The sequence below is a fragment of the Triticum urartu genome, chromosome 5A (assembly GCF_056163025.1).
Source record: "Triticum urartu cultivar PI428250 chromosome 5A, HENAU_Tu73, whole genome shotgun sequence".
In the NCBI taxonomy this organism is placed as follows: Eukaryota; Viridiplantae; Streptophyta; class Magnoliopsida; order Poales; family Poaceae; genus Triticum; species Triticum urartu.
Genome location: NC_141877.1, coordinates 181258637 through 181330725, shown reverse-complemented (window position 1 = coordinate 181330725; position 72089 = coordinate 181258637). Strand labels below are relative to the sequence as shown.

The following is a 72089-nucleotide window of genomic DNA, read 5'->3' as shown; positions in this document are numbered from 1 at the left end:
AATAAATGTTCATCATGTGCGGCTTGATTTCAGAAGCCGAGGAAAATTTATTTCAGGATTTTTGGAGTCTGTTTAGTATTCCTTTTGTTTTTTTCTGAGCATAATAATTTTAAAAAAACGCGACCCGACCTATCGGGCCGTGTCCGACCCGGACACCTGGCCCGGCCGGCCTTATAAGCCGGGGGAGCCCAGCCCGAGCCGCCCCCAAACCCTAGCGCCTAGCCCTGCCACCTCTGCTACCGCCACCGCCGCATCGTGTCGCCGCCCGCCGGAGCCCCGCCACTGCCGCCGCTCGCCGGAGGTTGACCCCGTCCCGCCGTCGGTTTTTCTCGAAAAACCGTTCGGTTTTCCGTCGGTTTTTCATTTTGTTTTTTTAGATCGGTTTTTTTTGGTTTAGTTAATTAGCGAGCATTCGCTCGTTCATTCGTTTTAACCAATGCGTTCATCGTTTAGATCCAGATAACGAATGTTCGTTTGTTAATCTGTTCGTTGTTTTCTTTTTCTCGGATTAAATCCGCGATTTTTCTGATCGCGATTCCTGATCCGATTTTTGTTCTAGTATAACTTTTCGCTCGTTTATCGGAATCAGGCGATTCAAGCGCTTGGAGTTTCGTCTCAAAACCATCTTTCCATTTAACCAACTCAAACAAGTTTTTGCCTCTGTAAAAATTTCCCTAGATCCAGAATAGTAAACGAAGCCTTTTTTTTGCCGTTTGTCTTTCGTTGCTTCGTTCGATTTGGTTCTTTTTGCCAACCGGAGTTCTTAAGTTGAACTATCTGGTTAGATCTCTTATTCGAGTTTTACCTATGCATTAGTTGAGTGCTTATTGTATGCTTGTTTGTTTGCGATAGAGTACCCGGAGTGCGCCGCTTGCTACTTCGAATCGCTAGGTTTCACGGATCATCAGCAAGGCAAGTAACACTTTGATCATACTTCCTATTACCCAGTTTTTATTGCATTAGACCAATCCTCACACATTGCATGATTAGGATCTAATTAAATTGTGGGTCTGGGAAGTAGTTGAGGTAGTACCTATTACCTGTTTATTATCAAACCTTTGGGAGTTACTTCTGCGTTTGCTTATTATTCCATGCTATGCTAATAGATGTGGATTGGGTGAGTGAAATCCATGACAGATGTGAGATTGTTAAATTAATGGTTTATCTAATGTGGCAACTTAAATACACATCTGAGTGGATTGAGGCACCTGGGTATTCCAGCGATTGCCTGTTTTTCTTTTGGACCGCCACCTAGGCTCAAAGGGATCATGAGATTATTCATGCTAGAAACTTCCGTGTGCAGCCACAAGCTACTATGGGCTCTAGCATAGTTGAGTAAGTCGTGCGAACTCTTACAGTGGTAGACTAGCAGATGTAGGGGTAAGTAGGTGTAACGGTCTACCCGATCGTAAGGTGGTAGCGCTTCTAAAAGACTATGTCTCGGTCATCCGTTTCTCAAACACCTTGTAGTGCGAGAATCCCAACGGAGGAGATCGAGTCTTGTGGGGAAAAGTGCGCAAACCTCTGCAAAGTGTATAAACTAATCATGGTTAGCCGTGTCCCCGGTTATGGACATCTTGAGTATCTAGTACTTGGATTATCATGTGAATCTCATCATGTTACTCTAATTAATTTGTTGGGTTTTAATGTTGATTCTTAATTGGGATTGAGAGGGTGTCTACACTCTCAATGTTTAACAACTACCATGATAGTTAAATAAAATTTATTCCTTTGCAGTAGGGAAAAATTGGCTTCACGCAAAACTGTAACCATAGAGCTTTCCACCAGCCAAATATGCATATAGTATAGCCTATTTCTTTCATTTCTCTCTATGTGTTACATTGCCAGCATATTCCATGTGCTGACCCGTTTCGGGCTGCAACGTTCATGTTGCAAACTTTTTAGGCGACGAGTAAGGTGCTTTTAGGTCATGGTTCTATACTCAGTGATGCCGTTGGAGTTGATGGACTCACTTATCTTCCAAGCCTTCCGTTGTTATCGTTATTAGATGGCCTTAAGCCATATTTATTGTAATAAGTTTTCTTTTGAGGCACTCGATGTAATAAGTGTGTGATTGCTACTCTGTTATAAATCCTTCAAGTACTGTGTGGTGTCAGCATTACTGATCCAGGGATGACACCTGAGCACAGAGATTGGACCGTTTGAGGTCTGGTCGCTACATCACCGGTAACAAACCACAAGTTGGATACTTTCGAGTATTCGGCTCAAAGTGCTACATTCTTGATAAGCATTGTCGTTCTAAATTTGCTCCTAAGTCTCATGAAGGTTTCCTACTTGGTTATGGCTCAAACTCTCACACATACCGTGTCTACAATAATTTCACCCGAAAGGTTGAAGAGACAGTAGATGTGAAGTTTGATGAATCTAACGGCTCGCAAGTAGAGCAATTGCCAATTGATGTAGGAGACAAAGACCCTTCGGAAGCAATCCAAGACTTGTCTATTGGCAAGATTCATCCAACAGAGGTGAAGGAGAGTACCTCGTCCATCCAAGTGGAAGCTTCTAACTCACGACAAGGTGAACCAAGAGTTGATACGGAAGCATCCACAAGTGGGACACACCAAGATGAAGAAAACGAGGAAGTGCACCAAGATGAACGCCAACAACCTCCTCCTCCACCACGACAAGAGAACGACAACGTCAACAATGAAGAAGGCCAAGAAGAAGAACAAGATGAAGAAGATGTTCAACCAAGATCCAAGCAAAAGCTTTCACGAGTTCGAGCAAGAATTGCTAAAGACCATCCCGTCGAGCAAATCTACAATGATATCCAAACCGGGAGAATCACTCGCTCAAAAACTCGTTTAGCTAACTTTTGTGAACACTATTCATTCATCTCTAGCATTGAACCTATGAAGGTTAAAGAAGCTTTGGAAGATCCGGATTGGATAAATGCCATGCATGAAGAGCTACACAACTTTGAGAGAAATCAAGTTTGGACATTAGTTGAGAAGCCCGACAACAACCACAACATCATCGGTACCAAATGGGTGTGTCACAACAAGCAAGACGAAGATGGACAAGTAGTTCGCAACAAAGCACGTCTTGTCGCCCAAGGCTACACTCAAGTCGAAGGTATGGACTATGGTGAGACATATGCCCCCGTTGCTAGACTTGAGTCCATTCGCATCTTACTTGCCTATGCTAATCATCATGATATCACCTTGTACCAAATGGACATTAAAAGTGCTTTTCTAAATGGTGAAATAGAGGAGGAAGTTTATGTTGAGCAACCTCCCGGATTTGTCAATCCTAAGAAACCTAATCATGTTTACAAACTTCACAAAGCTCTTTATGGTCTTAAACAAGCTCCTAGAGCATGGTATAAATGCTTACCAAGTTCCTTATTGAAAAAGGCTTTGAAATTATAAAAATAGATTCTACTATATTTACTAAAAGGGTTAATGGAGAACTATTTGTGTGCCAAATTTATGTCGATGATATTATATTTGGATCAACTAACCCTCATTTTAGTGAAAAGTTTGGAAAGCTAATGTCGGAGAACTTTGAGATGTCGATGATGAGTGAACTCAAATTCTTTCTTGGTTTGCAAATCAAGCAAACTAAGGAAGGTACCTTTGTCTCTCAAACGAAGTACACCAAGGACTTATTCAAGAAGTTCAATATGCAAGAATGTAAAGGTATGACTACACCCATGCCTACTAGTGGACATCTTGATTTAACCAAAGATGGTGAACCGGTTGATCAAAAGGTTTATCGCTCTGTGATTGGTTCATTGTTATATCTATGTGCTTCACGTCCCGATATTATGCTAAGTGTGTGCATGTGTGCACGATATCAAGCCGCTCCTAAAGAATGTCATCTTAAGGTCGTGAAAAGGATAGTGAGATACTTAATCCATACACCAATTTTTGGCATTTGGTATCCAAAGAGGGCCTCCTTTGATCTTTTTGGCTACTCCGACTCGGACTATGCCGGTGACAAGGTTGATAGAAAGTCCACTTCGGGTACTTGTCAATTTCTTGGTAGATCTCTTGTGTCTTGGTCTTCCAAGAAACAAAACTCGGTATCCTTATCCACTGCCGAAGCGGAATACATTGTCGCTGGATCATGTTGTGCTCAATTACTTTGGATGACCCAAACTCTTAAAGATTATGGCATATCTGTAAAACATGTTCCATTACTTTGTGACAATGAAAGTGCTATTAAGATTGCTCGCAATCTCGTGCAACATTCTCGAACTAAGCATATTGAAGTTCGTCATCATTTCATTCGAAATCATGTTGCCAAAGGGGACATCTTAAGCATGTTCGCACCGAAAAGTAGTTAGCTGATATATTCACGAAACCACTTGATGAGAAAGTGTTTTGCAGGTTAAGAGGTGAATTGAACATCATTGATGCTTCAAACTTGGAGTAGGAACTCCATTTGATACATGCAAGGCATGAGCCTATGACTAATCCTTGATATTTCTCTTATGTTGACTATCTTATGTCTTGGATATATTTGCACCTTGCATGTTATCTAACCCGTGTAGGTACTTGGATGAATCTAAATCTATGAGATTGCAACTCACTCACATCTTGAGCAATTTCTATATCACCAAGTCTCTACACAATGGTGGATGAAGACAAGGAAGCACGCAACCATTCAAACATATCCTTTGACAAATTTTATGTTGAGTTTCATGATTGTCATTTTGGATGCACAAGTGCTCTTCCTTGCAAAAACTAACCCATGTAGGTAGATGAACTCCAACTCCAAGTGGTGCTCCCAACTCTTGATGAGCTACATCAACCTTGAGCAACCCACACAAGTTCAACTACATGATCATGATCAACGCCACCACCCAAGGTATGTTATTCCATCTTAGAGAAGCTTTACTCCAAGTCATGAGTCAAAGCAACTCGACAAGATGTGAATACATCAAAAAGCTTAAACAAAAAATGGTAACCCCATTTTGAGCTTAAACGATGATTATGACCTATGATCAAGTGATCTCACTTGACTCCTAAGTCAATATACTCTAACATAGGTGACTTTGTCGCCGACCAATTCTAGATGAAGTTCTCTTGTGTTCTTTTCTGTGCTCTTGGATTTTTCTCATGCATATTTGTTTCCCTCTTCAAAAAAAACTTCATCTAGACTCCTTTTAGTTTCTTCTCTTTTTTCTGTTCTGCATTCCTTGCATCAAATTCATTGCAAATCTTTCAGTTAATTCCTTGCAAATCCTTGTGAGATCTTACTTGTCTAGTGAGCTGAGGTGACAAGTGTTTTCTCTGCGATGAACTCGATCTCACCGGTATGATGCTTTCGGTCCAACCGAATCCTCTCGGTACAACCGAACCATACAACTTGGTGTCGCCGATTTCACTACAGGAAAGACATCTTGCCACTTGTTTCTGCATTCTTTTTGATCCAGCTCCACTCAATGAATCTTGTCCTTGACCAGCATCCCATTCAACTTGTTGCTTTGTTCTATGACTCAAGGACCAAACCCATCATGACAAAAATCCAGAAGAACCCTTCTTGGAAATTGATGTCAAAGGGGGAGAGAGAGATCACATCAAAGCTTAATCATATCTATAGGGGGAGAGAATACTCAAGGGAAGAAAGAGTAATCATCAAGGACCCCAGATGCTTGGTGTTCAAGAGGAGAGAAGTCACATGTCTTCAAGAGGGTAAAGACATGTTCATATTTGCTCATCTGCATTAGCTCTGTTTATTTCCTTTGAGCTCTGATTTTGCTCTGATTTTCTGTTCCCTATCTTCTCCCAGTATCCCATGCTAGATTCAGGGGGAGTAAGACATCTATGGGAAGGAAATCCTTGAATTTATTGCACACCTTTACCTTTGGGGACATGTCTATATCCAATGTGGTACTTAGTACTCACTCTACATGTCATCCCATTCTTGGTACTCTTGTGGTTTCTTTTGTTTGCTCTGGTCAGTAGGTGTATCTGTGTTATCTAACCTTGTTTACGCAGGTTCATCCCATCCTAAGCCAACTCAAGACCACAAGGTAAGTATATGCATCATAGTCATGTGTATGAGAAATTCTTGCTGATGTACATACTGTTTGCAAGAAGGACTCATGAGCATGAAGGTACATTTCTTATATTCACATCATTTTCTCTGATGCATATAGCCAAGATACATGTAACAAATTGCTTACTCTGTCATGTTTATGCATTCACATGCTCCTATATTCCATATTCACATGATTGCATACATGTAGGGGGAGCCTATGCATGTTACATGTCTTTCCAAAGCTTTACTTACTATTCTCTATATCTTTATCTAAAGCTTTGATGTATGTTGTCATCAATTACCAAAAAGGGGGAGATTGAAAGCACAAGTGCTCCCTAGGTGGTTTTGGTAATTAATGTCAACATATCTCTTGTTGGACTAACACTTTTACCTAGTATGTTTCAGATAAGTTCAACAATGAAGTGGCATGGACTAGAGGATGTGGAACCCCTTCAAGATGCTAAGGACAAAGGATTGGCTCAAGCTCCAAGCTCAAGACTCTACATTTTCTATTTTAGTGATCCAAGATCACATTGAGTCTATAGGAAAATCCAATACTATCAAGGAGGGATGAGGTGTTGCTTAATGAGGCTCTTGCTCAAAGTGCTTAGTAATATGCTCCAAAGCCCTCAACTACTTTCTCACATCCACATATGACCTAAACCAAAAGTCAAACTTGGCCCCATCGATTCTTTCTATTCGGCGCCACCGAGTTCAGATGTCATAGCCACTGCCACAAACCCTAGGCAAATCGGTCTCACCGATAGGGATCTCGGTCTCACTGAGATGGGATTGCAATCTCTCTGTATGGATCTATTACCAAAATCGGTCTCACCGAGTTTGCATAATCGGTCCTACCGAGATTGCAATGTAAACTCTCTATTTCCCTTTTGTAACATTTTGGTCTCACCGAAATGAGCGAATTGGTCCCACCGAGTTTACCTGACCAACTCCCTGGTTAGCTTATTACCAAAATTGGTCTCACCGAGTTTGTGTAATCGGTCTCACCGAGATTACGTTATGCCCTAACCCTAACCATATCGGTCCTACCGAGTTGCATGTCGGTCCCACCGAAAATCCTAACGTTCACTAGATTTGCTGAATCGGTCCGACCGAGTTTATCAATTCGGTCCCACCGAGATTGGCAAGTTGTGTGTAACGGTTAGATTTTGTGTGGAGGCTATATATACCCCTCCACCTCCTCTTCATTCAAAGAGAGAGCCATCAGAACGAACCTACACTTCCAACTTACTTTTTCTGAGAGAGAACCACCACACTTGTGTTGAGGCCAAGATATTCCATTCCTACCATATGAATCTTGATCTCTAGCCTTCCCCAAGTTGCTTTCCACTTAAATCTTCTTTCCACCAAATCCATATCCTATGAGAGAGAGTTGAGTGTTGGGGAGACTATCATTTGAAGCACAAGAGCAAGGAGTTCATCATCAACACACCATTTGTTACTTCTTGGAGAGTGGTTTCTCCTAGATTGGCTAGGTGTCACTTGGGGGCCTCCGACAAGATTGTGGAGTTGAACCAAGGAGTTTGTAAGGGCAAGGAGATTGCCTACTTCGTGAAGATCTATCGCTAGTGAGGCAAGTCCTTCGTGGGCGACGGCCATGGTGGGATAGACAAGGTTGCTTCTTCGTGGACCCTTCGTGGGTGGAGCTCTCCGTGGACTCGCGCAACCGTCACCCTTCGTGGGTTGAAGTCTCCATCAACGTGGATGTATGATAGCACCACCTATCGGAACCACGACAAAAACATCCATGTCTGATATTGCGTTTGAATCCTCCAAACCCTTCCCTTTACATTCTTCCGAGTTGCATGCTTTACTTTCCGTTGATCATATACTCTTTGCATGCTTGCTTGATATGTATTGTGTTTGTTAAACTTGTGCCAAAACTCCACTTCAACTTAAAGAAATTAAGAACTGCATCTTTTGGTACTTAGTGTCTAATCACCCCCCCACCCCCGCCCCCCTCCCTCTAGACACCTCTTCTCGATCATTTCAGAACATCTTCATCCTACACCTCCCATGGATTGATAAACCTTAGGTCATCCACTTGAGGGAAATTTGCTACTGTCCTACATAAAACTCAGTGCTTGGAGGCCCAAACACGAGTCTATAAGAACAAGTTGTGTAGTAGACATCAAGCTTTTTTTTGGCGCCTTTGCCGGGGAGGTGAGTGCTTGAAGGTATATCTTTAGATCTTGCAATCGAATCTTTTAGTTTCTTGTTTATCACTAGTCTGGTTTATAAAAAGAAAACTACAAAAAATATGGAATTGAGGTGGCCTCATATTATTTGTCTTTATCATGTCTTTCTTGAAAATGATGGAAAGGAAAATTATGCTCAATTGATAGAAGAAGAATTTTATAAAATGTTTGATAAAAAAATCTTTGAATGATGAGCATGATTGCAATGTTGTTAGTATGAATTCTTTGAATATTCATGATGCTAATGATATGCAAAACCATAAACTTTGGGAAGCTATGTTTGATGAAGATGATAATTTTAGTCCCCCAAGATTTGATGTGCAAATTTTTTATTGCATGCCTCCTATTTATGATGATTATAATGATGAAAGTGAATTTGAAGAGGTCATGACTTTATTTAGTGATGAATCCACTATTTTGGAAGAGGTTGCAATTGACTATGATGACAAAGTTGCTATTTATGATGATTATGGTGATGACATGTATGCTATAAAGAATAATGATAATCATGAAACTTGTCATCATGATTTTAATTTTCAATCACATGACAACTATTTTCTTGAGTTTGCTCCCACTAATATTGATGAGAATAAATTTGCTTATGTGAAGAGTAACAAAATTTCTATGCTTATGTATCATGAAAAGAATGCTTTATGCGATGGTTATATTTTTGAATTCATTCATGATTCCACTGAAATTTTTTATGAGGGAGGAACATATGCTTGTAGGAATTGCAATAATATCAAGTTTCCTCTCCATGTGTTGAAAATCTTGAAGTTTTGCATGTTTTGCCTTTCTATGCTAGTTGATTCTTGCTCCCATAATTGTTTGCTCACAAAATCCCTATGCATAGAAAGTGGGTTAGGCTTAAATGTGTTTCCCATGTGTTTCATGATGCTCTTGTTATGTTTCAATTCTTATCTTTCATGTGAGCATCATTGAAATCATCATGCCTAGCTAAAATGGCATTAAAGAAAAGCGCTTGTTGGGAGACAACCCAACATTTTTACCTACTGCTTTTGCATCTTCACATGATTAAGCTACTGTAGTAATCATGTTTTATAGCTTTAATTTCAACAAAGTGTCAAGTAAGACTTTTGGGATGGTCTATGGTGATAGTTGATTTGATATTACTGAAAAATAGAAACTTTTGCGCCTAGAAAACTAATTTTCATTTTTTACAGAAGGGTGATAAAATCCTGATTATTTTTGCACAAGATTGATATACAAATTTTCCAGGTTGTCCTAATTTTTCAGAATTCTTGGAGTAGCAGAAGTATGGTTGTTGTCCAGATCATTACAGACTATTCTGTTTTTGACAGATTCTGTTTTCAATGCATAGTTTGCTTGTTTCCTAGCTTCTATGGCTTATATTGCTCAATCTAAATTATGAAAATTATAAGGTATAGTAGGAATTGTGTGAGAATAATTATGAATCTTGTCTTTGACAGTACCAAAGTGAATGATTTGCTTTATCATACTGACCTATCTCATGAAGTTCCGTTAAGTTTAGTTGATTGAAGTTTTCAAGTGCTGGAGAGACATTAGGTAAGACCCCAGGGTCGGCGCCGAACAGATGGCATAAACCTTTTGGATTTGTGTCCACCGTGAGTACCATGAGTGCAAGAAATTTGTGCCATACCAAATGCAAAGCACGCGCGGGTGGGTGTCCATTTCAAAGTGATGAAGGGTGATCCAACAAGAGTGCAACAAGTTTTGTGCCATTCTTGAGAGCATCAAAGGCACGCTCCGTGAGCGGCATCGGCATGTAAGACATGGTATGCATGCGGCCCTCTTCGTTTTCATTCCGTTTTATGCTCGCATGTCCATTTGCACACTCATTTGCCCATATGCTTGCATGCTATCCATTTGTAGGCGTTCCAAGCTTTGGAGGTTTTGAAGGTACAACATGAAGGCAAGTCCTTTAACCTCTCGCATAATGGGGAGAAGAAGTTCAAGGCGCAATATGCCGCCCTCATGGCGTGTGAGGGGAAGAAAGCCGTGGAGGAGTTTGGAGAGGGCGAGAAGCCATGACCGAGGGGGGTGATCAATCCGACCCCGTGCCCCTCTACTCCAACACCAGCGCGATCGGCCGGCTTCTTCATCGACCCGGTGGCCGTCTGCCCGCCGGTCGCCCCGACCCAGCGGCCTCACGCATCGTCCGCGCGTCTGCCCGTCGGTCGCCCCGACCTGGCGGCCTCGCGTCATGTGGCGACCCTTCACCGCCGTCATTCGCGCGTCGGCTCGCCCGTCGATCTACGTCGGCCGTCACCGCCCTGCTCCGACCAGGACTCCTGCATCACTCCGACCCGGCGGCCTGGCGCCATGCAGCGGCCAATCATAGCCGCCCTACCGCCCGCCGTCGCCGGTTTCATCTCAAACTCCGATGCCACCTCGCCTCCGCCGAGCGATGTCCCCGACCTCGCGTGCGATCGGATTGATCACCCGCCCGCCGCCGCGATCCGCATCAGCTACGTAGTGCGACCGACCTGGCCCTTCGGTTGCGCGTGCCTTCGCAGGCCATGTGAAGATCGTCCCCGAGTTCAGCATGCCTCTCCACCGATCGAGCATCGGGCTGCCGCTGTGTCGCCCTGACGGGCCACAGCGCCGCCGCCCTGTGGTTCTCCCCGTGGCTGCATCGACCCATGTGCTTCCGCTGCGTCGCCCCTTTGGGCCGTAATGCCGCGGCCCGCGGTCTACCGCCGCCCCAAGTACGTCTGTTCCAGGTCGTCTCCGTGGCAGCACCGACCCTCACGCTACCGCTGCATCGCCCCATCGGGTCGTAGCGAGTGTGGCACGCGGTCTGCGCCGCTGCCCCAGGCTGTCCCCGTGGCTGCACCGACTCGCGCACCGCTGTTGCGTTGCCCCTTCGGGCCGCAGCGCCATGGCCCACGGTCCACTCCGCCGTCACGCGTGTCGACCTCCCGTGGTATGCATCGCGCCGTCTCCCTTGGCACGGGAACGCCACCGTCCGCTCCGGTTTTCGTCACATTGTCAAGGTTCTTCGCCTACTTCGAGCACCGCCGCCGCGTCCCTAACCTAGCCTCCGCTGCTGTCGTCAGGCCGCCACCGCTCTTCTTTGGCCGTCGCCGCCGCTACCCCCGTAGCCGCCGCCGCACGTCCACCTCCTTCGTCTTCGTCCAGCACCAGCCCGTCGCCAGTGTCGCCATCATCTACCCCGACCACTTCGTCTACTCCAACAACCGAGAGCGACATCGGCCACGCGTCGATTAGCGCCGCAAATTTCGTCGAGTCTCCTTCTCTACTGGCTTCTCCAACTTCTTCGACATGGCATACAGCTCATGCAGGTCCTAGCCTACGCATGTCCGGTGCTGGCAACACCGCCGCGTGCCTTCGTCCACGACATGTCCCCGGGCCTAGCAAGCCTGGAGCGGCGCTTCGTCAACTTCGTCTTTGTCCATCTACGCATGCCTGGTGCTGGCAACACCGACGCGTGCCTTCGTCTACGATGTGTCTCCGGGGTTGCCAACCCCGGCGCGACGCGTCGTGATACGTCTGCAACGTATCCATATTTTTTATTGGTCCATGCTATTATATTATCTATTTTGGATGTTTAATGGTCTTTAATATACTCTTTTATATTATTTTTGGGACTAACCTATTAACCGAAGGCCCAGTGCAAATTGTTGTTTTTTTGCCTATTTCAGTGTTTCACAGAAAAGGAATATCAAACGGAATCCAAATGGAATGAAACCTTCGCGGGGATCTTTCTTGGAACAAACGCAATCCAGGAGACTTGGAGTGGAAGTCAGAGATGCAACAAGGCGGCCACGAGGAAGGAGGGTGCGTCCAGGGGGTAGGTGCTACCTCTTGAGCACTGTGTTGGTTTTTCCCCGAAGAGGAAGGGATGATGCAGCAAAGTAGCGTAAGTATTTCCCTTAGTTTTTGAGAACCAAGGTATCAATCTAGTAGGAGGCTACACGCGAGTCCCTCATACCTACACAAAACAAATAAATCCTTGAAACCAACGCGATAAGGGGTTGTCAATCCCTACACGGCCACTTACGAGAGTGAGATCTGATACATATGATAAGATAATATTTTTGGTATTTTTATGATAAAGATGCAAAGTAAAATAAAAAGCAAAGTAAAAAAGCAAAGCAAATAACTAGTATTGGAAGATTAATATGATGAAGATAGACCCGGGGCCATAGGTTTCACTAGTGGCTTCTCTCGAGAGCATAAGTATTCTACGGTGGGTGAACAAATTACTATTGAGCAATTGACAGAATTAAGCATAGTTATGAGAATATCTAGGCATGATCATGTATATAGGCATCACGTCTGAGACAAGTAGACCGACTCCTGCCTGCATCTACTACTATTACTCCACTCATCGACCGCTATCCAGCATGCATCTAGAGTATTAAGTTAATGAAAACAGAGTAACGCCTTAAGCAAGATGACATGATGTAGAGGGATAAACTCATGCAATATGATGAAAACCCCATCTTGTTATCCTCGATGGCAACAATACAATACGTGCCTTGCTGCCCCTACTGTCACTGGGAAAGGACACCGCAAGATTGAACCCAAAGCTAAGCACTTCTCCCATTGCAAGAAAGATCAATCTAGTAGGCCAAACCAAACTGATAATTCAAAGAGACTTGCAAAGATAACTGTCGATGTCAAAACCGGCGGATCTCGGGTAGGGGGTCCCGAACTGTGCGTCTAGGCCGGATGGTAATAGGAGACAAGGGACACAAAGTTTTACCCAGGTTCGGGCCCTCTCGATGGAGGTAAAACCCTACGTCATGCTTGATTAATATTGATGATATGGGTAGTACAAGAGTAGATCTACCACGAGATCGAGGAGGCTAAACCCTAGAAGCTAGCCTATGGTATGATTGTTGATGTGTATGTTGTCCTACGGACTAAAACCCTCCGGTTTATATAGACACCGGATAGGGTTAGGGTTACATAGAGTCGGTTACAATGGTAGGAGATCTTCATATCCGTATCGCCAAGCTTGCCTTCCACGCCAAGGAAAGTCCCTTCCGGACACGGGACAGAGTCTTCAATCTTGTATCTTCATAGTCCAGGAGTCCGGCTGAAGGTATAGTCCGGCTATCTGAACACCCCCTAATCCAAGACTCCCTCAATAACCAATCATACATAAAAGAATTCAGAGAAGATTCAAATATTGTTCATAGATAGACTTGATCATAAACCCATAATTCATCGATCTCAACAAACACACTACAAAAAGAAGATTACATCGAATAGATCTCCACAAGAGAGGGGGAGAACATTGTATTGAGATCCAAAAAGAGAGAAGAAGCCATCTAGCTAATAACTATGGACCCGTAGGTCTGAGGTGAACTACTCACACTTCATTGGAGGGGCTATGGTGATGATGTAGAAGCCCTCCGTGATGGATACCCCCTCCGGCGGAGCTCCGGAACAGGCCCCAAGATGGGATCTCGTGGATATAGAAAGTTGCGGTGGTGGAATTAGGGTTTTGGCTCCGTATCTGATCGTTTGGGGGTACGTAGGTATATATAGGAGGAAGGAGTACGTCGGTGGAGCAACAGGGGGCCCACGAGGGTGGAGGGCGCGCCTGGGGGGGTAGGCGTGCCCCCTACCTTGTGGCCTCCTCCCTTGTTTCTTGACATGGGGTCCAAGTCTCCTGGATCATGTTCGGTGAGAAAATCACGTTCCCGAAGGTTTCAATCCGTTTGGACTCCGTTTGATATTCCTTTTCTTCGAAACCCTAAAATAGGAAAAAAAACAGCAATTCTGGGCTGGGCCTCCGATTAATAGGTTAGTCCCAAAAATAATATAAAAGTGGATAATAAAGCCCAATAATGTCCAAAACAGTAGATAATATAGCAATGGAGCAATCAAAAATTATAGATACATTGCAGACGTATCAAGCATCCCCAAGCTTAATTCCTGCTCGTCCTCGAGTAGGTAAATGATAAAAACAAAATTTTTGATGCGGAGTGCTACTTGGCATAATTTTAATGTAATTCTTCTTAATTGTGGTATGAATATTCAGATCCGAAAGATTCAAGATAAAAGTTCATATTGACATAAAAATAATAATACTTCAAGCATGCTAACTAAGCAATTATGTCCTCTCAAAATAACATGGCCAAATAAAGTTCATCCCTACAAAATCATATAGTTTAGTCATGCTCCATTTTCGTCACACAAGAATGCTCTCATCATGCACAACCCCGATGACAAGCCAAGCAATTGTTTCATACTTTAGTAATCTCAAACCTATAAACTTTCACGCAATATATGAGCGCGAGCCATGGATATAGCACTATGGGTGGAATAGAATATGATGATGGGGGTTATGTGGAGAAGACAAAAAAAGAGAAAGTCTCACATCAACGAGGTTAATCAATGGGCTATGGAGATGCCCATCGATTTATGTTAATGGAAGGAGTAGGGATTGCCATGCAACGGATGCACTAGATCTATAAATGTATGAAAGCTCAACAAAAGAAACTAAGTGGGTGTGCATCCAACTTGCTTGCTCACGAAGACCTAGGGCACTTGAGGAGGCCCATTGTTGGAATATACAAGCCAAGTTCTATAATGAAAAATTCCCACTAGTATATGAAAGTGACAAAACAAAAGACTCTCTATCATGAAGATTATGGTGCTACTTTGAAGCACAAGTGTGGAAAAAGGATAGTAGCATTGTCCCTTCTTTATTATATTTTTTGACCTTTTTTGGCCTTTCTCTTTTATTGAGGACAATGCTCTATGAATGATGGTCATCACACTTCTATTTATTTACAACTCAAGAATTACAACTCGATACTTAGAACAAGATATGACTCTATATGAATGCCTCCGGTGGTGTACCGGGTTATGCAATGAACCAAGAGTGACATGTATGAAAGAATTATGAACGGTGGCTTTGCCACAAATACTATGTCAACTACATGATCATGCTAAGCAATATGACAATGATGAATGTGTCATGATAAACGGAATGGTGGAAAGTTGCATGGCAATATATTTCAGAATGGCTATGAAAATGCCATAATAGGTAGGTATGGTGGCTATTTTGAGGAAGATATAAGGAGGTTTATGTGTGAAAGAGCATATCATATCACGGGGTTTGGATGCACCGGCGAAGTTTGCACCAACTCTCAATGTGAGAAAGGGCAATGCACAGTACCGAAGAGGCTAGCAATGATGGAAGGGTGAGAGTGCGTATAATCCATGGACTCAACATTAGTCATAAAGAACTCACATACTTATTGCAAAAATCTACAAGTCATCAAAAACCAAAGCACTACGTGCATGCTCCTAGGGGGATATATTGGTAGGAAAAGACCATCGCTCGTCCCCGACCGCCACTCATAAGGAAGACAATCAAATAACACCTCATGTTTCAAATTTGTTACACAACGTTTACCATACGTGCATGCTACGACACTTGCAAACTTCAACACAAGAATTTCTCAAATTCACAACTACTCAACTAGCACGACTTTGATATTATTACCTCCATATCTCAAAACAATCATCAAGCATCAAACTTCTCTTAGTATTCAAAACACTCATAAGAAAAAAAATTATTAATCTTGAACACCTAGCATATTAGGATTATTTAAGCAAATTATCATGCTATTTAAGACTCTCAAAATAATCTAAGTGAAGCATGAGAGATCAATAGTTTCTATAAAACAAATCCACCACCGTGCTCTAAAAGATATAAGTGAAGTACTAGAGCAAAACTATATAACTCAAATGATATAAGTGAAGCACATAGAGTATTCTAACAAATTCCAAATCATGTATGGCTCTCTCAAAAGGTGTGTACAGCAAGGATGATTGTGGTAAACTAAAAGGCAAATACTCAAATCATACAAGACGCTCCAAGCAAAACACATATCATGTGGTGAATAAAAATATAGCTCCAAGTAAAGTTACCGATATAAGTAGACGAAAAGAGGGGATGCCTTCCGGGGCATCCCCAAGCTTTGGCTTTTAGGTGTCCTTAGATTATCTTGGGGGTACCATGGGCATCCCCAAGCTTAGGCTCTTGCCACTCCTTGTTCCATAATCCATCAAATCTTTACCCAAAACTTAAAAACTTCACAACACAAAACTTAAAGTAGAAAATCTCGTGAGCTCCGTTAGCGAAAGAAAAACAAAAGACCACTTCAAGATACTGTAATGAACTCATTCTTTATTTATATTGGTGTTAAACCTACTGTATTCCAACTTATCTATGATTCATAAACTATTTTACTAGCCATAGATTCATCAAAATAAGCAAACAACACACGAAAAACAGAATCTGTCAAAAACAGAATAGTCTGTAGTAATCTATAGCTAGCGCAAGATCTAGAACCCCAAAAATTCTAAAATAAATTGCTGGACGTGAGTAATTTATCTATTAGTCATCTTCAAAAATAATTAAATAAATATCACCTTCCAAATAAAAATGGCAGTAGTTCTTGTGAGCGCTAAAGTTTCTGTTTTTTACAGCAAGACATCAAGACTTTCCCCAAGTTTTCCCAACGGTTCTACTTGGCACAAAAACTTATTAAACAAAAAAACACAACCTAAAAAGAGGCTAGATAAATTATTTATTACTAAACAGTAGCAAAAATCAAGGAATAAAAATAAAATTTGGGTTGCCTCCCAACAAGCGCTATCGTTTAACGCCCCTAGCTAGGCATAAAAAGCAAGGATAGATCTAGGTATTGCCATCTTTGGTAGGCAATCCATAAGTGGCTCTCATAATAGATTCATAAGGTAATTTAATTTTATTTCTAGGAAAGTGTTCCATGTCTTTCCTTAACAGAAATTGGAATCTAATATTTCCTTCCTTCATATCAATAACTGCACCAATCGTTCTAAGGAAAGGTCTACCAAGAATAATAGGACATGAAGGATTGCAATCTATGTCAAGAACAATAAAATCTACAGGTACATAATTACTATTTGCAACAATAAGAACATCATTAATTCTTCCCATAGGTTTCTTAGTAGTGGAATCCGCAAGGTGCAAGTTTAGAGAGCAATCATCAAAATCACGGAAACCTAACAAATCACACAAAGTCTTTGGAATCGTGGAAACACTAGCACCCAAATCACATAAAGCATAAAACTCATGATCTTTAATATTAATTTTAATAGCTGGTTCCCAACCATCATAAATTTTTCTAGGGATAGAAACTTCCAATTCAAGTTTTTCTTCATAAGATTGCATCAAGGCATCAACGATATGTTTAGTGAACACTTTATTTTGACTATAAGCGTGAGGAGAATTTAGCACGGATTGCAACAAGGAAATACAATCAATCACAGAGCAAATTTCATAATTAAATTCCTTGAAATCCAAAATAGTGGGTTTAGCAACATCTAGGGTTTTAATTTCTTCGATCCCACTTTCATCAACTTTAGCATCAAGATCTAAAAACTCCGAATTCTCGGAACGCCTTCTAGGTAAAGGTGGATCATATTCAGTCACATCATTATTAAGATTCATATTGAAAAACAAAGATTTAATAGGGGACACATCAATAACTTTTAGATCTTCATCTTTATTTTCATAGGAACTAGAAGAACACGCTCTTATAAAGGCATCTTTCTTAGCACGCATCCTAGTGGTTCTTTTTTTGCACTCATCAATGGAAATTCTCATGGCTTTGAGAGACTCATTGATATCATGCTTAGATGGAACAGATCTAAGTTTCAAAGAATCAACATCAAGATAAATTCTATCAACGTTCCTAGCCAACTCATCAATCTTAAGCAAATTTTCTTCAATCAAAGCATTGAAATTCTTTTGCGAAGTAATAAATTCTTTAATATTAGATTCAAAGTCAGAGGGCATCTTATTATAATTTCCATAAGAATTTTTGTAGGAATTACCATAATTATTAGAGGGATTACTAGGATAAGGCCTAGGATTAAAATTTCCTCTATACGCGTTGTTACCAAAATTGTTCCTACCAACAAAATTCACATCCATAGATTCATTATTATTCTCAATCAAAGTAGACAAGGGCATATCATTAGGATCAGAAGAAACACTTTTACTAGCAAATAATTTCATAAGTTCATCCATCTTTCCACTCAAAACATTAATTTCTTCTATCGCATGCACCTTTTTATTAGTAGATATTTCAGTATGCCATTGAGAATAATTAACCATAATATTATCTAGGAGTTTAGTAGCTTCTCCTAAAGTGATTTCTATAAAAGTGCCTCCCGCGGCCGAATCTAAAAGATTTCTAGAAGCAAAATTCAACCCAGCATAAATTTTTTGTATAATCATCCACAAATTCAAACCATGAGTAGGGCAATTATGTACCATTAATTTCATCCTCTCCCAAGCTTGTGCAACATGTTCATGATCAAGTTGCTTAAAATTCATAATATCGTTTCTAAGGGAGATGATCTTAGCGGGAGGAAAATACTTAGAGATAAAAGCATCTTTGCACTTATTCCATGAATCAATACTATTTTTAAGCAAAGACGAGAACCAAGCTTTAGCACGATCTCTAAGCGAAAAAGGAAATAGCTTCAATTTAATAATATCATTATCCAAATCTTTCTTCTTTTGCATATCACACGAATCAACGAAGCTATTTAGATGGGTAGCGACATCTTCACTAGGAAGGCCGAAAAACAGATCTTTCATGACAAGATTCAGCAAGGCAGCATTAATTTCACAAGATTCAGCATCGGTAAGAGGAGCAATCGGAGTGCTAATAAAATCATTGTTGTTGGTATTGGTAAAGTCACACAATTTAGTGTTATCTTGAGCCATCGCGACAAGCAAGCAATCCAACACACAAGCAAACAAAAAGCAAGCGGGCAAAAAGAGGCAAAAGGGAAAAGAGAGGGAGGATAGAGAGAGAGGGCGAATAAAACGGCAAGGATGAAGTGGGGAAGAGGAAAACAAGAGGCAAATGGCAAATAATGTAATGCGGGAGATAGGGATTGTGATGGGTACTTGGTATATTGACTTTTGCGTAGACTCCCCGGCAATGGCGCCAGAAATCCTTCTTGCTACCTCTTGAGCACTGCGTTGATTTTTCCCCGAAGAGGAAGGGATGATGCAGCAAAGTAGCGTAAGTATTTCCCTCAGTTTTTGAGAACCAAGGTATCAATCAAGTAGGAGGCTATGCGCAAGTCCCTCATACCTGCACAAAACAAATAAATCCTCACAACCAACGCGATAAGGGGTTGTCAATCCCTACACGACCACTTACGAGAGTGAGATCTGGTAGATATGATAAGATAATATTTTTGGTATTTTTATGATAAAGATGCAAAGTAAAATAAAAGCAAAGGAAATAACTAGTATTGGAAGATTAATATGATGAAGATAGACCCGGGGGCCATAGGTTTCACTAGTGGCTTCTCTCGAGAGTATAAGTATTCTACGGTGGGTGAACGAATTACTGTTGAGAAATTGACAGAATTGAGCATAGTTATGAGAATATCTAGGCATGATCATGTATATAGGCATCACGTCCGAGACAAGTAGACCGACTCCTGCTTGCATCTACTACTATTACTCCACTCATCGACCGCTATCTAGCATGCATGTAGAGTATTAAGTTAATGAAAACAGAGTAACGCCTTAAGCAAGATGACATGATGTAGAGGGATAAACTCATGCAATATGATGAAAACCCCATCTTGTTATCCTCGATGGCAACAATACAATACGTGCCTTGCTGCCCCTACTATCACTGGGAAAGGACACCGCAGGATTGAACCCAAAGCTAAGCACTTCTCCCATTGCAAGAAAGATCAATCTAGTAGGCCAAACCAAACTGATAATTCGAAGAGACTTGCAAAGATCACCAATCATACATAAAAGAATTCAGAGAAGATTCAAATATTGTTCATAGATAGACTTGATCATAAACCCACAATTCATCGGTCTCAACAAACACACCGCAAAAAGAAGATTACATCGAATAGATCTCCACAAGAGAGGGGCAGAACATTGTATTGAGATCCAAAAAGAGAGAAGAAGCCATCTAGCTAATAACTATGGACCCGTAGGTCTGAGGTGAACTACTCACACTTCATCGGAGGGGCTATGGTGATGATGTAGAAGCCCTCCGTGATGGATACCCCCTCCGGCGGAGCTCCGGAACAGGCCAAGATGGGATCTCGTGGATACAGAAAGTTTTGGCGGTGGAATTAGGGTTTTGGCTCCGTATCTGATCGTTTGGGGGTACGTAGGTATATATAGGAGGAAGGAGTACGTCGGTGGAGCAACAGGGGGCCAACGAGGGTGGAGGGCGCGCCTGGGGGGTAGGCGCGCCCCCTACCTCGTAGCCTCCTCCCTTGTTTCTTGACATGGGGTCCAAGTCTCCTGGATCATGTTCGGTGAGAAAATCACGTTCCCGAAGGTTTCATTCCGTTTGGACTCCGTTTGATATTCCTTTTCTTCGAAACCCTAAAATAGGCAAAAAACAGCAATTCTGGGTTGGGCCTCCGGTTAATAGGTTAGTCCCAAAAATAATATAAAAGTGGATAATAAAGCCCAATAATGTCCAAAACAGTAGATAGTATAGCATGGAGCAATCAAAAATTATAGATACGTTGGAGACGTATCAGTAGGCGCCCCCCACCCTCGTGGGCCCCTCGTAGCTCCACCGACCTACTTCCTTCGCCTATATATATACTCTTATACCCTAAAAACATCCAGGAGAGCCACGGAACCACTTTTCCACCGCCGCAACCTTCTGTACCCGTGAGATCCCATCTTGGGGCCTTTTTCGGCAATCTGTCGGAGGGGGATTCGATCACGGAGGGCTTCTACATCAACACCATAGCCTCTCCGATCATGTGTGAATAGTTTACCACAGACCTTCGGGTCCATAGTTATTAGCTAGATGGCTTCTTCTCTCTCTTTGGTTCTCAATACAAAGTTCTCCTCGATGTTCTTGGAGATCTATTCGATATAATACTTTTTGCGGTGTGTTTGCCGAGATCCGATGAATTGTGGGTTTATGATCAAGATTATCTATGAACAATATTTGATTCTTCTCTGAATTCTTATATGCATGATTTGATATCTTTCCAAGTCTCTTGGAATTATCGGTTTAGTTTGGCCTACTAGATTGATCGTTCTTGCAATGGGAGAAGTGCTTAGCTTTGGGTTCAATCTTGCGGTGCTCGATCACAGTGATAGAAAGGGAACCGACACATATTGTATTATTGCCGTCGAGGATAAAAAGATGGGGTTTATATCATATTGCTTGAGTTTATCCCTCTACATCATGTCATCTTCCCTAATGCGTTACTCTGTTCTTATGAACTTAATACTCCAGATGCATGCTGGATACTGGTCGATGTGTGGAGTAATAGTAGTATATACATAATCGTTTCGGTCTACTTGACACGGACGTGATGCCTATGTTCATGATCATGTCTAGATATTCTCATAACTATGCGCTTTTCTATCAATTGTTCGGCAGTAATTTGTTCACCCACCGTAATATATGCTATCTTGAGAGAAGCCAGTAGTGAAACCTATGGCCCCCGGGTCTACTTTACATCATATAAGTTTACGATCTATATATAATTCTAGTTTACTTTTTATTTTGCAATCTTTACTTTTCAATCTATACACAAAATACCAAAAGTATTTATCTTATTTTCTTTATCAGATCTCACTTTTGCAAGTGGCCGTGAAGGGACTGACAACCCCTTTATCGCGTTGGTTGCAAGGTTCTTGATTGTTTGTGCAAGTGCTAGGCGATTTGCGTGTAGTCTCCTATTGGATCTATACCTTGGTTCTCAAAAACTGAGGGAAATACTTACGCTACTTTGCTGCATCACCCTTTCCTCTTCAAGGGAAAACCAACACATGCTCAAGAGGTAGCAAGAAGGATTTCTGGCACCGTTGCCGGGGAGATCTGCGCTCAAGTAAAGACATACCAAGTACCCATCACAAACTCTTATCCCTCGCATTACATTATTTGCCATTCGCCTCTCGTTTTCCTCTCCCCCACTTCACCTTTGTTGTTTTATTCGCCCTTTTTCCGTCCGCTATTTTTTCGCTTGCTTCTTTTGTGCTTGTGTGTTGGATTGATTGTTTGTCACAATGGCTCAATATAATGCTAAATTATGTGACTTTTCCAATACCAACAATAATGATTTTATTAGCACTCCGATTGCTCCTATTACCGATGATGAATCATGTGAAGTTAATGCTGCTTTGTTGAATCTTGTCATGAAAGATCAATTTTCTGGCCTTCCTAGTGAAGATGCCGCTACCCATCTAAACAACTTTGTTGATTTGTGCGATATGCAAAAGAAGAAAGATGTGGATAATGATATTGTTAAATTGAAGCTATTTTTTGTTTTCGCTTAGAGATCGTGCTAAGACTTGGTTCTCTTCTTTGCCTAAAAATAGTATTGATTCATGGAATAAGTGCAAAGATGCTTTTATCTCTAAGTATTTTCCTCCCGCTAAGATCATCTCTCTTAGAAACGATATTATGAATTTTAAGCAACTTGAGCATGAGCATGTTGCACAAGCTTGGGAGAGGATGAAATTAATGATACATAATTGTCCTACACATGGTTTGAATTTATGGATGATTATACAAAAATTTTATGCCGGATTGAATTTTGCTTCTAGAAATCTTTTAGATTCGGCTGCGAGAAGCACTTTTATGGAAATAACTTTAGGAGAAGCTACTAAACTCCTAAATAATATTATGGTTAATTATTCTCAATGGCATAGCGAAAGATCCACTAGTAAAAAGGTTCATGCGATAGAAGAGATTAATGTTTTGAGTGGAAAGATGGATGAACTTATGAAATTGTTTGCTAATAAGAGTGTTTCTTCTGATCCTAATGATACGCCTTTGTCCATTTTGATTGAGAATAATAATGAATCCTTGGATGTGAATTTTGTTGGTAGGAACAAATTTGGTAATAACGCGTATAGAGGAAACTTTAATTCTAGGTTGTTCCCTAGTAACTAGATCATCGATGGTGCGCGTTGCTGCGCCCATCTTTTTATAATGTTGATTGTTAAGGCTTGATGCAATTATCTGCAGCCTATCTGTAAGTTAAAATAGTAGTAGTCCTACCAATCGTATATAATAAGGTGTTTGATGTCTATTTTTTCTGAAGAGATACTCTTGCTAAAGAAAACAACTTAGCACTTTGTTTGTGTATTTATTTATAAAATACAAAGCTGCTCAGGTCTTGGGTAGCTAGTAGGTACAACAAACTTCGACTACGGATCAGTAGATGAGAGAGAGAGAGAGATGGAATAACATACCATGTGAATTTGCATGTTTAAGATTTTTTTTCTTCTCACCATTCTTGATCCGACAAGCATGGTCAGCAAACTAATGCCATAAATTTCCTGTAGATGGTCAAATAAAAGTATAATAAGTAAACGTGAAGGGCCTATGTAGGAAAAAAAGTAATCTCATCGATGAAAATATAGTAGTGAAATAGAAAGCATCAGTCAGATGGATCATAATACACTGCTTGTAAGTGGTAACATTTGAATGGGGTCAAAATGGAATTAAGCTTTTCTTTCATACAGTGAAAGTAAAAAAAGTAGGTCTCACATTGGTAGATCCCAAGACATGTTTGAAGACGGTGAGAGTGGAACATATTGGTTCCTGTGTATCCAATAACCCAACACAGGTTCTAAAAGGTAGATACCTCGAGCAACCCCTGAACCATCAGAGGAACCAGATGCTGAATAAATGCAATCTGGAGATCATGTTACAGCTGTTAAAAAGATGCCCACTTTTCACATCATAATTGGAACGAACTTGATTCAACCTACAAATATATTCAGATAAAAAAACTAAATTTCAGTGTACAAACACGTAAGTTCTATTAGACTGAAAAAATCAACAAAAGCATAAGCCAAAATTCTATTTCGGTGATATTCCATAACTCTAAACCTAGTAATCAACCAATAGCAGAAGGTACATATGCTCATTCTTAGCCACAACTGAGTAATAGAACACTAAGTGATCTGTAAACGCTCTTATATATTTCTTTGTAGAACATTCACTTGAGTAGTAAACATCAGAGCTTGTCAAACTCAAAATATTGTTTCTGAACAATTGCTATCAACGAGCTTAGATAGGTGGTACTCTATGGAGACACCTCATAGAAATGTCTTGGACTAAGTTTAGAGAATTTATTAGAACATGCCATAAGCCCATAAAGACATACAATTTATGTGATGGATGATTACGAATTTTGGGCGACCACGGACTAATTACATTGGAACTGCACATGAACAAATCACCATACTGAAGAGCTTTAATACAATATGATATAATCATAATATTTAGATAAGAAATTAGTTAGAGAGGATCTGAACTCTACCAAGCCAATAAGAACATTGACTTCGAACCCAAGTTCATAAGAAATTGGTTGGGAGGAGTTCTAGTACAGGTAGCCTGAAGATTTATTGTCCCTTCCAACGTGTTCGAGTCCAGCATGGAACAGATCGCTGCAGTGGTATTATGAAGAGATCGCTGCAGATATACCCATCAGCGAGCAGAGAAGGTGGAGCAATAGTGGGAGTGGAGGCGACGTGTTGCACTCCCATCGTGGTAAGGTGGGTGGCGGGGTGGTGTTCTGTCCTCCTCCTCTATGTCCTACTCCTAGTGACTCTTGATGAACCAATATTAGCCCAATTTAAACCACCATGCATAGGACAATTAGGTGCAAAAACAAGTCAATTGTGTTTATTTCCTTAATAAGCAGAGCTTGAACAACAATGAAACATGCACCTGATCACTGCAATAGAAAACATCAGGGCATTAGTTCTCGTTTTATTCATGAGAATTATTTCAATGCACCCAAAATAAAATTTCATGAGAGAGCTATTAGCCGTACCGGCCGCTGTAGAAGTTACAGAAATCACTCGATGTGGATGATTCGAGACGACCACCAGTCCGTTTCAAAATTGTAGGTGCAGAAATCAGTCGATGTGCATGATTCGAAACAACTATTAGTCGGTTTCGAAACTGTAGGTGAGTATTTATAATCCTCCATGGTAATTCAATTATCTCAGCTTGTTGTATATCTTAACAAAGAATTGAACTTCTAGTACAATTTTGTACATCGCGATGGAGAAAGAAGAAAAAAAATTAAACCATTATAGCAAAGAAAGAAAGCAGAACAGACACAGCCAGAGCTCTTCACCTTTCTCCTGAAGTGGGTTTTCTAGGTGAAAGGCCCACGGGTGGTCGGATTATCAGGAAGCGGCAGGGGGCACACCATCTCCTCTTCATCCGTGGATCCTCGCCCTGACCCTTGTAACCACGCGCCCAACAAGATAAACGGAAAAGGGCGAATTACAAAGGGCTTCGGGGATCAGAGATAAAGGAAGGTGAAGAGCTTGCATTCACCTCATGTAAACCTGACTCTGTATCCTATCAGTCAGGCACAGCCATACCCGCCGAAGGAAGATCCCTTGTGTCCACCGGGAGGAGATTTCGCGACCATGTTGATGTGGTGTCGGCACGACGTTGAGAGACTCCACGCAGCATCCCGGGCGAGCATCGGGCACCCACATCCTGTGCGTCCGCTGGATTCCTCGTGCTGGATCTCCTCGTGGAAGACGGGAAGACGGCGCGTCGCCTGCAGCCCGATTTGTTCCTCTCTCGAGCGCCACAGGTAAGAGAAGGGAGGGCAGCTAGTACTGGGCAGTATGTGCTTGGTCATGTAAATGGGCTATCCGGCCCAGTGTATGAGATTGCTCGGTTTTTTCTTCTGGAGTAGCAGCCCCTTAGGACAGCGCATCCAGCGGCCAGAAACGTCTACATCATAAAAACGGACGGCCGAAAATACAAATCGCTGAGAAGGCTCGCTTCAGGTGCGGTTATACTGTCCTAAATTCCTTTAGTAATTATGGTAATTCCTACAACAACTCTTATGGAAATTTTAATAAGATTCCCTCTGATTTTGAGACTAGTGTTAAAGAATTTATGAATTCGCAAAAGAATTTCAATGCTTTGCTTGAAGAAAAACTGCCTAAGATTGATGAGTTGGCTAGGAACGTGGATAGAATTTCTCTTGATGATGATTCTTTGAAACTTAGATCTATTTCACCTAAGCATGGTATCAATGAGTCTCTCAAAGCCATGAGAATTTCCATTGATGAGTGCAAAAAAAAGAACCGCTAGGATGCGTGCTAAAAAGATTGCTTTGTGAAAGCCTGTTCTTCTAGTTTTCATGATAATAGTGATGAAGATCTAAAAGTGATTGATGTGTCTCCTATTAAATCTTTGTTTTCTAATATGAATCTTGATAAATATGGGACTGGAGATGAGTCAACTTTATTTAAAAGGCGTCCCAATGATTCGGAGTTTTTAGATTTTGATGCAAAAATTGGTAAAAGTGGAATTGATGAGGTCAAAACTTTACATAGCAATGAACCCACTATTTTGGATTTCAAGGAATTTAATTATGATAATTGCTCTTTGATAGATTGTATTTCCTTGTTCCAATCCGTGTTAAATTCTCGTCATGCTTATGATCAAAACAAAGCTTTTACTAAGCATATCGTTGATGCTTTAATGCAATCTTATGAAGAAAAACTTGAATTAGAAGTTTCTAACCCTATAAAAATTTACGATGAGTGGGAACCTACTATTAAAATTAAGATTAAAGATCATGAATGCTATGCCTTATGTGATTTGGGTGTTAGTGCTTCCACGATTCCAAAAACTTTGTGTGATGTGTTAGGTTTCCGTGAATTTGATGATTGTTCTTTAAATCTGCATCTTGCGAATTCCGCCATTAAGAAACCTATGTGAAGGATTAATGATGTTCTTATTGTTGCAAATAGGAAATATGTGCCCATAGATTTCATCGTTCTTGATATAGATTGCAATCCTACTTGTTCTATTATTCTTGGTAGACCTTTCGTTAGAACGATTGGTGAAATTATTGACATGAAAGAAGGAAATATTAGATTCCAATTTCCGTTAAGGAATGGCATGGAACACTTTCCTAGAAATAAAATTAAATTGCCTTATGAATCAATTATGAGAGCCATTTATGGATTGCATACCAAAGATAACAATACCTAGATTTATTCTAGTTTTTATGCCTAGTTAGGGGCGTTAAACGATAGCGCTTGTTGGGAGGCAACCCAATTTTGTTTTTGCTCCTTGCTTTTTGTTCCTGTTTAGTAAAAAATGAATCATCTATCCTCTGTTATGATTGTGTTTTTTATATTTTAATTAGTGTTTGTGCCAAGTAAATCCTTTAGGATCTTCTTGGGTGATTGTTATTTGATCTTGCTGAAAAAAACAGAAAGTATGCGCTCACAAGAATAATTTTCATTTTTTACCAGAGAGCGGTAAAATACCAATTCCAACTGCAGTAGATCAATATAAAAATTATTTAAGACATCCTAATTTTTCAGAATGTTTGGAGTTACAGAAGTATTCGAAACTTCCAGATTTCTACAGACTGTTCTGTTTTTGACAGATTTTGTTTTTCGTGTGTTGTTTGCTTATTTTGATGAATCTATGGCTAGTATCGGGGGGTATGAACCATAGAGAAGTTGAAATACAGTAGGTTTAACACCAATATAAATAAAGAATAAGTTCATTACAATACCTTAAAGTGGTGGTTTGTTTTCTTATACTAACGGGGCTCATGAGATTTTCTGTTGAGTTTTGTGTTGTGAAGTTTTCAAGATTTTTGGTAAAGATTTGATGGATTTTGGAACAAGGAGTGGCAAGAGCCTAAGCTTGGGGATGCCCAAGGCACCCCAAGGTAAAAATCAAGGACAACCAAAAGCCAAAGCTTGGGGATGCCCCGGAAGGCATCTCCTTTTTCGTCTTCGTCTATCGGTAACTTTACTTGAGGCTATATTTTTATTATTCACCACATGATATGTGTTTTGCTTGTAGCATCTTGTATGAATTGAGTCTTTGCTTTTTAGTTTACCACAATCATCCTTACTATACACATCTTTTGGAGAGACACACATGAATCGAAATTTATTAGAATACTCTATGTGCTTCACTTATATTTTTGAGCTAGATAATTTTGCTCTAGTGCTTCACTTATACCTTTTTAGAGCACGGTGCTGGTTTTATTTTATAAAAATTATTGATCTCTTATGCTAGTAAAATGCACGGTGCTGGTTTTATTTTTTAGAGCACGCACTCTCATCCTTCCATCATTGCTAGCCTCTTCGGTACCGTGCATTGCCCTTTCTCACCTCGAGAGTTGGTGCAAACTTCGCCGGTGCATCCAAACCCCGTGATATGATACGCTCTATCACACATAAGCCTCCTTATATCTTCCTCGAAACAGCCACCATACCTACCTGGCATTTCCATAGCCATTCCGAAATATATTGCCATGCAACTTTCACCGTTTCATTTATTATGACATGCTCCATCATTGTCATATTGCTTTGCATGATCATGAAGTTGACATCGTATTTGTGGCAAAGCCACCGTTCATAATTCTTTCATACATGTCACTCTTGATTCATTGCACATCCCGGTACACCATCAGAGGCATTCACATAGAGTCATATTTTGTTCTAAGTATCGAGTTGTAATTCTTGAGTTATAAGTAAATAAAAGTGTGATGATTTTCATTATTAGAGCATTGTCCCATGTTAAGAAAGGATGATGGAGACTATGATTCCCCCACAAGTCGGGATGAGATTTCAAACGAAAAAAAGAGGCCATAAAAAAAAGAAAAGGCCCAAATAAAAAAATGAGAGAAAAAAAGAGAAGGGGCAATGTTACTATCCCTTTTCCACACTTGTGCTTCAAAGTAGCACCATGATCTTCATGATAGAGAGTCTTTTTTTGTCACTTTCATATACTAGTGGGAATTTTTCATTATAGAATTTGGCTTGCATATTCCAATGATGGGCTTCCTCAAAATGGCCTAGGTCTTCATGAGCAAGCAAGTTGGATGCACACCCACTTAGTTTTTTTGTTGAGCTTTCATATATTTATAGCTCTAGTGCATCCGTTGCATGGCAATCCCTACTCCTTGCACTGACATCAAATGATGGATATCTCCATAGCCCGTTGATTAGCCGTGTTAATGTGAGACTTTCTCCTTTTTTGTCTTCTCACACAATCTCCATTATCATATTCTATTCCACCCATAGTGCTATGTCCATGGCTCGCGCTCATATATTGCGTGAAAGTTGAAAGAGTTTGAAAAGGCTAAGTATGAAACAATTGCTTGGCTTGTCATCGAGCTTGTGCATGATGGGAGTATTTTGTGTGATAAAAATGAAGCATGGTCAAACTATATGATTTTGTAGGGATAAGCTTTCTTTGGCTATGTTATTTTGATAAGACATAATTGCTTGGTTAGCATGCTTGAAGTATTATTATTTTTATGTCAATATTAAACTTTTGTGTAGAATCTTTTGGATCTAAACATTCATGCCGCAATAAAGAGAATTATATTGAAAATTATGTTAGGTAGCATTCCACATCAAAAATTTTGTTTTATCATTTACCTACTCGAGGACGAGCAGGAACTAAGCTTGGGAATGCTGATACGTCTCCAACGTATCCATAATTTTTTATTGTTCCATACTATTATATTATCTGTTTTGGATATTTAATGAGCTTTAATATACTCTTTTATATTATTTTTGGGACTAACCTATTAACCGAAGGCCCAGTGCAAAATGCTATTTTTTTTGCCTATTTCAGTGTTCTGCAGAAAATGGATATCAAACGGAATCCAAATGGAACGAAACCTTCGGGAGGATCTTTCTTGGAACAAACACACTCTAGGAGATTGGAGTAGAAGTCAGAGATGCAACGAGGCGGCCACAAGGCAGGAGGGCGCACCCAGGTGGTAGGCGCCCCCACCCTCATGGACCCCTCGTAACTCCACCGACCTACTTCTTTCGCCTATATATACTCTTATACACCAAACATCCAGGAGAGCCACAAAACCACTTTCCCACCGCCGCAACCTTCTGTACCATGAGATCTCATCTTGGGGCCTTTTTCGGCGATCTGCCAGAGAGGGATTCGATCACGGAGGGATTCTACATCAACACCATAGCCTCTCCGATGATGTGTGATTAGTTTACCACAGACCTTTGAGTCCATAGTTATTAGCTAGATGACTTCTTCTCTCTCTTTGGTTGTCAATACAAAGTTCTCCTCGATGTTCTTGGAGATCTATTCGATGTAATACTTTTTGCGGTGTGTTTGCCGAGATCCGATGAATTGTGGGTTTATGATCAAGATTATCTATAAACAATATTTGATTCTTCTCCGAATTCTTATATGCATGATTTGATATCTTTGCAAGTCTCTTCGAATTATTGGTTTAGTTTGGCCTACTAGATTGATCTTTCTTGCAATGAGAGAAGTGCTTAGCTTTGGGTTCAATCTTGCGGTGCTCGATCCCAGTGATAGAAAGGGAACCGACACATATTGTATTGTTGCCATCGAGGATAAAAAGATGGGGTTTATATCATATTGCTTGAGTTTATCCCTCTACATCATGTCATCTTGCCTAATGCGTTACTCTGTTCTTATGAACTTAATACTCTAGATGCATGCTGGATAGCGGTCGATGTGTGGAGTAATAGTAGTAGATGCATAATCGTTTCGATCTATTTGACACAGACGTGATGCCTATGTTCATGATCATGCCTAGATTCTCATAACTATGCGTTTTTCTATCAATTGCTCGGCAGTAATTTGTTCACCCATTGTAATATATGCTATCTTGAGAGAAGTCACTAGTGAAACCTATGGCCCCTGGGTCTACTTTATATCGTATAAGTTTTCGATCTATAATTCTAGTTTACTATTTTTTTGCAATCTTTACTTTTCAATCTATACAACAAAAATACTAAAAATATTTATCTTATTATCTTTATCGGATCTCACTTTTGCAAGTGGCTGTGAAGGGATTGACAACCCCTTTATCGTGTTGGTCGCAAGGTTCTTGATTGTTTGTGCAGGTACTAGGCGATTTGCGTGTAATCTCCTACTGGATTGATACCTTGATTCTAAAAAACTGAGAGAAATACTTACGCTATTTTGTTGTATCACCCTTTCCTCTTCAAGGGAAAACCAACGCATGCTCAAGAGGTAGCACGTCGTCAACAACGTCTTCTTCCCGGCGCATCACTACTTCGACACCACTACGCCCATGACTTACTCGGCGCCTCCTTGCGCCCGCGGCTCCACGGCGACTTCATCGACACCGGCTACCCCGACTCGACATCGATCATGACATTTTTCGCACGGCTACCTCGACCATGGCTCCACCACCTACGCTCTCGGCTACCACGACAAACGTCACAAAGGGCTACCGCCTTGCTTGAGCAACCTCGTCGGTTGCCACTCCAGCCATGACTCCGTGATGTGTCGACCGTTACGGCTGTGGGGAGGGGGGTGTCCGTAGGCTTGCCTTCGGATTCTTCTCCAGTCTCACCGTCTACGTCGCTACCGTTGTGACTGCGGGAGGATGTTGAGTAACGTGATTGTATTAGGAAACATAGGTTAGACTAGGAATTATTTTGTCTTGCCTTGTACTCCAAGTAAATCATGTACTCCTATATATATGCCCACGAGGCTCAAGCAATACAACGAACAACTATTCCACCAAATCCCTCTCTCTCGTCTAACAAAGACCAACTCCAAGAAGGAGGACAAGCGGGATGCGGCGTCCATCGCCTTGATCACAACCGTGGAGGGCATGATGACCAAGGAGGACTCGAGGAAGGAGAAGCGCCGGCAAGACAAGGAAGAGCAAATGAACGCCTTCATGGAGATTCAAAGGAGGAGGCTTAAGATGGAGGCGGACAAGCAAACGAGGATGCTTGAGATGGATGCGGAGAAGCAAGCCAAGATGCTAGAGATCGAGGCCGCTAATGCCAAGACCAAGGCAAAAGAAGTGACTCTCGCTAGCATGATGACGGGGATGAAGATCATAAAGGTGGACCTCAACACCGTGTCACCGAGAAAGAGGCCATGGTTCGAGAAGATGCAAGCTGACATGCTCAAATTCGATGACGAGTGATCAATGGCGGCATGCGCCATCCTTTTTTGTATGCTGACAAGTGTGCTGGCATGACACGGCTGAAATGGCGTGGTCGAACTCCCGACCTTTTTTGTGTGTTGGCATGTGTGCCGGCCGCTGGCAACCGCGCCAGCAAGAAGGATGTGATGACTTTTTTAAAGGCTGGCATTGTATGCCGGTCGCTAATATGGTGTCGGCATGAACTTTGAACGATGACATGACTGGTGGCATTGATCTATGGCCGCAGTTTTTTTAAATTTGTACTTGAACATGAAATAGGTCTCTTGCATTAGACGCATAGCCGACCCAAAAAGAAACAAAACAAACGCCGAGCAAGCGACCGACGAAAAACGGACAAATTCACTATCCGTTTGGGTCGGTGTATGGAATTGCTCTAACAATCCTAACCGTTCCAGCATGGTGCCTTCGTTGAATAGAAAATCCCAAGTTCGACGAAGAAAAAGAAAAAAAAAGATGCGCCTGGCCTGAGCCGTTGTCGATTCCTTCTCGTCCGGCCCGCCCAAACCCAGTCAGCTCACCCAATTTTCCAGATCATACACAAGAGCCGCTGCCCATCCTCCTCCCCTAGATCTCTCCGGCCGGTAGGCAGCCATGCCGTCGCCGAATGACCCGCCCGCGGCGTTGCCCCTCACCCTCGACCTCGAGGACTTCAAGGTGCGCCCCCTTATTCGATTCGTTCTGTATCTCCCCTCCTTCCATCCAGACCTAAGCGCTGCGTGGTTTTGCAGGGGGATTTTTCCTTCGACGCGCTCTTCGGGAGCCTGGTGGATGAGCTTCTGCCGGAGTTCCACGGGGAGGATGCGGCAGGGGTACCCCCGCCGCCGCCGCCCCTGCTCGGGGCCGCGCCACCCGTTTTCCCCGCGGTCGACGAGCTTCTCGGGCTCTTCAAGCATTCCTGCAAGGAACTTGTCGACTTGCGTCGTCAGGTCGGTTGCCGCCGGTCCTGGTGGTAGCAGCCTGCGTGATTGGGTGTGTGGGTGGTTGTCCGGTGATGGTATATGCTGATGCTGGTGTTTCTTTTTCTTCCTTTTGTGGATAGATTGATAAGAGGCTCCAAAATCTGAAGAAAGAGGTGGCTACACAGGACGCCAAGCATCGCAAGACACTCGGGGAGGTTAGTTAGCATGCTTGCAAGTTCTCTACGTGTTGACTATATTGTTAATGTTAGTATATTATAGGAAGATAAATGAATGAGACCATAATGGAAAAACAATGCAGATGAGAAACCAGACGAGCCATATATAGAGATTGGAAGTACAATTAACTCTGATACGGTGAAGACATAATGCAAAGTCTTACCGTTTGGAATATTATCTTTAGGCGTTCCTTGTTTCCTCTGGTTGTGCTATTCACTGGGATGAAAGTGCCACTCTAGGCTCGTAGTTAATTAGTTATATATGCCATCAATTACACATAAATGATCAAGTTGGGGGAATCTTTTGTTACCTATATAGGTTAACTTTGTTCTTTTGTTTTCATCGTCGTATGGTACATGTCAACGTATGACGATGAGTAGGTTCCCAGTTTTAAGATCTTCACCCAATCGAATCTATTCAACTGTCTGTTAGATGTCTAAGACTTTATATATTATAATTTTTTCTTACTGTGTCTCTACCCCTCTTGTCCTGTTGGACCTGTTCAGTTGCTAAGAAGGGACATTTTCCTTTAGTAATACAGTTATACCCAGGCAAAGTTTACTAGGCCATTCTGTAGAGAACCTAATGAATAATGCTGAAAAGGGCAGTCCGTGGTGCGAGAATCCAAAGAGACATAACTATAGCAGAAAAAAGTGCAAGGCATGCATTTGATGAGCTTCTATAGAAGAATGACTGTCGTGTTTAATATTTGGTGACTTCTATGCTTCCATCAAATTTTAGTTATGAAGGAAATTTCTGACTAGGGAAATACGCAGAAGAGATTTGTATCCTGTTCACACATTTTTCTATTTGCATTTGGTTACCAGCATCTTAGGGTCTATCATTCTGTCAAATGCATCTCTGGAATGGGGATGCTGTTCGATTTTAGAAACTCAGCTGCATGTTTCGATACTTTACCATTTTAATGTGATCTGACTAGGCTTTTGTCAGTTAGGATCCTGGCAAATAGGATCATGTTGTCCCTTGAGAAATACTTTTTTGTAAGGTTCCCTATGAATTACTTTGCGCAATAATCTCCTTTCGAACCCTTCAGCACAAAGTGCCCAGTTGGAACAATTTTTTTGGATTGACCATAGATGCTGTTCAGTAAAAATAAAACACCTTAGTTCAACCCTTTAGCATAAAGTGTCCAGTCGGAACAAAATCTTTGGACTGACCATAGGCGCTGTTCAGTAAATAGTACACATTAGCCGCCCACATTCTGGTTGGGCAATCAGTGTTATAGTTCAATACCGGAACATTGTTTATAAGGCGTCCCGCCTTCGGCGCTTAGGCGGCAAGGCGCCCTGGCAGCGCCTTGAAATTATGCCTGCTTTAGGCACTTAGGCGTTGGTGCTCACCTTAGGGCGACTTAGCACCTTATAAACAATGCACCGGAGAGTCTGGCAGAAAAAAGAAAGAGCTACAAGAATCCATGTATTTGGTTTCCAAGTTGCAACTGATCACTTCTGTTTCCAGACTTGAGAAAAATTGCTCTTTTGAGAAGTTGTAAAGCTTAAATCTGGAGTTAATTTTAATTTTTTGTGGGTTCTTACATGGATATGGAATCATCAGTATGATTCCACACCAGTAATGTTCTTGTTCTGTAGTGAAGCAATCAAAGTAATTGGTGAAAATATTTTATATTTTAGCTTAATCATTGAGTGAACGCGAAGTTTGATGACTTCATTTTTTTTAGAAAAATGAGATATTCCAATTGTAACCAGATATTGCTGCCATCTTTCAACAGAAAACAAGTTTTGATTATGTGTCTTTGAATAAAAAAATACATGAAGATGGTTATTTTGTGCAAAACTTTCGTGAATTACTGCCAAATGTTGCCAGTCTTTAGTATGGCAGTCTGTTAGATGCACTTTCTATGCATGTCCAAGATCAATACGCAACTTTGTTCAATGTTGTTGTCTCATCAAATTTAAAAGAAGAGCTGGCTGTTTGATTTCTTGTCCCCTTAACTTTATGAAATATAAGTTACACCTATGCCATGGAATATTATTCTAATATTTGCAAGTTTTGCTGAACTAGTGATTCTGGTTCATTTTATATGTTCACTGTTTTATTGTTCTCCAGCTTGAGAAAGGTGTGGACGGTTTATTTGATAGCTTTGCTAGGTTGGATTCTCGAATCTCCAGTGTCGGGCAAACTGCTGCCAAAATTGGTGACCATCTACAGGTGATCATATATTATGCAGTATCTTTCTGTTATTATGTATATCCATTGACAGTAACTTTACTCTTTGGTTAGTTTTTCTGTTGCTCTCTCCAATCCTAACGTTAGAAATACTTTTCATCTCTCAGAGTGCAGAATCTCAGAGGGAAACTGCCAGTCAGACGATTGATCTCATCAAGGTATCGTAATCTAGTTTGAGGCAAATGTTGTTCTGTTTACTGGTATTGATTTCGTTAATTGAAATATGCTTCTTTTTAGTATTTGATGGAATTCAACAGCACACCTGGGGACCTTATGGAACTTTCTCCTTTATTTTCTGATGACAGCCGTGTTGCTGAGGCTGCTTCAATTGCACAGAAATTGCGTAAGCTCTCATAACTTGTTCCTTTCTTTCTAATATCAAGTGAACTACGTACAATTTTTTGTTGCACTTCACATTGTTTCGTTCATCTAGTAGCGATAGCATGTTTTTGTTGTTATGAATAGAGCTTGTTGTATTGTACAGCCCAAATGGCAACTATAACTATACAGTAGGACACTTGGGCTTCAGGTCAATTTACTAGACCTAGACCAATAGGAAACATACAATAAAAATCTAGATCATGGGAACTGTAATACACTCTTATACTATGTTCCATATCTTATCTGTACTACGCATTTATTTGCTTGATTTGTTTTTCATGCACAAACACCTTGGAAAGTTGACATATAGTGTGGAGCTGAATTTCAATTTGTTCCTAGCCCTTGTACATGCTTACCTTTATACTGCTCGGATCAACAATGGTCAATTACCAAAATTACTTCAGTTGCCATGTAAATATCCTCTTCTTTTCTGGTGGGCATCATTTTTATGTAGAGAAGTGGGTGCACGTGTGTGCTGGTGTTTTCTGTGTGTGTGGGTGGGTGGGTGTGTGTTGGGGGGGGGGGGTTGCTTTGGAAAAAGGCCATCACGGTTACATATGTATATCTTAGTTCATTTTTTAACTTTATGCTATTTTTCATTTTTTATCAGCTAGACTTCACAACTATGTGTTATTTAGCAAGAGCGTCGGTTAGCAATAAATGCAAAACTATGTTGAGCTTCAGATAGTAGTTTTTCTGTTTATCTTTTGAGGTCTCTCGGCACTCATGTTTATCCTAATACAATGCACATATGCTAATGTAGGATCGTTTGCTGAGGAGGATGTTGGAAGGCATGGTGTCACGTCGGCAGTAGGTTCTGCTAATGCAAGCCGTGGTTTGGAGGTTGCAGTTGCAAATCTTCAAGAATATTGCAATGGTCTGTTTTCTTCCCATAAGTTCCCTTGGCACTTCCCTTAGCTATTATTTTTTGCATCTACTTACGACTTCTTATCTTATGTTTAGAACTGGAGAATAGATTATTATCTCGGTTTGATACTGCATCACAGAGACGAGAGTTGTCAACAATGGCAGAATGTGCAAAAATTTTGTCGCAGGTTTGTACTCGATGCAAGGGACATGGCACTGTTTTTCATGCTCAGTTTGGCTGGTTCAAAGAACTCCTTTTTAGACCATTGTGATAGTGTCCACGATGTAGCACCAGTCAAGGTTAAGATAAGGATCACTGTTTTGAATTCTTGATTTGATATTTCTGCCAAGTGTATGATTATGGGAGCACCTCTGCACCTTTTTGGCCTGTTCAGCGTTGCTTTGATATGCCCTAATGCTTACTGGGCTTGATGAGCTCAGGCACCTGATTATTAGATATGCCCTAAAGGTGTCTTGATAAAAGTATCTATAAGCCTCTGCAAACATACCAGCATGCGAGCATCTGCAAACATATCAGTTTGTGAGTATCTGTAAGACTGCAAACATGTCAGCCAAATAAGTAGACCCCCCACCAACTTTGAAGCTGTAACTTCTTTAGTTCTTTCTGGATAGTAGCTTAAGCTTATTGAGTTATTAAGCCTGAAAATAAGCTGGTTGTTTGGCCCCTGGTTATGGTTTCTCCCGATGATTCCACAGGTATACAATACTACCCCTGCTCCTAAATATAAGACGTTTTTGCAGTTCAAATTGAACTGCAAAAACGTCCTATATTTAAGAACAGAGGAAGTATTATTTAAGTTTTCTCGATTTAACATACTTTATCATGCTACATTGAATGCAGTTCAATCGGGGAACCAGTGCCATGCAACACTATGTTGCAACACGACCAATGTTCATTGATGTGGAAATTATGAATACTGATATTCAAGTTGTTCTTGGTGACGATGGTCCCCAAGCTGACTCCAGTAGTATAGCAGAGGGTCTCTCTATCTTGTACAAGGAAATTGCTGGTATGCACAAATTCTATTTTGACAGTTATTGTTTCTAAGTTGTAGAAGGGGAGCCTTGGCGCAGTGGTAAAAGCTGCTGCCTTGTGACCCTGGCTCAAGTCCTGGAAACAGCCTCTTACAGAAATGTTGGGAAAGACTGCATACGATAGACCCAAAGTGGTCAGACCCTGCGCAAGCGGGAGCTACATGCACCGGGCTGCCCTTTATTGTTTCTAAGTTGTACTTGGATGCTAATTTATGGTAATCTGATTGTCCTATTGCTGCTTCAGATACTGTGAGAAAAGAGGCAACTACAATAATGGCTGTCTTTCCTTCTCCGAATGAGGTCATGTCAATTCTTGTGCAGGTATGTTTTGGAAAGCAGTCCTCTCTGTGACCAACATTGCTTAGCTTATTGATAAAGCAAAAAACTAATGTACTCCGTTTCAGCGAGTGTTAGAACAAAGGGTCACAGCAATTCTTGATAAACTTTTGATAAGGCCTTCTCTTGCTAGCTTGCCTCCAATAGAAGAAGGTGGCCTTCTACATGTAAGCACTCTGTACACTATCTACTTCCAAATAGTTTTTTTTTGACATAATTCACTGAAGCATGAGATCTTGTTCCCGTCGAATTGTAATGGCAGTATCTGAGAGTTCTGTCAGTAGCATATGACAAGACAAAAGAGCTTGCCAAAGAGTTGCAGTCTATCGGCTGTGGGGATTTGGATATTGAAGGTACATTGTATTGCAATCTCTTAGTTGTTTCCCCTCTGATCCAAAATAAGTGTCGCAGTTTTGAACTAAGGTTAGTTCAACCTTGGTTCAAAACTGCGACACTTATTATGGATTGGAGGGAGTAATACTATATATTCATTTGGAGCAATTTGCCGTTCCTTTGCTTGCGAAAGAAATATTGACCCATGATCCTTGATTACATCTATTTTAGATCAAGTTCCATTTAATATATTGGGTCTAAAGCAGGATTTGGGAACCGGCAAGTAACTGCCCAGTTTTCGTGAAACTACTGGGCACATACTTATTTTTGGAGCCCTGGTTCACCGTTAATACCCCCAAATGCAAAACATAGCTATCAAAATAGGTATATGCTAGTTTCTACTGCATGTTCTAACATTATTACTGAAACTTTTTTGAAACAACAACAAAGCCTTTCAGTCCCAAACAAGTTGGGTTAGGCTAGAGTCGAAACCCATCAGATATGGAAACCGATTCATGGTTCTTCTGTAGCATTGATCCCAAATATCGAAAGGCGTCCTTCTGAGGTACTACCTGCCCATCAAGGCTAACTTCCTCCTCGTCGTGCCTAGTAGTACTGAAACCGCATCTCATGTACTCAATTTCAGTTCTGAAAAGCCTAAAACCTTTCGATTCTAAAGTCTGTCTCCAAAGCTCTAACTTTCTGTTAACCCCGTTCGACTATCGTCGACTAGCACCACATCATCCGCAAAGAGCATACACCATGGGATATTTCCTTGTATATCCCTTGTGACCTCACCCATCACCAAAGCAAAAAGATAATGGCTAAAATCTGACCCTTGGTGCGGTCTTGTTTCAATTGGAAAATCATTAGTGTCGCCACCACTTGTCCGAACACTTTTCACAACATTATCGTACATGTCCTTGACGAGGGTAATGTACTTTGTGTTTCTCCAAGGCCCACCACATGATATTTTGCGGTATTTTATCGTAGGCTTTCTCCAAGTCAATGAACAACATAAGCAAGTCCTTCTTTTGCTCTTTGTATCCCTCCATAAGTTGTCGTACCAAGAAAATGGCTTCCATGGTTGACCTCCCAGGCATGAAACCAAACTGATTTTTTGCCACGCTTGTCATTCTTCTTAAGTGGTGCTCAATGACTCTCCCATAGCCTTATTGTATGGCTCATCAGTTTTTTTTCGAGAAAACGCAAAAGCTTTGCGTTTCATTGTATTGAAAAGAAAGAGTGTTTTATGTTACAGTCCTCCTGGGAGGCGAATTACAGTCAGGGGACATGAGTTAGTGCACGTCCCAGGTCGGGGGCAAGACTACTCTGAGTCCAGCAGCGCCTGCCGTAGCCCAAAGTTTGGCTTCCTCCTTGATGCCGTGAACTAGCGCCCGGATGGAAGGGCGTGCGTCGTTGAAGACGCAATCGTTGCGGTGCTTCCAGATCATCCAGGAGGTAAGAAGTGTCGCGGATGCCAGCCCCTTGCGCATCGCCTTGGGCGTGACCTGCCGGGCATCATGCCACCAATCAAAGAGGGTAGCCTCGTTGCTCGGGGGCCTGCATGTCATGCGCATCCAGGAAAGGATCTCGAACCAGACGTGCCTCGAGAAGGAACACCCAAGGAGGAGATGGCGCATTGTTTCAGGCTCCTGGCAGCAAAGAGGGCAACTGTTGTGGTGCTGCAGTCCATGTCGGGCGAGGCGGTCCGCCGTCCAACATCGATCCAAGCTGACAAGCCAGAGGAAGAACTTCACTCTGGGGGGTGCCCAACTCTTCCATGTGAGCCTCCAGTTGCCGCAGGTCATCGAGCCGTGGAAGGAAGCAGTGTATGCAGATTTAGCGGTGTAGATGCCCGACGCCGTCCACTTCCACACGAGCTGGTCAGGCGCGTCAGAGAGCGTTGTGCTCTCGATCAAGCGCCATAGCAGGATGTACTGGCCGATTTCGTGAATGCCCACAACTCCGTGGATGTCTCGCGCCCAAAGGTGCCCCGGCAAGCCGTCGGCAACCGACGTGACCTTCCTTCTCCTTTTGGGAATGCAGGAGTGCAGGAGAGGCGCGATTTCGCGGACAGAGCGTTCTCCAATCCATCTGTCCTCCTAGAACTTCGTGCTCTGACCGTTGCCAAGGACGGTGTAAGTGCTGGCAAAGAAGAAGGCGCTCCTCAGCGGAAAACTGCAGGTCCAAGCCACTCCAAGCGCGGCGATCGTCGGTGCGGCTGAACCAGAGCCAACGGACACGGAGCGAAAGGCCGTGCGCTCCAGGTCATGGACTCCCAGTCCACCTAAGGACAGTGGGCGGGCAACACGGCGCCAATTGACATGGCAGTGCCCTCCTTTGGCTTCGGCGCGGCCAGCCCAAAGGAAGCCGCGTTGGATTTTCTCGAGCAGCTTGAGAGTCTTCTTGGGGGGGGGGGGCAAGCACGAGCAGCTGGTGGAGCGGAATCGCACCCAGGACCGATTTCGCCAGGGCGAGGCGGCCGGCTCGGTTCATCAGCCACGCCTTCCAAGAGGGGAGGCTCCTGGCCACCCTGTCGACGAGGGGTAGTGGTAGGACTAGGGTTCCTACCGGCTCTACTACGTAGGTTGTAGGGGCAAGGAGGGAGTGGACGCGGCGAGGAACGGGCGCGCCGGCGGCAGGGCGCCGTCGCGGCTTGGGTTGAAGGCGGCGGCGGCTTGGCTGCAGCGGCTAGGGTTTCCGGCTCCTCTAGGAGCCGGGCAACAAAAGATAATAATAGTCTTTATTGCTTGCCTCAAAACGATGTCTTACATGAGTATTTATAACTTTAGCCTAAGATAACTTTCCTAAGATAACTTGCCTAAGATAACTTGTGGGCCAAGCCCCTAATACTAATGCCCGTTGGGCCTTTTCCTAGAATAGACCAAGCCGGTCATAACATCTCTCCCCGCCTGCGCAAACAGCTCGTCCTCGAGCTGAAAGTCTGGATAGTGTTGACGGAAATCCTCACGCTGCTCCCAAGTAGCCTCCTCCGGAAGGCCCGCCCACTGAATTAGGACGAACCAGACGCCACGACGGAGCTGGGCCTGCAGCACCTTTGCTGGCTCTGGAAGAATGCGACCATCGGCGGTTGGAGGAAGCGCCGGAGGAGCCGCCGGTGGCTCGCCACGGAAAGGCTTGAGCAGCCCCACATGGAACACGTCGTGGATGCGGGCGCGGGCTGGAAGCTGAAGACGATAGGCCACCTTCCCAATGCGCTCCACGACAGGGAAGGGCCCGGCGTAGCGAGGGCCAAGCTTGCGCTTCGCGCGCGGGTCCAGTGACTGCGTAGAGCGGTGGAGAAGACGCAGCCACACCCAGTCACCCACTGCGAACTCCGCCTCGCGATGATGATCGTCGTAGTAGTGCTTGGCCGTCTGCTGGGCCTGAAGGAGACGCTGACGGACCTCAGCCAACATCTCATCACGGGAGCGGATAAGGTCACCCGCAACCGCCGTTCGAGCCGTCTCCGGGTCGACCGGAAGTATAGGCGGGGGTGGTCGACCATAGGCCACCTCAAATGGCGTCGCGCGCAGGGCGGAGTGATAAGAAGTGTTGTAGCAGTACTCCGCCCAAGAGAGCCAGTCCACCCAAGCGCGAGGCCGATCACCTGTCACACAACGCAAATACATGGCAATGACTGACTTTGTTAACCACCTTAGATTGACCGTCCGTCTGAGGATGGAACGCTGTACTCAGGCGGAGCTGGACACTCGCCATCCTGAAGAGGTCGCGCCAGACATGGCCCGTGAAGACTGGGTCCCGATCACTGACGATCGATGTCGGGAACCCGTGTAGACGGACTATGCCGTCGAAGAAGGCCCGGGCCACGGATGCCGCCGTGTATGGATGGCCAAGCGCGATGAAGTGGGCGTACTTAGAGAAGCGATCGATCACCGTGAGGATGACCGACTTGCCCCCCACCTTGGGAAGGCCCTCGATGAAGTCCAAGGAGATATCCGCCCAAACCTGAGATGGCACCTCCAAGGGCTGAAGGAGCCCCGCCGGCCTCAGGGTCTCTGTCTTGTTGCGCTGGCAAGTCTGACAAGACCGAACCCAGTCGCGGACTAGGGCACGATCGCCAGGGATGTAGAAGTCGGCGCGAAGACGATGGAGGGTTTTCTGCACACCCTCATGGCCCGCCGAGTGGGCGAGCTGCAACACCTGGTGACGGAGATCATCATGCGCCGGGACAAAGATCCGGCGCCCATGGAGGAGCAGTCCGTCAGCGAAGCGCCAGGGCTCCTCCAAGTCGCCGGCCGCGAGCTGCTGCTGAAGAAGTGCAACGTCATCTGCCGTCGCAGTGGCGCGGCGAATGTCGGCGAATAGACCGAACGATGGCCCGGAGCGGATGCACAGGGCCGTCCCGGCGGACGCGTCGGCGGTTGGCGCGAGGTCGGAATCGCGACGGGACAGCGCGTCGGCCACGGTGTTAAGACGGCCCGGCCGATATTCGACGGAGAAGTCAAAGCCGAAGAGCTTGCTGATCCACTGGTGCTGCGGAACGGTCGACAGCCGTTGATCCAGCAAGAACTTCAGGCTGTAGTGGTCCGTGCGAATGTGGAAGGTCCGCCCCCACAAGTATGGCTGCCAATGACGCACGGCCTGGACGAGGCCAATGAGCTCCCGCTCGTAAGCTGCCAACTTAAGATGGCGCGGAGCGAAAGGCCGGCTGAAGGCGCCCGAGGCGTCACAGTCCACCACGAACGGGCGGTCAAAGTCGGGCATCTGGAGGACGGGGCCCGTCGTGAGGGCCCCCTTGAGGGCCTCGAATGCCGTCGTCGCCTCGTCGTCCCAGGCGAAGGCGTCGCGGCGAAGCAACCGCGTGAGGGGCGCCGCGATGAGTCTGAACTCCCGGATAAACTTCCGGTAGTAGCCGGCGAGTCCGAGGAACCCGCGGAGAGCCCACGGCGAGTGGGGCGTCGGCCAGGCGGAGACGGCCGCCACCTTATCGGCGTCCATAGCCACCTCGTCGGCCGAGATGACATGGCCGAGGTAGGCGACGGTAGGCGTCCCGAACGAGCACTTCGAGCGCTTAAGGTGGAGGTGGTGCGCCCGAAGCTCGTTGAAGACGATGGCGACGTGCTGGAGATGTTCGGCCCAGGTGGCGCTGTAGATAAGAATGTCATCAAAGAAAACAAGCACAAACCGCTGTAAGTAGGGTCGAAGGACGTCGTTCATCAGGGCCTGGAACGTCGCCGGGGCGTTGGCGAGGCCGAAAGGCATCACCAAGAACTCGAAGTGGCCATGGTGGGTGCGAAACGCCGTCTTGGCGATGTCGTCCGGATGCATGCGCACCTGATGATAGCCCGACCGGAGATCGAGCTTGGTGAAGAAGCGTGCCCCATGGAGCTCATCCAAGAGCTCGTCGACCACCGGTATAGGGAACTTGTCCTTGAGTGTGAGTGCGTTGAGGGCGCGGTAGTCGATGCAGAAACGCCATGTGCCGTCTGACTTACGGACGAGAAGCACCGGCGCCGTGAAGGGCGACGTGGAGATCCGGATGATGCCTGCGGCGAGCATCAGGGCACACTGGCGCTCCAACTCATCCTTCTGCAGCTGGGGGTAGCGGTAGGGTCACACCGCCACCGGAGTGGAGCCTGGTACGAGGTGAATACGATGGTCGTACACCCGGGCAGGCGGAAGACCCCGAGGATCGTCGAAGAGGTCGCTGTGCTGCTGCAGAAGAGAATCCAGCAGGGGGTGCTCGGCCTCCGAGGACGCGGCAGCCAGCTGGAGGTGTGGCATGGCCGGCGCGGCGCCCCCAAGGCCGTCCCACCGGATGCGGCGGCCCTGCCGCCAGAATGTCATCGTGAGCGCATCGAAATCCCATAGGATGGGGCCGAGGGTCCGGAGAAAGTCCACCCCGAGGATGAAGTCGAAGCAGCCCAGATCGATCCCTGCACAGGTGATGGAAAAGTGTTCGCCGCCGATGGAGATGGGAATGTCGCGGGCGAGCCCATGGCATCGGAGGCGATCGCCGTTCGCCACTGTGATCCGCAGGCGCTCCCCGCCCGTCGTCAGGAGGGCTAGCCGACGCATGGTCGACTCGGGCAGAAAGTTGTGTGTGGAGCTCGTATCCAGCAGGGCCACCAGTCGCTCGCCATGGATCGTCACGGGCAGCAGCATGGTTCGCTCGCCCCGGATGCCGGCCAGGGCGTGAAGGGAGACGACGCACGCCGTCGCTGCGGAATCCGCGGCCGCGTCCTCGGTCGCCGCAGGCGGATGTAACGGGTCGGGTGAGTCGTCCTCCTCGGTGTAGTCGACCGTCTCTAAATAAGAGAGGCGGGGGCAGACATGGGTCGGCGTGTAGGGCTCATCGTAGTTGAAGCAGAGACCCTGACGGCGACGCTCCTGCTGCTCGGCCGGTGACAACCGACGGAAGGGCCGTGTGGCGGCCGGGGGTGTGGCCGTCGCGGCTGGAAGAGGCCGACCCGAGGCTGAGGAAGTCGGCGCTGGCCGACTGGGCTGGCGACCACTCCGTCCGAGTGGCTGCTGCAGTGCCTGGGCCCGTTGCTCGAAGGCCCGGGCGTAGTACATGGCCGTCTGGAGGTCGGGGGGATCCCGGAGCTCGACGTCCACGCGGATATGGTCCGGCAGACCGCCCACAAAGAGCTCGGCGCGCTGGGTCGCGGAGACGCCCGGCGCGTGGCACGCCAGGGCCTGGAAGCGGTCGGCGTAGTCCTGCACCGTAGATGTGAACGGTAAACGACCGAGGGCCACCAGTCGGCTCCAGCGGATAGGAGGCCCAAAACGGAGGAGACAGAGCTCCCGGAAGCGCTCCCAAGGTGGCATGCCGCCCTCGTCCTGCTCGAGGGCGTAGTACCAGGTCTGCGCTGCGCCTCGGAGATGATAGGACGCGAGCCAGGTACGATCCGAAGCGAGCGTCCGCTGCCCTCGAAAGAACTGCTCGCACTGGTTGAGCCAGTTGAGGGGGTCATCCGTGCCCTCGTAGGTGGCGAAGTCCAGTTTGGCAAAGCGAGAGGGTGTCGGCCCGCCGTGCCCGGGGGCGGCCGCAGTCGCCGCCGGCGCGTATGCTGGGTCGGGAAGCGCCGGGGCGTGGTTCGCCGAGCTGGAGGGTTGATCAAACCGCAGTGAGGGCGTCGGGTGTTCCGGCGCCGTGGAGTAGACCGGGCCCGGAGACGAGCCGGTTCCCAAGCGGGGATCGGCGATGGTGACGGTGGAAACTGCACCTGGTGCAGGGGCTGACCCGTAGCCCTAGGCGCGGGTGGTGGTACTGTCAATGGCGGCGGCGCCTGGTGGAGTTGCTGCACCGGCGCCTGCGGCGTGGGGGCCGGCGGTGGCGTCGGAAGAAGCTGCTGGGTCGGGCCCCCCAGCGGCGCGGTGGAGGCCGACCATGCTGGCCACGGCTGTCCCGCAGCCGAGTAGTGCGGCAGCAGCAGCGGCGGCTGGGACGCCCCTTCGTAGGGTGCCTGGAAGGCCGGGGCGGGCCACTGTAGCGACGGCGGCCCGTAGGCGGTGGTGCCGGCGCTCGGTGGCGGGGGCTGGTTCCCGGCGAGGTAGAGGGTAATACCCCTGACCGCCTGGACAAGCTCCCGCAGGGTGCCCGACACCTCCTCGGGCGAGAGGAGCGGAGGCGGGTCCGCCGTGATGGTGATGGGCGCTGTCGGTGTGGTGGCGGTGGTGCCAGATGCGATCTCCGCCATCGCGGTGGAAATGGCCGGCGGCAGCGAGAGTGGGACGGAGGTGGATGGTAGCGGCAGCGGTGATGGAGATTGTGACATGATTGGCTTGGTGTCTCTGGATACCAAATTGGTAGGACTAGGGTTCCTACCGGCTCTACTGCAAGGAGGGAGTGGACGCGGCGAGGAACGGGCGCGCCGGCGGCAGGGCGCCGTCGCGGCTTGGGTTGAAGGCGGCGGCGGCTTGGCTGCAGCGGCTAGGGTTTCCGGCTCCTCTAGGAGCCGGGCAACAAAAGATAATAATAGTCTGCCTCAAAACGATGTCTTACATGAGTATTTATAACTTTAGCCTAAGATAACTTTCCTAAGATAACTTGCCTAAGATAACTTGTGGGCCAAGCCCCTAATACTAATGCCCGTTGGGCCTTTTCCTAGAATAGACCAAGCCGGTCATAACAGGTAGCAGCTGCGCGGCAGTAGGTCGTCGGATGGTGAGGGGGATGCCTAGGTAGGTGAGGGGGAACTCGACGATCGGGCAACCCAGGAGCTGGACGGCGGGAGCAGCCTCGTCGGCCTCACAGCAAATGAGTGTGGCAGCGCTCTTGGCGTAGTTAACATGCAGTCCAGAGGCCTGGCCGAACAGGTGCAGGATGGCCTTGACCGCTTCCATGTCGTCAGAGTGGGGATGGCAGAACAGGACGACGTCGTCCGCATACAGCGAGGTTGGCGGGACGGATCTTGTGGGATGCAGTCTGCGCAAGACTCCCATGTCCGCAGCACGCTTGAAGAGTCGCCCAAGAATGTCCACGGCGAGGACGAACAGCTGAGGTGAGACGGGGTCGCCCTGGCGCAGGCCCGGTAATTAATACAACTTCGAACACCCCCCGTGTCCTTGAGGATTGGTACTAATATAGTCCGCCTCCATCTTCGGGCATCTTGTTTGACCGAAAAATGAGGTTGAAAAAGCTTAATTAGCCATGCCATTGCCGTGTCTCCAAGGCCTCTCCACACCTCAATGGGGATACAATCAGGGCCCATTGCCTTGCCTCCTTTCATGCTATTTAGAGCCTCACTGACCCCGGGCTCCTGGATTTGTCGTGCAAAACATGTGTTCGTATCATCAAAGGAGTTGTCCAGCTCAATGGTAGAGCTCTCATTCTCTCCATTGAATAACTTGTCAAATTACTATCGCCATCTATTCTTGATCTCCTCCTTAACCAGAAGCCGATCTACTCCGTCTTTGATGCACTTGACTTGGTTGACATCCCTCGTCTTCCTCTCTCGGATCTTGGCCATCTTATAGATGTCCCTTTCATTTTCCTTCGTGTTTAATCATGGGTAGAGGTCCTGACTCCTTGCGGGGCATACACGCTGATAACATTGAGAACCAAGTCCCCAACGACCAGCTTGGATAATCCGCCCTCTTGCCTCTTGACGTCTACCACTCCATATTTGAGGCTCTTGTTGATCAAGGTGCTTACTTCATTTCTGTTTGTAGTTGTCCCTGTATTACCGCAACTTGAAGCCGGTGTCCTCTACCTCCTTCGCCGTCTGTCCCTTCCATTTGGCTTCTTCAACGCATGGGATATCAACGCCTCTCCTCACCGCTGCATCCACCAACTCCCATAACTTACCCGCCGGGGACCCTACGTCCAGCTACCAATGCAGATCCTACTAGGCTCAATTAGCTTCCTTAACCTTCACACTCGTCGAGTCAAATGCGAAGAGCCTAGCTCATTTTTTACTACACTCGGGCGTCAATGTAGCGCACCACTAAGGATGCGGCGACCTGATCCTTGACCACATATCACTGTATCCAGATTGAGATACGGGCGTGTCACCAAGGGGGTGATGGCCGGTCCTTGCCCATTTAACACCACACTCGGGTTCCGATATGGCACGTTGCTAAGAGGATTACGCCCCAATGATGTACTTCTGGGTTTCATCTCCATAAGAATGGCTGAGTTTTGATGTTAGCTCGCCAAGCTTATCACAACCCTCCTTTACCTGGGTTTGGGACCGGCTATGTTGAGACCACATAGTCGGAGACTTGGAGTTATAATTTCGGAGAAATGGTTTCTATCCAGAAAGCCCAAGGTTTTGGTGAAATTTCTGACAACAAAAATGCTAGCAGTAGACTGTTCGCAAAATCTTGGCCTGAACAATGGTAAATATGTTGGATAGTACATACCTTTAGTATCGCTTGGATATTTGGTTTAATTAATTTCTGCATGCAGTATCATTAATATCTACTATATTCCTGAATGAACTTGTCTTTTGGCGTGGTCTGTTGTGGCGCCCTAAGTAAATATACCAAGTTAAAACATGCTAATTTCTTAGGTTAGCAAACTGTTCTTTCTATCAATGCATCCAGAGATAAGTTTTGTGTTTTCTCAAGAGAGAAAACCCTTCATATGCAATCACAACCAAACACCCAAGATAACGACTCATGGTTATAGACGAGTATAACAAAGGATGCAACCAACACAATCACCGGCCTTAACTCCACCCATCCACACCATGCCTTTACACTGTCGATGTGTTTAGGCATTGGCCACCTAGACTCCTGAGCCATGCCGCCCGCCATGAGCCCATGACAAACGGTAGGTAATCCTTGGCAAGGCGTCAACCATGTCACCCTAGGTTGCAGTTTCAACATGGCGCTGGCGCCCTGGAATGTATGTGCGCCAAAGTCATGAGCCGACGATGGTATCCACAATATTCAGTGAGCCTCCAAATGGTGGTCCCCATGGGCGCAGCAGCAAGCTTGCCTTGCCGATTCCCTGGCTGGTGTCAAATTTGCAACAACCACGTCAAGACACAGCAGCGGACCGCCAGGATCGCCTGCAGCCATGGAGGCGGGCAAACCTTGCTGACCCACCGGCCACCGCATGCTGACAGAGGACACCACTCATGTGTCCAGAGTGTGCCCGGAGGAACTGCTTACGCTTTTGAAGCTGTGGCCCTGTGCACAGGCCTTCCGCGAGTAACTCCCGAAGAAGTTTGCTCGCGGCCAGTTTAGTGGTGGAACGCTGAATCTGCGGCATGCCATTGGCGTGGCCCAGGTGCTACTCATGAGCTTGGATCCACCGGCGGCTTTCCGCCTGGAAGGGCAGGAGCTGCCGCAGCTCGGTGGCTGCCCGCAGCAAGGAAGGACAACACCACTCCATGCATGCACAGCTTGCCACTGAAGGTGGCGAGGAGCCACCCTGCCACCACCGCCACGCCACACCAACTGCGCCTGCGACAACCATCCCGGGGAGCAGGGGCAGTGTGAGGACGAGGAGAGGAGCCACCCTGCCACCACCGCCACGCCACACCAACCGCGCCTGCGACAACCATCATGGGGAGCAGGGGCAGTGTGAGGACGAGGAGAGGACTCATGGGAGAGCGCAGGAGAAGCCCTACTGCCGTCACCAGCAGTGGCGACGGTCACAATGAGAGGGAAGGAGGAGCGGTGCCTATGTGTTGGCCCGTGAGCCGCCTGGGAGACCGAAGTTTTTTTCTCCTCCTACCCGCATACTTTAATTGAAGGTTCTCTAGTCAGAACCATTCTCTTACATCTGAAGCGCACTTGCAGATATGTGTAGTACCATCATGATTATGTCCATATTTCTTGTAGGTCTCACTGAGTCTATATATGTTTCCCACAAAGACGAGTACACGGAATTCGAGCATGCATCACTCAGACAGCTATATCAATCAAAGGTTATAATTTTGCTTTTATAGATTGTATTATTTTCGAATATTGTTGTTGGTCACATTGATGTACTTGGCAGATGGCTGAATTAAGAGCCGAGGCCAAGCAACAATCTGAATCAACTGGGTCAATTGGCCGTGCAAAAGGAGCATCCTTGAATACCTCACCCCAGCAGCTGATCTCAGTTACTGTAGTGACCGAATTTGTTCGTTGGAATGAGGAAGCAATATCGAGATGCACACTGTTGTTTTCTCAGGTGAAACTAATTTTCCTTGTACTAATTATTAATATGTTCCTTGGTAAATAATTTCTGTGTTTGCATTAAGCTTTTGAAAATTGATATCCAAAATAGTTTCAAGAATAATACAATCTATAAAAGCAAAAGAATAAACATGTTATTTTAAGCCACAAGGCCTTGGCCTGTTATTGGCAAGGCCATGTTTCTCCTATAATCTGGAAGTTAATTTCATAGTTGTTCAACTGTGTTCTTTTATTACATAAAGAGACCAATGTATTGTTTTCTGTTTGAACCTACTCTACTTTTCTCACAGTTATAATCTTTTGCAGCCTACTACTGTTGCAGCTAATGTCAGATCCATATTTGCGTGTTTGCTTGATCAAGTAAGTAAAGAACCATGGGCCAGTAATAACATATGGCAGTCTTCAAAGTATGATGCTAGTCTAATGACAACGTTGTTTTGTTATATAGGTCAGCCAATATTTAACTGTTGGGCTTGACGGTGCTAGAGAGAGTTTGAACGAGGCTGCAGCTATGAGGGATAGATATGTTATTGGGACAAGTGTTAGTAGAAGGGTTGCCGCGGCTGCTGCTTCTGCTGTATGCCTTCTTTTCTGTTCTTTAATCTACTTCTAGTTTTTGGCCACGAGGCACATCTGGTCATGGACATTATCCGTGGATGAAGGAGTTAGCTAGATTTAAACTATTTGCAGGCAGAGGCGGCGGCTGCTGCTGGTGAGAGTAGCTTTAGATCCTTCATGATCGCTGTGCAGCGTTGTGCCAGTAGTGTAGCTTATCTTCAACAGGTAATTTGGCTAAACATGCAACCTAGATTGCTAGGTGATGAACCATGCTGATTTTATCCTTCTCCTGTGTAGTACTTCTCAAATACTATATCACGTCTCCTGCTGCCTGTCGATGGTGCCCATCCATCTGCTTGTGAAGATATGGGATCGGCAGTATCTGTTGTGGAGGCTGCTGCTCATAAAGGACTGTTACAATGCATTGATACAGTCATGTGTGAGGTTTGCACCTTCTCTTTTCCCTTTTCATGTCCAAACAAATTTATGGTGCCATGGGAATTATACGTACTGTAAATCAACTATGGAATAACAAAAAGGTACTGTGAACAAATAATGAGGAAAACTTGCGAACTGTTATTTATGAGTTGATTAAACTATTGAATCAACAGACTAATGGACAATGGATGATATTATTTCAAATTGATCCCATGCATGTATTGTAGTTTGGTGTGAGAACTTGCTTGTGTATGGTTCTGAGGAGTAATGGCAGGGGGCTCACCTTGATCAGTGTCATGCCATGCCACCGCAAAGGCTTCCAGTATACCGGATTTCGGACATTCGGACTGGTCTGCGGACACTTTAGGGACTTGGTTGGATGGCAAAAGTGGTCCGGACACTGCGGTCCGGACATACGGGAGGTTTGAGGGTCCGCTTTGGAGATGTCCTTATACCTTGAGCAACTGTCTCTTCCACCGTAGCTTCAATGGAATCTGTAATCTGTTCTTCCACTTGTTCATCTGGCATAAAATTTGCATTCTCTCCTGCTGCATAATTCACTTGATCTTGATGAGCGGTCTGTGCCGAAACGTTGCCACTTTCACGAGTACTTGGATTAGAACTAGTGCCACATTTACGGCATTAAATTGTCACTCAAATCACTACATTGCATATTATTACAAGCTATTCTAAAATGCTACTAAAATTCAGAAAATATACCTCTCCCTTTGTATTTGCTAACCCCTTTCCCTTCCTTTCCATTTTCTAAATGCTAGTCTGCTAGTGGCACCGTGTGCCACTGGTTTCTGGTGGGTGGTGGCGGAGCGCTGAGAGGCCGAGCTGCCGAGCTCCACCCTACAGCCGGGCGGTGGCAAATAGCCAGGCGGTGGTGAGTGGGCCAGTAGTGGCGGCAGCGCAGTGCACCAGTCGGCGGTCGCTGCCTCACTGGGGCAGTAGAACTGCGACTCAGGGTGGGCGGCTGCATCGATTACTAAGTCTCTGGATGAGTTCTCTGGCGACGATGAGGTAGGCAACACTAAGAATCGGCGAGGGGAGGGGAGCAGGCGAGCGGTGGCTTGCACACGTCGGGCGGGTGTTGTGCATCGCGTGCACTGAACAAGCGGTAATGAGGGGAGGGGAGCGATGTCGTATACTGGTCGAGCGGCGAGCGGAGGGGAGTGGCGGCTTGCACTAGTCGTTGTCGAGTGATTCAGGTCTTGCTCTCTCGCCGCCAGACTCTTACTCATGGGGATGATGTAAAGAGACGTGGTCATGTGGGGGTTTAGGGCCAAAATAGCCAGCTTATTATATGGTAGTATTTTTTTTCTTCTGAAAATTCTGGGTGGCAGCCAGACTCTTACTCATGGGGATGATGCAAAGTGACATGGTCATGTGGGGGTTTGTGGGCCAAAATAGCCAGAATATTATATGGTAGTATTTTTCTTTCTGAAAATTCTGGGTGGGCCATGACCCACCCTCCATACCTTCCACACTCTCTAGGTCTGCCAATGGTGGATGAAACAGCTGATGGAGAGGCGGTGGAGCTGGTTGACTGGTTTTCCAAGGATCTGGAAGAAATCCGCAACTAATCAAGTTCATGGCGCCTAGGACCAGTCCCACCAGAAGGCCTGTGCGTCGATCCTGAACACAATGGGACACACTGGAAACATGAAGAGAGGTGCCATTTGCTGCCTGAACATGGAGAGGAGTATCAGGAGAACTAGGAGGACAGGTGGAGTTCGTTGTTATGTGAAAAGAAGCACCAGAATCTGGAACCCATGGCGCTGATATACTTGTAGGTGGTGGTGGTGTGAGGAAGACCTGTGTGCAGAGGCAAACATACAACGAACCAACGCAACCATCTCTTGCTCAGTGGGGAAGATATGAGGGCCTGACTGAGAAGAGTCAGTGGAGCTCTGCTGACCTCTCTTCATGTTTACCTGAGCCCGTTTATTATTGTAGCAGTTCCGAGAAGTGTGCCCTGGTTTACGACAGTAGCCACAGAAGAGACCGTAAGGAGTGCCAGCTCAGGTAAAGCCTCCAAAAGCGATGGTCAATGTCTGCTGACCTCTCTTCAAATTTAGGATGAAGGCGTCGTAGAGACAGATCATCTCTGTCTGAGCTCGCTGCAGCTTACAGCGATGACAAGTGTGACAGACATCAACACCCTGAGAGTCAAGCGGACGTCATGCTGTAGACATCAGGCGAAAGAAGTCACCCATGGTAGCATACATCTGCTGCAGCGACTGAATCTCCCTGAGAATGCAACGGAACATTGCCTCGTTGTGAGGCTCACACTGTTGCTGAAGACAAGCCCACATCAGCTAGTAAGTAGCAAGGGACACAATGTTCATTGAAAGAACATCATCATGCTAGTAACAACAGTGGCCTTAGTCTGAGCATTATCAAGCAGCCAGGTTCGTCTAGGTCTCCAACGCTGAAAGACAAGGATGTTCTCCCGAGCGGCATCATCGACATCCGGCTGGATGACATGCTCAGCTGGTGGCAAAGTGGGTCAAGGCGGACAGGGGCGGTCGACCATAAGAAAGGCCGAAGCCGCTGGCCAGCCATGTGAACTTGCATTTGCAGCCCATACTCTGGGAAGTTATTGCCATTGAAGATGGCCAGTGGTCGCGGAATTGTAATCATGCCTGTACGGGAGGCACCATGGAGCCAAGAAGGCTGGGGGGCAGCACTTGGTGCTGCTGATTTGGGATCTGCAGGACGTGCTGCTGTCAGGGAAGCAGCCAGCTCGAGGACGATGGATGGCGGCCGGGGTGTCAAGCACAGTGGCTGCCGGGCAGCATATCTGCTGCATTGTAGAAGCAAGGGCCGCACACTCGGCAGGGTGCAGCAGGTGGGGACGAGATTTCCCTTGGGTGCACTGGCGGCTTGATGTGGAGCCACGAGGCGACGATTGGAGGGTCCAGGGAGCGATCAGTGGAGAGAAGGGTGAGTTAAGAGGCTACAGTGGCACAGCTTTGGTGGGCCGATGGAGGCTGGGCAGTGCTGTAACCCTAGCCCTGAAAATATACACTTCAGTACATACGAAAATAGAACCCTAGAAAGGAGAAACTACACAGCTAACAGTTACACTTGACAATAATTATCAATACCATGGGCAAATAACGAACGAAAGGAAACTAATGCTCATGGTACAGTTAATAATGTTTTTCGAATTGATCGTGTACCGTATTTTTATTAACTCGGGCATGGCTCAGAGGTGCGAGATTTGAGCGCTCACCCTAGATTGGTCATCTATGCCTCCAACCAAAGCTAAGAGGGCTACATGTAAATGAGTGAGCTCTTGAAAACTTCGTTTATTTCTTGATTTATGATGAAATTAGACCTAGCTGGCATATGCAGAACGAAAACAAGTACTCCCTCTGTTCCGAAATGAACCACAACAAGTATTTCGGAACGGAGGGAGTACTTTGTTTCTTCTTTAAGTGATTGCACTATAATGAAATAATTACATTATCTTTAAGGGATTGATGTCCAATGCTACCTTAATCTTTTATGTTTAACTTTCTTCTAAAGAATATCACTTTTTGTCGATTTGGTTTGCCAAGAGTAGGGCCGACTGTGCTGCAGCATGTATGCTACAGTATTTGCACCAATAACATAATCTGTCAAACTGTATTCATGTTGGAAGCTATGAGTTGATACGGTGAATTGATGAATATAATCCCCAATTGCCTCGATAATTGAATGATTTACACAATTGACTGGTGTCACAGGGTATTTTTCAGTAATTTTTAGTTCATAAGCATAATGCCTTTTGCTTTGCTTCCCAGGTTGAAAGATTGTTATCTTCAGAACAGAAAGCAACAGATTATCGGTCACCAGATGATGGAGCTGCACCAGATCATCGGCCAACAAATGCTTGCATAAGGTGCTCATTTGTATATTTGTGCTTCGCATGGTCCAAGATAACTAAATTAACTAATCTATCGTTGTTGGTTTATGCCAGAATTGTAGCCTACCTTTCTCGTGTTCTCGAGGTTGCATTCAGCGCCCTGGAAGGTCTAAATAAACAGTCCTTTTTGACTGAATTGGTATGTCACTAAATGATAATTCTTCACTCTCAAGCGATTGGTTTTCTTTTGTGTACGAATATGCAAATTCACAAGGTCATGCAGAACTAATATACTACGGATTCAAGAAATAAGGATAGGACATGTTTTTTTTCGAGAAACTGGATAGGACATGTTTTTGCATATTGCATCGTGATGCATGCACATGGTTTTTAAGGTGGGAATGCGAAATGGTGTGATGCCTTAGGGTGTGTTTGGCTTTTAGCCCAACCTTGCCTTGCCAAAATTTTGGTGAAAGTTTGCTAGCCCATTATCTGCCAACATTGGCAAGAAAATTGAACTAGTGTGGACAAAATAGTATTGGCTTGCCAAAAAATCAGCTATGCTCAAAACAAATACCCAAGTTTTTGGACCAAAATATTGCTAAGGTATCTTTTGGGCACAATTCAAACATGCCCTTAGAATCCTAGGAGCAGAGCAGTTAGCAGGGTGAGGGGCAATTTAATGATGAATCATGAGGGAAGAACCAGTGAGTGCAAGCGGAGCGAATCCCAAACAGCAAAAGAGCAGGACAAAGCATGAAATATCATGCACCAAACAGAAAATAAGGAGCACCACCAAGTGCACACAAAAAAAGCAGTGCACGGTGCTGGACCTTTGAGCGCTTGGCGCGCCGTGGTCTGCAGCGCGCACCCTGTTACATCTTCTGTGATCAGACTATGGAGACGATGGCTCATCTCCTCACAGGCTGCTCCTTCTCGCGCATGGTGTGGCATGAGGTGCTTTCCTGGATCTGATTGACGGCTCGGCCTCCCGAGGCAGGGGATGTCTCCTTGGACTGGTGGCAGGCTGCTTGCCTCTCGGTCCAGACCTTGGTCCGAAAGGGCATGTCCTCAACCATCATGCTGGTTGCTTGGTGCATCTGGAAGCACCGCAATGCGATCACCTTTGATAGCGCACAACTCAGCCTATCCAGCCTCCTTGACACGATTAGGACGGAAGCCAGAGCATTGGGCGACTGCGGGCGCGAGCGGCCTAGCTGCGTTGGTCCCGGCTGCTGATATGGCTGGCATTTAGTGGCATTGGGTGCTTGTCTGTGAGCTTGTACAAACTCTTCTTCTATCAATGAATCAAAATGCAAGGCTTTTGCGTTTTCTCAAAAAAAAAGCAGTGCAGAGAAGAAACACAACACTAAACACACCACACAGCACAAGGCAACAAAACGACCCGGAGGCTCAGATTTGAGAGGGATTCATGGGGGCTCAGATTGATTTGAGATCTGGCAGCGGTAAGCTCGAGGTCACCATGGGAGGACCTTGATGGCTGGCGGCAGCAGCAGGATCTCGACTTCCTCTTCTCCTATTGTGTCACCTCTGCTCCAGGAGCAGCCACATCAATAATGCGGCGGTGAATGTGTGGCGGTAGTTACTTACGCTGCCGCCATATGATATACTGCTAAGTTGAGGGCAAGACATTATCATCTTAGGTCCTAGTACGCCTTAACACTGAAGCGACGCCTTGAAAACCATGTGCATATTCAGTACTCCCTAGCATAACTATGCTAGATGTGTCTTTGAATCTGTTGTATGTATTGAATCAAAACTCGGGCAAAGGGCATCTTGATGTTGACATAACATGTTTCACTCTGCAATTTCTGCACTGGTCATCATATCAAAATTTATGATAGCAACTGGGTGTTTTAAATTTTTATTACAAGCAAACACATGGAAGTGCCTGAGACATCTCGTGCAAGCACTATACTGTGATCTAATATACCAAGTAAACACATGTAACAGTGCTCCAATATTGATAATGTTCATCTGTTTGTGATTCTTTACTCAATGTTATATTGGCATGGTAAATATGTACCATAAATAACTGAGCTGTGCCTTAGGGAAACCGCTTGCACAAGGGTCTGCTTAATCATTGGCAGAAGTTCACATTTAGTCCGAGGTACTCTTCTATCATCATATGAATTATCTTTACCTTTTGATCTTTTTATTCATATGACTCTTATGTTTAGTACTGCATTTTGTAACATCAGGAAGGCTTGTGCCCTATCAGGAACAACAACAACAAATTTCGCAGCACCATCCTCGCAAAAAGAAAAAAAAACATAACACTATGCGATGTCAAAACTTGGGTCAAACTACACATTAGGAGAATTTATGCCTCCCCACCCCTCCAAATTTAATAAAGTCAAGGTGGACGATGTGTGGGTGGCATAACCATACTTGTCTGTATTGCTAGATCCCATCAATTAAGATCTGTAGTATCCGTTTTAGGGTGATTTTGCCATCAAATACAAAATTTACTCTGCAAAGGATATTAGAAGTTATACAGCTGAGTATGTAAACTTATGCCAGGTAATATTAGCTTGAACAAATTCATGCTAAATCACTAGTCAATTACCTATATTTGTATGGATAAAGTTGGCACCCTATAGTCCGAGATAGCCATGCCTTATAACATCCTTATATATGGTCTAACATATTGTTGTTCACTGCATATGGACTATTGGCCAATTGCCCGGTCAGCCCAGGTTGGTGTCTAAAAGGTTGTCTTTCTTGGCTGAGCTGATTGTACAGAGCAATGTTTGTTTTTGCAGTGGTGGGCTACGGTTGAAACGTGACATTACTGAGTATGGTGAGTTTGTCCGTAGCTTCAATGCCCCTTCCATAGACGAGAAGTTTGAACTGCTTGGAATGTAAGTGTGTTTTTCTATAGTTCTTTTCCCCCCTGATGTTTTGTCTGAATTTTGTCCTTGACGTTTCTTTGCATTATGTGTTTGCAGCATGGCTAATGTCTTTATTGTTGCTCCGGAAAGTCTAGCTTCCTTGTTTGAAGGAACCCCCAGCATCCGGAAGGATGCTTTACGGTAGGGACCTGACTCCCTGCATATATAGTGAGACGTCTCTTTTATACCACTGTTTGATAAACTTGCGGCTAAAGTTGGGATCTGAATTACAGGTTCATTCAACTCCGGGATGACTACAAGACAGCAAAAATTGCTTCGATGCTTAACAGTATAATGTCTGAATAAAATTCACTTGAAGGTTGATGATTGTCAAGCGGTGGAACGCTATGAAATGCTGCAGGGTCATCCCAATCTATTTTGACCATCAGTGTAGCCTGTATAATTGAGCTTCAATATTATGTTAATTCTTTTGGTTCCCTTTGTTTATCTGTTTCTAACTTGTTCTGCCTTGCTGAATCTTAGTTTTACATGTGCGGGTCCATGAAACCCTTGTAGCAAACTGGATAGACAAGCATTATTTTTGTCTAGTAATAGCATTATGTTTGCGAAATGCCTATGTTAGTTTTACCTCAGACTGGTCACAGTCGATGGTCAAGCATAATTAGGTATCGTAACATTGTTGGTTTTTTTTTGAAAGAACCGGTGAGCCATCGGCATTCATATATTAAGCAGGTAGAGAGCGGGAAACATGTTCATGATCAAGTGATCATGGGTGGTTACAAGAGGTTGGTTTCGAAGACCCTGAACACCAGGGCTGAGGAGGGATATCCTGCTGTCTAGCCTGGATCTCCTAATGGCGTTGCCAGGCATTTGGCCCCTGCTAGTTTCCAACTCTCTGCATCTCTTCTTATCGCTGTGATCACAGAGCAGATTTGGCTTGGCTCGTGTCTGAAAAAATTCTGTTGTTTCTCTCCCTCCAGATGTGCCATGTGACGAGGAAGATCATTGTCTTGAGCTTTTCTCTGAGTCTTGGTCTTGATTGTTGAATGAGGCTGCGCATGATGCAAATGGAGGAGGTACAATGAGGCTGCGCATGATGCAAATGGAGGAGGTGCTGTGATCTGAGGGGGCGGCAAGGCGCCGTAGCCTGTCACATTCATTCCAGGCCGAGATCCTTCGCCATATTTCCTTACTGACCGGGCACTCCCAGAAGAGATGTACTGACGTCTTAAGATTTCTTGTGCAAAGAGCACAGAAGTAACCATTCTCCCATCCTCTGTGTTGGAGTTGATCGTTGCACCAAAGACGGTTTTTGAGCAAGAGCCAGAAGAAAACTTTTAAGTTTCCAGGTGCCCATGTTTTCCATATCAGGTGTTTGTCGTCTGTCTTCTGTAAGCTGCCGAATTGCTCTTTGTAAGCAGATTTTGCACTGTACACGCCCGCGCTGTGAAGATGCCAGGAGATTTTATCATCCACTTGTGGTTGCAGCGATATTGCTTCGGCCCGCAGTGCTCTCCATAGGATGATGAAGCTGTGAATCAGGTTCTCGTTGGGTCGTATCTTCATGTCCAGCACCCATTTGTCATTTTCAAGCGCATCAGCAACGCATCTGTTTTTGCCCCGTGATTGCTTGAACAGTCCTGGAAACAGAGTGACAAGGCTTGGAGAGGTGATCCATGGGGATTGCCAGAAGGAAGCTGTTCTGCCGTTTCCAAGAGTTACAAAGGTTGCATGGTCGAACAAGGCTTTGTCATCCTTGTCACAAGGTAGGTCTGAGCCCTTCCAAGGTCTGTCTTCAGTTTGCCATGACAGCCACAACCATCTGAGTCGCAAAGCGCGAGAGAAATCCTGTAGGTCATGGATCCCTAGGCCTCCGTATTCCGTCGGCGTACAAACTTGCTTCCAGGCAACCTTGCATTTGCCACCAGTAAGCTCGTCTTCTTGTGTCCAAAGAAATTTTCTGCGGGCTTTATCAATCTCTCTGAAGAGAAGCTTTGGTGGCCGAAGAACAAAGAGCGCAAAAGTTGGGATCGCCGAGAGAACGCTCCAAACAAGCACTCTTCTCCTTGCGATATTCATCAATTTATGCTTCCAGCCAGCTAGACGAGCTCGGATGAGGTCCAGGATGAACTGAAAGTGAACCATTTTGGCACGTCCGAGGCTTATTGGTAATCCCAAGTAGCGTATTGGGAAGGCAACAATCTGTCCGCCAAACGCATGCAGAACTTCCTGAAGGTTAATGTGATCACAGCGAATGGGCGTGATGGTGCACTTGCTGATGTTGAGGTGCAGGCCTGAGACTTCCCCAAAGCTGGTGATGATCTGAAACTGTCAAGCTCTTCCCGAACTGGGTTTGCGAAGATGACAACATCATCAGCGTACATGCTGGTGCGCAGTTTCAGTTCTCTTCCAGGCAACGGGGCAAGAATGCCGTCGTCAGCAGCTTTTGTTATGAGCCGGTGGAGGATGTCAATGGCAAGGATAAACAGCAGCGGGGACAACGGGTCTCCTTGCCGCAGCCCACGGCGGTGGATGAGAGGGATGCCAGGGTCGCCGTTTAACAGGAAAGCGGATGAGGATGATCTGAGCAGCATGGCAATCCAGTCCCTCCAGCGGCTGCTAAAACCAAGCTGCTGTAACAGTTCAAACATAAACTCCCAGGAGACCGACTCGAAAGCTCGAGCAATGTCCAGTTTAATCAGCAAGGCAGGCTTCTTTTTTCTGTGCAATGATCGAACTGAGTTCCTGACATAGAGGTAGTTATCTTGCAGGCATCTTGACTTGAGAAAAGCGCTCTGAGCTGGTGGTAGCCTTTATTTTATATAGAACAAGATTACTGCTGTGCTGCCCTTGCGTTCGCGTTGCCCACTGCTGGTGGCACCGGGGAAACCCTAGCCACGTTGCAGCACTCTTGCTCTCCCCACCCGCTGCGTCGCCATCGAAGGGGATGCAGGCGAAGCTGTGCACGCCCTATGAAGGTGCCGGTAGGGCGTCTTTCTTTTGGTTGGTAGCTGTAACGAATCTCTTGTGCTGCTTGGCGAAGCTGTGCACGCCCTATGAAGGTGCTGGTAGGGAGTCTTTCTTTTGGCTGGTAGCTGTAACGAATCTCGTGTGCTGCTTGTGGGCCGGCGTCCCTTGCAGCAGCAGGTTTGCCCTTGGGCGGTGCTTGGTGGTGGTTGGCGGGATTTGGGATCTTGCATCTCGCTTTAGGGGCTCGATCGCGGTTGTGCTGCCTTTGGCCGTAGGAGCATGGTGTTGAGCAGGCTTAGCTTCGGTGGCGCTGGTGGTGCCCTGCCTCTTCTCGAGTGGGTAGACGTCGGCGATGGAGGTGGCTGGAGATGGTCCTGGCGGAGGTGGGCCGATAGTGGACGGACTCGGGCTACTCCTGGTCGGCCTTGGTGTGCGCCCTAATTTGTTGCTTTTTTCCTTTGGGCAAGGCGGTGGTGGTGCTGGCTCGATCCGGGTGGTGCTGTGTTGCCTTGTTCTAGATTTGGCTGGCCCGGCGGTGGCGGCTGCTGTGCTATGATGCGACTCCTCCCGCTGCGGTATTTGGCATGCTTGAGCAGCTTTGATGGACGTTGGGTTCTATTATCTTGGGTTGGGAGAAATACATGCTTCGCGATGAAGCTAACAATGACGACCTATCTTGGGTTGGGAGAGATACATGCTTCGCGATGAAGCTAACAATGACGACGCCCGCGAGCGTTGTCCCCTTCATGGAGGTGTTGTCTTTGGCCTTGATCTAACTCCCTTGCTCGTGCTCGGGGGCCTTTGCTTTGACCTCCGGACCAGGTGGCGGTGGTGTCATGGTGTCGTTCCCTTCTAGAAGGCGTCGTCTTGTTGCTTGAGTAGATGTCGGTTATTGTTTTGGGCATGGTTCTCCGGGACGCAATTTACATAATCAACGACGCTCTCAACAACACCTTCCCTATGTTTGCCTAGGCCCTGCCGCCCACCTACCGACTTCTCTTGGCAATGGGTGGGGGTGCGTTGGTTTGTGTGTCCTTGGGTCTTGGTCACGCTGTATAGGTCGCGGCATTGGTTGTGGCTTGGTTGCTCTGTGGCTTGCCTCATTGCCATTGGCACGAGGTTGGACTACGAGAAGCTTGTATCATAGTAGTAGGCATGGTGGGTGTGTGGTGGATGTGGAGGCTAATTCTTGAGATTAGTGTTGTAATGGTCCAAAGATGTTGTACCCGGCTTCTTTGCCACTTCTTTAATACAATGATACACATGCTTTTGCGTATTCTAAAAAAGGAGATTACTGTCGTGTGGAAGGCTTGCAGTGTGACGGAGACATTTGCATGTATACAGAGATAAAATGATTGCCAAAGATAAACGAAGAACGGTATGGATTTAGTGTTGGGGTAGAACGCCTAGCACACTATAATACAAGGATCATGTGGTTGTGGCGGATAGGGTGAGAAGGAGGAGATGGAGGAGGCTCTCGTGTGAGGCCCCGGATGGGGTTCGAATGAAGAAATCAAATTGGTGAATCGAAACCACTCACAACTATTTAATTTCACTCACATACCTCGAATTGGTCCGGTACCGTGAAGAGGAAGAATCCTTTTTTTTGAAATAAAACAAAACTTTATTCATTAGAAATAACCAATACATCGTTTGTGAGGCTGAGTACAATTTCATTGATAGGTTCCTCGAACCAATCCAAAGTTGAAGAAAATCTAGCTAATCTAGCAAGTTCATGTGAAGAGGAAGAATCCTAGGTAGACTAGAGATAGCTAAATGTTCATCCTTCTTGTGGATCTGGTCCGACTGCGTCCTATTTGTATTACAACGTTTTATAGTACAATGTTTTTTAGGGTATTTATATTACAGTAGTTGAAACCGCCGAGTAACAACAACTTCACGATAAATAGTGACAGGGAACTCGCGGGTTGATCTCCGTCTTCAGTGTTCACTTGGGAAGCCATTGGTTAATCTGAACCGTCTTGTGTTGTCTGTGCTTCAGGTGTTAAACCACATTTAGTCTTGGACTGTCTTCAGTTAGTCTTGGCCTTGGTCCTAGAGAGCGACATTGTCCTTAAGATGCAACAACTTGTGTCCTAGTAAATGAGTATATAGGAATGTGACATGTTCCCAAGTCTCATGGCTCTTTGATAAATACCGAACCTCGTGGTGAGATCCAATCTGTTTTGCGGTCTGATCTTTCATGACTCTCCATCTTCAGCAATAGTAATCTCTCACCCACACACGGGATGCACGTGAACTAGAGGGATTGAAACTTATGGCTCAGCACGAGAAAACCAATCTCGACAATGGTACTCGCGCGCAAAACAATTACCCCAAAATTTGATACGAATATTAACCCCAAAGAACACATCATGTCTAGTTTTTAAGAATAACCACATTATTTAATTATTACAAGGGGTCATATCATCATCTCCCCCCTTGAAATGAAACCATCCTTGATTTTGAGTCGATTTGTTCAACAATATTTTTGTGCGTAGACTGAACGACGGTTGTAGAAATATCATCAGCTTTGTCCTTTTTTGCTTCTTCATGCTCTTTTATCTTTTCCTGGTGTTCTTTCCCCCAAGCAATAAAATGTTCCTCACCCACGGGCACGAGGTTGCACTTATCCTTCTTGATGGTATATCTGCGTGTTTGACAATAACACAACATCGTGCTATTTGTACCATGGCTTGCCTAGCAACAAGTGACATAAAACCATCGGTGTCGGAATCACGTCGCACAAAACCTCACAGAATAATTTCCCAACAAAACGGCGCACAAAACCATCGGTGTCGGGACCCAGCAGGTCAGCGCAGCAACCCCTCCAGCTGCGTCGTGTAAGCCGAGTGTGGGGAAGGATTTGGAGCCCCCCGTGGCCCAGGCAGAGGACGCCGGGGCCTCCTCTTCCATGATGACTGCGAGCGCAGAGGCTCTGCCCCCTCGCCAGGACCTCGCGCTTGTGACTTGGGGCACCCTGATCTGGCGCTGGGCATTGGCTGACGCTCGGGCCGCACTCGACCGGCTCGGTGCAGACCTTCAGGACAACGAAGAGCGCCTCGCCCGGGAGCGCTTGAAGCTCGCCTCGGGGTGGCGTCAGCTTGACATGACCACCAGGGAGGCCCAGGTCCGTGCCGCCACCGCCGTCACGGAGAGCAAGAAGGAAGCCGCCGAGGCTAAGGCTGCTTGGGACAGCGCGCTCGTCGAAGCGGGGGAGGCTGCCAAGAGCTGCGGCGAGGCGGAAGTTAGCTTGAAGGCGCTCCAGGAAGAACAGGCCGCGCGACCCCTGGTTCAAGTCGGCTTGGTCGTAGGTCAGATCACCTCTGACTTATGTGGCTGCTAGCGGCCTCTAGCAAGGTGTGCCGACCACCAAGTAGACAAAGAAGCCAGTTGGCGAACCTATACACATGTCACACTTCTATTCCCTTTGCCACACGATATATGTTGTCGGGATTAAGGCGAGTCTGTCATCCTTGTGCTAGCCCAGCCTCTTTCTCGTTCCAGTGATGCCGATCACAAACCGGATTATCTCATAATCCTTGTCACATGGCTATACTTATCTTGGTCGGATCACATGAGAGGCCAAGAGTATAGCTCTCCTGACCAGAGGGGCAAATCCCATCTTGCTTGACCATGTCTTGCAGCATGGGTCTGGACAAGCCCGAAACCTACCTTTATAACTACCCAGTTACAGAGTAGTGTTTGGTGACCCAAAGTAGGCCTGTCACCATCCCGAGTACATGCACCGGCTCAGGTCTTAGGACGTAGAACGTATGTTGTACTAGAGACTCCCAAATGACCTATCGCTGCATCTCATAGTTGGCTCTATCCGACTCAGACCTTATCTCGACTCGGTCCGACGAGATCCTTCTGAGTCTGTATTATCCGGCTAGCATGCAACGCTCCATGGCTAGTGCGACCGAGCCATCCATCATGTGATATGCTAGTCTAGTTGGCTGCATGTCCACATAGCCCTTTCGACTAGGGACCTTTTAGGACAGTCATCATACAATACATAGTCCTCCAAACAAGTCGCGTACCCACTGATACACATCATTGATAATGTCTAAGGACTATCTTTATTCATAAACACATTATAACTGAGGAATTTTCGTGCCCTCTCAGGCCATTAGTTCTCCCAGCCGTTGGATCTTGAGATTTGAGTGTTTTTGGTCGTCCAATTGCTTCTAATCCCACCTCTGCTCGCTAATGTTCGTTGCGACCGAGTAGTCTCCTTCACGGGCCGCTGCTCTGTGAAATTTCGGACGCCTAATGTAAATTGGGCCTAATGGGCTTCTATCTCTGTATCCGCACAACCAAGAAAAAAGGCCTCTACCCGACACTCTCCTTTCATTCGCACGGACGCAGCAGCCCTCGCATGGCAGAGGGAGCGACTCTCTCTCATGGCGGCCGCCCTTGAGGACGCACCAAAATGCGACCGACGGCGTCTTCCGGTGCGAAGCGCCTCTCCGGACAACCGCATGTGGTCCGTTGGGTTGCCTAGCCGGTCAAGCTACGGGATGGTGGCTGTTGGCCTGGGTGTGGCGAACAACCGACTGTCGAATCAACTCTGTCAATTCATTGACAAACTAATTAGAGCCCATCAATAGCAATTGATGAGCTGCCTGATGATAACTGCAGGTCAGTTACAAATGCCTTTTCATGTTTTTCATTTATTCACGCACGCCCATATAATCCCCACGATGGGGCTGCTCCTTCTCCACTCACCTCACTTCCGCAAACCATCGTCCGGCAGCCATGGGTGATTCTTATAGGTCTCTAATTCAATATGATCCTTTTTCCTTCCTAATGCTAACCCCCTCTGTCCCCACTATCTAGATTTAGACTTTGGTTTATATTGTTCTTTCTGCTCACAAACATGTTCTATAGGTTGATGTATTTCAGCTCCGTTCTGCTGGATAGAAGATTTACGCCTTACCCATTTGGAAGGTGATGCATGAACTAGGAACATTCGAATTATGCAAGTAGATCTCATTATTACAGCTATGTGTTCCTTCTCCTGAAAAAGATACACTGCAGATTCTCCATAAGACGAACTTTTCGACTGTGTACGGGATTTGATAAGACTTCAACTTTAACCAATTGCAAAATCTGCAACGACTAGCAAATTGAGGTATCTTTTTTTACCAAATAAATATTTATGTTGCTCAAATGGTGCTTGACCACTTCTTTGATAGTGAATAGGGAAAAACTTATTGAGTTGGTCATACTGTTATTCAAAATTGCATCTAACAATTTTGTTAAACCAGGGGATTCAGTTCTATCTTGAATTTCAAACAAATTTTATTTCCCTTGTGTGACATAACTACGGATGAAACTACTCGTGAGGACTACCTCCAAACTAGAGATTAATCATGTTATTTTAGGAGTGAATACGAGACTCCATCAAATTAAACATGTGTGTTGTTGTTCAGAGGGAACATGTCCTTCTACTTCATCAACTGTGCCTTCGAAGCTTATAGAGCAACATATAAGATATACTGTAAATTCGCCTTCATTTTTCAGAAAAATCTCCATTCCATTGGCTTTACTATTTGGGTTACTTAACAAATTATCTCACCAAATGTGATGGAGAGGATGAAGGGCTGTGTATTTATTTCTGAAAGTGTAGGTAAATTATTTTTACTAGATTTTTCAACTGTCTGTTACCCTCTCTTCAATAGATGAACTTCCTTTCATTAGTGCTCGCCTATTCCTGCCCATAGCTAAAACTGAAGTATAGATGAAGTGATAGCTATAGAAGTTGGAGTCGGTGGATGATATTGCTTTATTTAAAAATAACATGGTAATTTATGGGGCATGAAAAATACTAGATGGCATGCATCACATGATGGACCTTTAAGGAATGTGATGGCACTGAAGAGAACCACCACCATTCTGTGTCATCGCTGATGATCGTGCAACACATGTTGTGCTTCAAGCACTCCAGTGAAAAGCATTGATCGACGATAACAGTAGTATAGGTAAGAGTTCACCACAAGTCTTTGTTTGTGCATATCACTGTGTCTTTTGAAATTATTTTACGTTTTCTGTTCTGACTGTGCATGCCATGTATTATTTGCAAGAAATTATAGTCCAATTATTATTGCTTATGCTGCAGCCATCATCAGGACGGCGTAACGAAAATGGCATGTGCCAAGATAGGTAGGTGAAATGACAGCCAACTTGAGAGAAGTTTCCATTACATAGATATATGTATTCTGGTCCTTTTCCTCTTAACATTTTTCTCTGGTCTACCTTCCTCTAAATTGAGTTGTTTGGAATTGGTTGACCACATGCTAAAATAAGTGATACTTGGAGTTAAGCAAGAATTGCAACTTCGTGACAAACCGCCCATTAGATCCAGCCATGTGTCTCCACATAATTACACAAATTTCTACCAATTTACTACAAAAATGGACGGGTGCGGCAACACGCGCCATCATGATCTAGTAGGAAATATAATCATACATGATTGCCACTAGGGCATATCTCCAACATCAGTAACCTCTTGACCACGCATGTGATGTACGTGAAGTAGAGGGATTGAAACTTATGGCTCAGCATGAGAAAACCAATCTCGACGACGGTATTGGCGCGCAAAACAATTTCCTAAAGCTTCATAAAAAACTTAGGGATTTTTGGACAACTTCCCCCAACATCGATATAGGTATTTACCCTGAAGAACACATTGTATCACTCTCCCATTTACCAAACATTGACCCAACGGTTGCTTTTTGTGTTGAATAATTCTCATGTCTAACACAACAACGGGTAAGTTTTGGCATACCCTTATGTCAGAATCGGGGCTCCGGGGACCCAAGAAGGTTCGAACTCTGGCGTGCGCTCGTTCCTACCGCCGTACTCACCCTCACGACCTAACGGCGATGCTCGGCGTGCTCGAGCTAGAGTGAAGAACAATGGACATGGCAGCTTACCCAGGTTTAGGCCACCCTGCGGTGTAAAAACCTACTCCTGCTTGGTTGGAATTGCTTGGGGAGATGGAGTACAAGCATGTAGCTCTAATTGCCCAAAAGCCTCTCCCTCCCCTCTCTATGGTGGCACTCTACCCTCTCTTATACTGGCCTTGGTCCTCATCCCACGAAAACACATGGTGGGAAGGGTCACCACAAGGGCCAATCCCAAGGGGGACAGGGCTGTAGCTTATCCTGACTAAAGGCGGTCTTCGCCTTCAAAGGCCTCCTGCCATGATGCGCCGGTTGGCTCGGTGATGACCTTCATCCGGGCGAGCCCATCGTCTTAGTCCTCTTGCACTGAATGGGTAACCTTTGGGGATTTCTTTGGGAATCGGTGCGCTGTCCTTGCTCCCTTAGCACGAAAAGGGAAAGCCTCATCATCCGTGCCCGCTGGCATGGCCCTGGGCTCCGCTCGTCATCGCGCGTGTCACCCACGTGGGGACGTACGGCCGTGTGACTCCGTTGAACAGCTCTTGACTCGTATGCCTCCGTGAGGGGCCTTGGGAGGCAGCCTCAAGAAGTCGCCTCGCAAGACTCCTAGTGATGCTTGCTGAGGTACGCCTCGCGAGGCGAGACCCTCGCGAGAGCTTTGCTCGTGAAGTTCGATGGTGGGCCGCACGCTAGGCCCGGGCAGAGCTGCGCCGCGTGCTGGGCCATAGGAAAACGGGCCTGCGTACCCCCAGTCCCACGGGCCCGACAATAGCTCACAGAGCAGTAGCAAGCATGATTCCGCCTGCAAGGGGGGCAAAACGGCGCGGGCCCCATTTGCCTGCGGGCCAGACTCGACGCGTGGTGCACGACGGGACGCGGGACACCCCCATTTCCCCCATGACACGTCGGCAACTCTGCCGGGTGCGGTGCGGGGCCACCAATGCTCTTCCTCTGCCTTTGAAGGGATCGAGAAGAGGTGTCTAGAGGGGGGGGGTGATTAGACACTAAGTACCAAAAGTTGCAGTTTTTAATTTCTTTAAGTTGAAGTGGAGTTTTGGCACACGTTTAACAAACACAATACATATCAAGCAAGCATGCAAAGAGTATATGAGCAGTGTGAAGTAAAGCATGCAACTTGCAAGGATGTAAAGGGGAGGGTTTGGAGGATTCAAACGCAATAGGAGACACGGATGTTTTTGTCGTGGTTCCGATAGGTGGTGCTATCGTACATCCACGTTGATGGAGACTTCAACCCATGAAGGGTAACGGCTGCGTGAGTCCACGGAATGATCCACCCACGAAGGATCCGCGAAGAAGCAACCTTGTCTATCCCACCATGGCCGTCACCCACTTGCCTCACTAGCGGTAGATCTTCACGAAGTAGGCGATCTCCTTGCCCTTAAAAACTCCTTGGTTCAACTCCACAATCTTGTCAGAGGCTCCCAAGTGACACCTAGCCAAACTAGGAGATACCACTCTCCAAGAAGTAACAAATGGTGTGTTGATGATGAACTCCTTGATCTTGTTCTTCAAATGATAGTCTCCCCAGCACTCAACTCTCTCTCACAGGATATGGATTTGGTGGAAAGAAGATTTGAGTGGAAAGCAACTTGGGGAAGGCTAGAGATCAATATTCATATGGTAGGAATGGAATATCTTGGCCTCAACACAAGTGTAGGTGGTTCTCTCAGAAAAAGTAAGTTGGAAGTGTAGGTTCGTTCTGATGGCTTTCTCTACAAATGAAGAGGAGGTGGAGGGGTATATATAGCCTCCACACAAAATCTAACCGTTATACACAACTTGCCAATCTCGGTGGGACCGAATTGATAAACTTGGTCGGACCGATTCAGCAAATCTAGTGACCGTTAGGATTTTCGGTGGGACCGACATGCAACTCGGTAGGACCGATATGGTTAGGGTTAGGGCATAACGTAATCTCGGTGAGACCGATTACACAAACTCGGTGAGACCGATTTTGGTAATAAGCTAACCAGAGAGTTGGTCAGGTAAACTCGGTGGGACCGATTCACTCATTTCGGTGAGACCGAAATGTTACGAAAGGGAAACAGAGAGTTTACATTGCAATCTCGGTGGGGCCGATCGCTCATCTCGGTGGGACCGAAACGTTACGAAGGGAAACAGAGAGACTACAATCCCATCTCGGTGAGACCGAGATCCCTATAGGTGAGACCGATTTGCCTAGGGTTTGTGGCAGTGGCTATGACATCTGAACTCGGTGGCGCCGGATAGAAAGAACCGGTGGGGCCGAGTTTGACTTTTGGTTTAGGTCATATGTGGATGTGAGAAAGTAGTTGAGGGCTTTGGAGCATATTACTAAGCATTTTGAGCAAGAGCCTCATTAAGCAACACCTCATCCGTCCTTGATAGTGTTGGAAATATGCCCTAGAGGCAATAATAAAATGGTTATTATTGTATTTCCTTGTTCATGATAATTGTCTATTATTCATGCTAGAATTATATTGATAGGAAACTCAGATACATGTGTAGATACATAGACAACACCATGTCCCTAGTAAGCCTCTAATTGACTAGCTCGTTGATCAATAGATGGTTATGGTTGAAGGAAATATGCCCTAGAGGCAATAATAACGTTATTATTTATTTCCTTATATCATGATAAATGTTTATTATTCATGCTAGAATTGTATTAACCGGAAACATAATACATGTGTGAATACATAGACAAACCAAACGTCACTAGTATGCCTCTACTTGACTAGCTCATTAATCAAAGATGGTTATGTTTCCTAACCATAGACATGTGTTGTCATTTGATTAACGGGATCACATTATTAGGAGAATGATGTGATTGACATGACCCATTCCATTAGCTTAGCACCCGATCATTTAGTATGTTGCTATTGCTTTCTTCATGACTTATACATGTTCCTATGACTATGAGATTATGCAACTCCCGTTTGCCGGAGGAACACTTTGTGTGCTACCAAACGTCACAACGTAACTGGGTGATTATAAAGGAGCTCTACAAGTGTCTCCAAAGGTACATGTTGGGTTGGCGTATTTCGAGATTAGGATTTGTCACTCTGATTGTCGGAGAGGTATCTTTGGGCCCTCTCGGTAATGCACATCACATAAGCCTTGCAAGCATTGCAACTAATGAGTTAGTTGTGAGATGATGTATTATGGAACGAGTAAAGAGACTAGCCGGTAACGAGGTTGAACTAGGTATTAAGATACCGACGATCGAATCTCGGGCAAGTAACATACCGATGACAAAGGGAACAACGTATGTTGTTATGCGGTCTGACCGATAAAGATCTTCGTAGAATATGTGGGAGCCAATATGAGCATCCAGGTTCCACTATTGGTTATTGACTGGAGACGTGTCTCGGTCATGTCTACATTGTTCTCGAACCCGTAGGGTCCGCACACTTAAGGTTTCAATGACATTTATATTATGAGTTTATGAGTTTTGATGTACCGAAGGAGTTCGGAGTCCCGGATGAGATCGGGGACATGACGAGGAGTCTCGAAATGGTTGAGATGTAAAGATCGATATATTGGATGACTATATTCGGACATCGGAAAGGTTCCGAGTGATTCGGGTATTTTTCAGAGTACTGGAGAGTTACGGGAATACGTATTGGGCCTTATTGGGCCATACGGGAAAGAAGAAAAAGGGCTTCAAGGGTGGCCGCACCCCTCCCCTTGGTCTGGTCCGAATTGGACTAGGGAAGGGGGGCGCCCCCTTCCTTCCTTCTCCTTTTCCCTTCCTCTTTTCCTATTCCATATGGGAGGTGGAATCCTACTAGGACTAGGGAGTCCTAGTAGGACTCCACACTTGGCGCGCCCCCTCCTAGGGCCGGCCTCCTCCTCCCTTGCTCCTTTATATACAGGGGCAAGGGGGCACCCCTAGACACACAAGTTGATCCACGTGATCATATTCTTAGCCGTGTGCGGTGCCCCCTTCCACCATAATCCTCGATAATATTGTAGCAGTGCTTAGGCGAAGCCCTGCGACGGTAGTACATCAAGATCGTCACCACGCTGTCGTGCTGACGGAACTCTTCCCCGACACTTTGCTGGATCAGAGTCCGGGGATCGTCATCGAGCTGAACGTGTGCTAGAACTCGGAGGTGCCGTAGTTTCGGTGCTTGATCGGTCGGGCCGTGAAGACGTACGACTACATCAACCGCGTTGTGCTAACGCTTCCGCTGTCGATCTACAAGGGTACGTAGATCACACTCTCCCCTCTCGTTGCTATGCATCACCATGATCTTGCGTGTGCGTAGGAATTT

General features: G+C 45.5%; 1 protein-coding gene across 1 annotated transcript; it reads left to right on the top strand.

The window, feature by feature from the left end:
- The first annotated feature begins 32724 nt into the window (after window positions 1-32724).
- On the top strand, window positions 32725-58538 carry SEC10 (exocyst complex component sec10). Its single transcript, XM_048673258.1, has 24 exons — window positions 32725-32927; window positions 33002-33199; window positions 33313-33387; window positions 35498-35599; window positions 35725-35775; window positions 35855-35960; window positions 36762-36875; window positions 36962-37053; window positions 37728-37896; window positions 38166-38242; window positions 38326-38424; window positions 38520-38610; window positions 49859-49944; window positions 50016-50192; window positions 50504-50557; window positions 50646-50774; window positions 50888-50980; window positions 51053-51199; window positions 54991-55088; window positions 55167-55251; window positions 57125-57183; window positions 57839-57937; window positions 58025-58108; window positions 58201-58538. Exons 1-24 carry the CDS (start codon window positions 32865-32867, stop codon window positions 58271-58273), a joined length of 2421 nt encoding a protein of 806 aa, XP_048529215.1. The 5' UTR covers window positions 32725-32864; the 3' UTR covers window positions 58274-58538.
- The last annotated feature ends 13551 nt before the right edge of the window (window positions 58539-72089 follow it).

What these genes read in the sequence shown, in the direction of transcription:
- SEC10 (XM_048673258.1), top strand. Translation starts at nt 32,865, where the DNA reads ATGCCGTCGCCGAATGACCCGCCCGCGGCGTTGCCCCTCACCCTCGAC. An exon ending in TTGTCGACTTGCGTCGTCAG is followed by an intron (nt 33,200 to 33,312) that starts GTCGGTTGCCGC and finishes TTTTGTGGATAG; the next exon opens with ATTGATAAGAGGCTCCAAAA. An exon ending in GCACACTGTTGTTTTCTCAG is followed by an intron (nt 50,193 to 50,503) that starts GTGAAACTAATT and finishes AATCTTTTGCAG; the next exon opens with CCTACTACTGTTGCAGCTAA.